Genomic DNA, 72,089 nt, shown 5'->3' on the forward strand with positions numbered 1-72,089 from the left:
ATGACCAGTGGCCAATCAGCTTAGGTGTCAGAGACATGTGACCTCGTGTCAGTGATTATGTCACCCGCACATGTGCAATGGCTCCAAGATAGGATTTAGTCTCCAGCGCTTGCACATGTGCAGTAGCAAGAAATCCGGACATAGTCTCCAGAGCCACAGCAACCGTAAGAGAACAGCATTGACTCATGACCATTATGCAGGCTAGGGACACCTGACTGAGCTCTCTGGAGCTGAAAGATCCTGTGACCACCGACACTCAGTTTACCAACCTCCAACAAGAGCTCTCTCATCAGAAAGGTACGCAAGGTCGGGTGCTGGAGTATCTTTCCTCTGTGGTTGAATGGTTGACATCCCTACAGAATGCTGCTAGCCAAGCCTCTACACCCCCAGTCTTGGCACCCATAGTGCCGTCAACTCTCCCAGTCAGCAGTCCATCCCCTCACCTCAGCAGACCTCTATGGTGCCAATGGGATCTAAAGCTTTGTCAAGTTTTTCTCAACCAGTCCCCGTTAAGCTTTCCTTTCCTGATGCAGCAGTAGCCGACAGATGCCACCAAAGTGGCCTTCCTGGCTTCTCACCTAGAGGGCGAAGCCCTGGACTGAATAAATCAATTTTTGGAGATACCTGATCCATTAGGCCAGTTTCACACACCCGGCTTTTCACCAGTTTGCCGGATCCGGCGCTCTCCCATACAGTGACTACAGTACAGTGACAGCGCAACAAGCGCCGGTCACGTGCTGTCATGTGACTGGCGCATGTGACCCGGAAGTTACAGTGCTGTCACTGTACTGTATTGTCTGTACGGCAGAGCGCCGGATCCGGCAAACCGGCGAAAAGCCGGATGTGTGAAACCGGCCTCAGTCTCCAACCTGCATCTCTTCCTGGTGACTTTTCAGAAGGTTTTTGATTAACCAGGCCATACTGCATCCGTTACCGAAGTACTGTTTGATCTGCAACAGGAGAATCTCATCATAAGCCAATATACCATAAGTTTCCAAACCTTATCATCTGATCTGTGGACCAATGAGCCATTGGTTGCAGCATTCTGGTGAGGCCTATCAGGTAAAATCAAGGACGAGTTGGCTGGACGTGCATTACCCTCCTTGATGACCTGATTAGCTTGGCTGTTCAGATTGACCTGCGCTTTCAGGAACGTGCACATGAGAGGGCTCGTGAGAGTAGGCCATCGTACCCAGTATCCTCTGTCCCAAGGCCCTCGGTTCCTCATGCCAGTATGTTCCCCATACCAGCGGTCTCAAAGCCAATGGTGATTGATCAAGTGCATACAACCTGGCGCCACCAGATCACAGTTGGCAGGGGTACTACTACTGCAAAAGCTCTGTGCATCTTATCCGCTTCTGTCTCAAGAAGTTTTGGAAACTTTCCAGCCTAGGTTCAGTAGGAGAGGCTAACCTAGATGATGCAAGTCCTCTTCATCTTTATATATGACTGTGTCCGTAGCAAAGTGGTGACTCCTGGTTCACTGAAGTAACCCTTCTGGACTCTGGTGCTGATGGAAATTTCATACAACAGAGTATTGTGGATCGGTACCATATTCCTGTTCATTGGCTGCAAACCCCTATTCCAGTTCTGTCAGTGGACAGAAAACCTCTGTCCAAGGTCATCCAGTTCATCATCGAGGAAGTTGTCCTACGTGTTGGAATGCTGTCACAGAGAAGATTGCCTTTCATGTCCTTCTGGCAATTATGCATTTACTGTTGCTGGGCCTACCATGGCTTTGGAAGCACGAACAAGTTCTGGGCTGGGGATCTGGGGTCCCACCTGCCACGAAAGCTGTCTTGTCTCTGTGCAACCCTCTCAACTGCCTGTGAAACTCTCTAAAGTTCCGAATCTGCCATCCCCCGCTGGGCCTATGCGGACGTCTTTGACAAAAATAGAGGCCAAGACCCTGCCACCACATAGACAATATGACTGCCCAATCAACCTACTTCCTGGGTCCACTCCTCCTGTGGTTGTATTTATCTGCTGTCTCAGGCCGAGACTCAAGCTATGTCCGAGTACATAAAGGAGAATCTGGCAAGAGGTTTCATTCAAAAGTCTTCCTAACCAGCTGGAGCTGGTTTCTTCTTTGTTATGAAGAACAGTCTTCGAGGATCCAGGATCTTCTCCAAGCTGGACCATCGTGGTGCGTAAAGTCTGGTTCTGATACAATCGGGCATTGAATGGAAGACTTCAACACCTGTGATGGCCACTATGAGTATTGGGTGATGCCTTTTAGGCTTAGCAATGCTCCGTCAGTCGTCCAGGAATTTTGCAATTATATTTTCCGAGATTTGCTGTACACATGTGTAGTGGTGTACCTGGACGATATTCTCACATTCTCACTGGATCTACCAACGCATAGGAGAAATGTTCATCAGGTTTTACAGAGGTTAATGGAGAACCGTCTATATGCTAAATATGACAAATGTCTTTTGAGCAGTTGTGCTTGCCTTTCTTAGGCTACATCATCTTGAATACTGGGCTGGCTTGAGGTTTGATCTGGACAAGTTGGCAGCAGTATTGAAGTGACCTCGTACTGACGGTTTGAAAGCGATCCAGTGGTTCCTTGGGTTTGCCAATTATTATAGGCAGTTCATCCTGCGGTTCAGGTCCCTGGCTCTTCCCATCTCAGCATACAACTGTAAAGGGGCGAATCCAAAAGCATGGACCCCAGAAGCTGAAGACTCCTTTATGTTCCTTAAGCAAACCTTTGCTTCGGCTCTGGCTAGTAATCAGTTTATCCTGATAGTGCGCTACTCACCTCAGTTGCTGCGTGGAGCTGACCGGAGCGGCGGTGAGTAGCGCGATCAGCTGAGCTATCACTGAGGTTACCCACGGCCACCGCTACATCCACCGCTGGATCCAGGTAACCTCAGTGACAGCTCAGCCGATCACGCGGCTCTCTTCATTTGCTGCGTGGATGTGACAGAAGCGCCGGTGTCTTCTGCAGCTTTGGTCACCTCCATGCAGCAGAGCTGGAAGCGACGCTGGACCATCCTGGATTCCGCCGGACATGGAGCGCTTTTTGGGGCTGATTAAATTGGTGAACCAGGGAATGTGTTTGTGTTTTTTATTTCTAATAAAGGATTTTTCAGTTGTGTGTGTTTATTTACTGTAATTTACAGATTAATCATGGAAGGTATCTCGGGGAGACGCCTGACATGATTAATCTAGGATTTAGTGGCAGCTATGGGCTGCCAATAACTCCTTATTACCCCGATTTGCCAAAGCACCAGGGCAAATCGAGAAGAATCCGGTACTGTCCCAGAACAGTCGCATCTAATGTATGCGGCCATTCTGGGCGGCTGCTGACTGATATTGTTAGGCTGGGGGGCTCCCCATAACGTGGAGCTCCCCATCCTGAGAATACCAGCCTTCAGCCGTATGGCTTTATCTGGCTGGTATTAAATTTGGGGGGAACTCCATAGTGACACGCCCACTGGCTGCTGTGATTGGTTGCAGTGAGACACCTGTCACTCAGCGTGGGGGCGTGTGTCATTGCAACCAATCATAGGCGCCGGTGGGCGGGGAAAGCAGGGAATACGAGATTGTTTAATGAGCGGCCGGCTTTTTCAAATTAGAAAAAGCCGCTGGAGCAGTGTGAACGCCGTGCAGCGCCGGTGATCGGGGATCGGTGAGTATGAGAGAGGGGGGACACTTCAGTCACTCGGGGGATTAGCGGTCACCGGTGAATCCTTCACAGGTGACCGCTAATCAGTACACGGCACACAGACAGAGCCGTGGCATGACAATGAAGTCGGGTGAAGTTCACCCTAGTTCATTCTCATCCCGCTACTCTGTCTTCCGACATGTAGTAACGACATTTTGCATCACACACGGACATTTCTCATGGACAACATAACCACACATCCGTGCAAGGAACGTTTTATTTGGACTCCCATAGGCTAACATTATGTCTGTGTGTGCGTGCTCCGTCCCAAAAACGAAAATGCTTCAGTGCCAAACGGAGCAAAAAACGTGGGACGCACACGAACACACGGAAGATCAAATAACACGCACGTGTGCCTTTAAACATAAAAAAAATATGTGCACGTTTGGTCGTATCTCCGGTATTGTTAGGTCCGGGTGATGGTGGATCCTCTGGGCCGTGCACCAGACTCCCCCAGTGAGGCAACCTGGCGCTAACCCCTATACAGGGACTGTCCGGTCACCCCACCAGAGGACCTAGGTACACGGTAGCCGGAGTACTAGCGGAACCGGGATAGCATCCCTCAGGGAACGGGTAGAACGGAGTCTTTAGAGCCACAGAGTTCTTGGAGACAATTAAGGGAGTCCGGTACGGGTGCTGGTTAGGAAGCTCAGACGGGATCCGGGTTAGCTGGATGTGACGGGGAGGCAGCCGGGTGAAGCCGGGGATTACAGACAGGTACAGGCAGACGTAACGGTGGTGGGATTCCCCGCTGACGACACCGGAGGACCTCTTGGCAAACCCGGATTCAGGAGCCGGTTACGGAGGCAGAGCAGACTCTACGAAAGAGACAGAGTTAGCACAGGCAAGGCACATGGGGACCTGGACTCCTAGCTTGCAGAACTTGACGAACAGGCGACGCCCTCCAGGCAGGGAGCTCCTCATATACCTGACCCTGACTGATGCAATATCCTGTTAGGGAGTGCAGGGCCTTTAAGAGGAAGTCAGTGACCGCGCGCGCGCCCTAATGCACATGCGTGACGCCCGGGTGCCGGAGGCCAGAGCAGGGAGCGGTGCCGAGGAGGACGTGTGGCTGGAGGCAGGAGACCCGGGGACAGGAGCGGTGAGTGAGAAACGACGTCGGGACCCGGGGAGCGTGACAGTACCCCCTCCCAGGTCACCCTCCCCGCAACCGGGACAGAAAGGCACGAATCAGAGGAGTACCCACATTCTCACGGTCTTCATGGCCACGATATCTCTTACCGCATAGATGTCATCATCGGCTATGGGAGGAGGAGGACAGGCATCAGAGGAGAAGGGACCGAGGACAACAGGTTTCAGCAAGGACACATGGAAGGAGTTGGGTATCCGCATGGAGAGCGGTAGCTGCAACTTGTAGGACACCTCGTTGATCTTCCTGAGGACCTTGAAGGGACCGATGTACCGCGGACCCAGCTTGTACGAAGGAATCTTGAGTCGGACGTACTTGGAGGCAAGCCAGACCAAGTCCCCAGGAGAGAAGCAAGGAGGATCAAGACGTCTCTTGTCCGCATGTTTCTTCATTCGTACAGCAGCATGTCCCTGGGAGGTCTTGACTGAGGCCCATATAGCGGAGAAGTCTCTGGCCAGGGCATCTGCTGCAGGTACATCGGAAGCTGGAGAGACTGGTAACGGCACAGAAGGCTGGAGACCATAGACAACATGGAAGGGAGAACTGGAGGTGGATTCGCTGACCTGGTGGTTATGAGAGAATTTAGCCCAAGGAAGGAGCGTGGACCAGTTGTCCTGGTGGACATTGACGTAGTGACGAAGGAAGGTGGTCATGATCTGGTTGACTCGTTCCACTTGTCCGTTTGACTGAGGGTGGTAGGCAGAGGAAAAGTCCAGAGACACCCCCAGGTGTTCACAGAGAGCCCTCCAGAAGCGTGAGGTGAATTGGGTTCCTCTGTCGGACACGATATGGGCAGGAAAGCCATGCAGCCGGAAGATGTGCTGTATGAAAGCGTCCGCAAGCTCTTGAGCAGAGGGTAATCCGGCCATAGGAACAAAATGAGCCATTTTCGAGAAATGGTCCACCACGACCCAGATGACCGTATGACCGGAGGACAAGGGCAAGTCCGTGACAAAGTCCATGGCTATGTGTTGCCATGGAATGGAAGGAGTCGGCAGAGGGAGAAGAGGACCAAAGGGCAGGTGCTTAGGCGTCTTGTTCCGGGCACAGGAGGAACATGCAGAGATGAAGGCGGTGACATCCGTACGAAGAGACGGCCACCAATAGTGACGGGCGATGACGCCCCAGGTTTTCTTCTGGCCAGCGTGTCCGGCCATTTTCGAGGAGTGTCCCCATTGGAGGACCTTGAGTCGGTCGGTCTCCGTGACGTACGTCTTCCCAGGAGGGATCTGTGCCAGGGAGACGGGAGCCACCGGGATGACCTTGCTAGGACAGATGATGGGCTGGCTTGGCTCCTCCTCTTGGTCTACCGGAACAAAGGACCGAGACAGGGCATCTGTCCGTACGTTCTTGTCCGCAGGCCGATAGTGTAGCTGAAAGTCAAACCTGGCGAAGAAGAGAGACCAACGTGCTTGGCGCAGATTCAGCCTTTGAGCGGAGCGTATATACTTCAGGTTTTTGTGGTCAGTATAGATGATCACCGGGTAAACCGCTCCCTCCAGGAGATATCGCCATTCCTCCAACGCCATCTTAACGGCCAGGAGCTCTCGATCACCAATGGTATAATTGCGTTCTGGGGCTGAGAAGATCTTGGAGAAGAAGCCGCAGGTGACCATCTTCCCAGTGGCGGATTTCTGCATAAGTACGGCTCCTGCCCCTGCGGAGGAGGCGTCAACCTCCAGGGTGAATTGGCGGTTCAACTCAGGACGGTGAAGGACGGGAGAAGAAGCAAAGGACCGCTTCAGAGAGCAGAAGGCGGCTTCGGCCTCGGGTGTCCAAGCCTTCGGATTGGCCCCCTTCTTGGTCAGGGCGGAGAGCGGAGCAGTTAGGGTCGAGAAGTGAGGGACGAACTGGCGATAGTAGTTAGCAAAACTGAGGAAACGTTGGATGGCTTTTAGTCCAGAAGGAGGAGGCCAGTTGAGGATAGCAGAGACCTTCCCGGGATCCATCTGCAGTCCGGTGTCCGATATTACATAGCCCAAAAAGGGGAGGGATGATTGTTCGAACACACACTTCTCGTGTTTGGCGTATAAGCGATTCTTCCTCAGCCTCTGTAGCACGATTTGCACATGCTCTCCGTGGGTACGTAGGTCTGGGGAGTAGATTAAGATGTCGTCCAGGTATACGACTACACAGACATAGAGGAGGTCCCTGAACACGTCGTTCACCAGCTCCTGGAAGACTGCCGGAGCATTGCAAAGGCCGAAGGGCATCACGCAATATTCATAGTGCCCGTCCCGGGTGTTGAAGGCGGTCTTCCACTCGTCCCCGGAGCGTATGCGAACCAGGTTGTAAGCCCCACGGAGATCCAATTTGGTGAATATACGGGCTCCCCGGAGCCGATCGAAGAGTTCAGGGATGAGAGGCAGGGGGTATTTGTTTTTCACTGTGATCTGGTTTAGTCCCCGGTAATCGATACAGGGCCGTAGGTCGCCTTCTTTTTTCTTGACGAAGAAGAAGCCCGCACCAGCCGGGGACGAGGACCTTCGAATGAACCCCCGTGCCAGGTTCTCGGTGATGTATTCAGACATGGCCCGGGTCTCAGCAGGGGACAAAGGGTATATCCGTCCCCGAGGGGGTGTGGTTCACGGCAGAAGGTCAATGGCACAGTCGTAGGGTCGATGTGGAGGCAATACCTCTGACTCCTTTTTATCTAACACATCCGCGAAGGACCAATAGGCTGGAGGAAGACCAGGTAAGGAGTCCGGGGCCGGAGGACGACGGACGGGCTGGACTGACTGGAGGCAGTTCTCATGACAAGACGGGCCCCAGCGGATGATTTCTCCAGTACGCCAGCTGACCGTAGGTTCATGTACCCGTAACCAGGGTAAACCCAGCAGAAGCGGATGAGACATGCGTGGCAGAACATAGAAGGCGATTTCTTCGGTGTGTAGCGCACCGATACACAGTTTCACAGGTTTAGTGACGAACAGGACGGGATCAGAGAGGGGTTTCCCATCCACAGAGGCTATCACAAGCGGTGTCTGCAGCGGGGTGACAGGTAACTGGTACTTGTCAACTGTGGCCTGGTGGATGAAGTTACCCGCTGCCCCGGAGTCGAGATATGCCTCTGCCGTGAAGCGGGTTTCTCCTGTTGTCACCTGTACAGTCCATGTCACTGGGTCAGAGAGCTTCCCAGTACCTAGGGTGGCCTCTCCTACCAACCCTAGGCTTTGGAGTTTCCCGGTTTCACTGAGCAGGCATGCACCTGGTGTGCGCCGTCTCCACAATAGAAGCAGAGACCCTTGGCAGCTCGTTCCGCTTGACGCTGCTCGGAGGACCGTAGCCGGTCCACTTGCATGGACTCCATGGGCTCATGGATGGAGGAGCCAGAGAGCCCGGATGAGGAGAGGATAGGCTTCTGTGGAGAAGCGGAGTGCCTTACAGGGCGCCGCTCGCGGGACATTTCCTTAGACCTTTCTTGAAAGCGGAGGTCTATCCGGGTTGCGAGGGCGATCAGGGAGTCCAAGGTGGAGGGGACGTCTCGACCGGCCAGCTCGTCCTTGATACGACCGGTAAGCCCCTCCCAGAAGACGGCAGTCAAGGCTTCATTGTTCCACCCCAACTCAGATGCCAGCGTGCGGAACCGGATGGCATACTGACCAACTGTCAAACTTCCTTGGCGTAGCCTGAAGAGGGATGAGGCGGATGAAGAAGCACGTCCGGGTTCATCGAACGCGGTGCGGAAGGTGTGCAGGAAGTCCTGGATGTTGGTGGTTACTGGGTCTTCCCTCTCCCACAAGGGGTTCATCCATGCCAGCGCTTCACCCTCCAGATGAGACATGACGAAGGCAACCTCAGCTTGGTCGGAAGCGAAGAGATGTGGGAGCAGTTTGAAGTGCAGCGAGCACTGGTTCAAGAACCCACGGCAGTTCTTGGGGTCCCCGGCGAACCAAGGCGGAGAGGCTAGTCTCAGTTGCGAGGTTGCAGAAGTTGTCCCTACGGAAGCCGTGGATGTGGTGGAAGTGGACAGGGACATGGCTGTGGATTGCAGTGTGTTCAGGCGGGTGTCCACTGACGTCATGAAGGCCAACATACGTGATTGGGTCTCTCGCTGACGTACCAGCTCCTGCTGCAATCCGGCCAGTTGGGATGCTAGTGCTTCGGAGGGATCCATGGCCTGTTTGTTCTGTTAGGTCCGGGTGATGGTGGATCCTCTGGGCCGTGCACCAGACTCCCCCAGTGAGGCAACCTGGCGCTAACCCCTATACAGGGACTGTCATGTCACCCCACCAGAGGGCCTAGGTACACGGTAGCCGGAGTACTAGCGGAACCGGGATAGCATCCCTCAGGGAACGGGTAGAACGGAGTCTTTAGAGCCACAGAGTTCTTGGAGACAATTAAGGGAGTCCGGTACGGGTGCTGGTTAGGAAGCTCAGACGGGATCCGGGTTAGCTGGATGTGACGGGGAGGCAGCCGGGTGAAGCCGAGGATTACAGACAGGTACAGGCAGACGTAACGGTGGTGGGATTCCCCGCTGACGACACCGGAGGACCTCTTGGCAAACCCGGATTCAGGAGCCGGTTACGGAGGCAGAGCAGACTCTACGAAAGAGACAGAGTTAGCACAGGCAAGGCACATGGGGACCTGGACTCCTAGCTTGCAGAACTTGACGAACAGGCGACGCCCTCCAGGCAGGGAGCTCCTCATATACCTGACCCTGACTGATGCAATATCCTGTTAGGGAGTGCAGGGCCTTTAAGAGGAAGTCAGTGACCGCGCGCGCGCCCTAATGCACATGCGTGACGCCCGGGTGCCGGAGGCCAGAGCAGGGAGCGGTGCCGAGGAGGACGTGTGGCTGGAGGCAGGAGACCCGGGGACAGGAGCGGTGAGTGAGAAACGACGTCAGGATCCGGGGAGCGTGTCAGGTATGTACGGAAACGGACCAAACACGCACGTTTTAAACGGATGTGTGTTGCAGGCATAAAGTGAAGGCAATGCAATGATGAATACAAGCATAACTTTAGTTGATCGGATGCTTGATTGCTGAAAAATCTGAAATCAAAGTTGCATAAGTGCACTGCACCAGTGATTGACTTGTGGAGCGGTGCGGGTCTATGTGGGTCCGGTCCTTGGTGTATATTCCTCCTTCTGTGTTTTGTATTGAATGCCCCTTTTTCTATATTTAAATATCATGCCACGCCGCCATTGCTGTTGTTGGTGGCACTTGCGCATTGACATAATAATTATGTTTTCATTAAAATGGCGCCGGATTCCGCGCATCGCTTATCGCGATCTCCGGATCCATTTTATTGAAGAAACTGCGATGAAGACTATAGCGGGGTTTACACGCTACGATATCGTTAATGATTTATCGTCGGGGTCACGTTGTTTGTGACGCACATCCGGCGTCATTAACGATATCACAGTGTGTGACACTTATGTGCAACCTAAAACGATCGCAAAAGCGTCCAAAATCGTTTGCCGCGGACAGGTCGTCCTAAAACAAAAAATCATTCTCTTCTAATTAGCGATGTTGTTCGTCGTTCCTGCGGCAGTACACATCGCTATGTGTGACACCACAGGAGCGAGGAACATCTCCTTACCTGCCTCCACCGCCAATGCGGAAGGAAGGAGGTGGGCGGGATGTTTACGTCCCGCTCATCTCTGCCCCTTCGCTTCTATTGGACAGCTTCCGTGTGACGTCGCTGTGACGCCGTACGACCCGCCCCCTTAGAAAGGAGGCGGATCGCCAGCCAGAGCAACGTCGCAGGACAGGTAAGTCCGTGTGACGGGGTAAGCAAGGTTGTGCGCGACGGGCAGCGATTTGCCCGTGTCGCACAACCGAGAGTCATTTGCCCGTGTCGCTAGCGGGATCACAGCGTGTAAAGCCCGCTTATGAGCAGCAGGGGCATTTGCGCAGATGTTGAAGAAAAAAAAATAAAAATCTGCGCACGCACCGATGTTGCTCATAGTCTTCTCTACAGCGTCTTCTATAAAACTTCTCCGGAGATGTGCAGACATCATCACCTTTTTAATGAAGACACAATTACTGTGGCAATGCGCCTGTGCCGCCAACAACAGCAATGGCGGTGTGGTGCGATATTTAATAAAGGAAAGGGGGCATGCAATACAAAATGCAGGAGGAGGAATTTATATCAAGGACCAGACCCACACAGGCCCGCTCCCAAAGCACATGTAAATCAAAGTGCAGTGCAGTTCTGTAACCTGGAGCAAAGATATTTCAGCAATCAAGCATCCCATTTTTCTACAACAGGTATGCCTGGATTCAGCATATTAGTGCTAGTATGGCACTGCCTTTACGTTATATAGCAAAATCCTGGTAGTTTGTTCACTTTAATGTCAATGCAGTATATAGGGAGTCAATATCCATGGGAATAATGCTATGAATAAGAACAATCTTTTTGAAATGAATGGGTAGACTCGTTTTCTAGGAATTTTTTCTTTCATTTGACAGTCAATGTTGGTTTTAAAAAGAATTTACATATGGATGTGATGCCAAATTTTCCCTACGCTACTATGTATAAAAATAATGTATACTGTGATAGTAGGTTCAACGAGTGGAGAGGTGTGACACTGTGGAAGAATACAGCCATGTTTTTATAATCCTTTACAAGCATTTTAATAGTTCATACTAGTTTTCTTATTAATCATTGACCTGGAAAGACATGCGCTTCAGTGTAAATATAACTTGTACCTACTCCCAGTGAAGATGATGTAGAGATAACTTAAAGATAAATATTCAGATTGTTGTTTTAGCACATTCTAACCTGGTTTACTTTTTCAATTCTTAGCACATATGGTATTTGAGGATATAACTTTACACTGTACTTGAGGGTATAAATGTACACATTATGGTTTTATTTTTTGGTTTGCATTGTGCATGTATTTAACCTTCAAGAAAAAAGGTAAAAAGGTGAAAAAATATAACCTGCCACTAAAAATCCAGAAAAACTTGTATGTCAAAGTAATTAAATTTCTTATCATGACTATACACAGGACTGCATTGTATTGTCGCTCAGAAGACCGCACCTGAATATATTGATTAGGCGTTTCTAATGATCCACCCTTTCATAACAATCCATGATTTTAAGGACTCTTTCTAGAATAACAAGAAACTAAATGACAGGTGAATCATGAAATTCTAATTTAGGCACAGGGGGAATAAGTAGGAACACCTAGGCTTAGGGGTGGTGGGAGTAAATTAAAACAGCCCAAAGGATGAATACTAAATATTCACATTCTCTAGAGCTTAGAAATGAATTCCATACAACGTCATTAATCCACCAAATTCTAGTCACAGTATAAAAGAGGCAGCCATCTCAACAGCAAACATCACTTGGAAGAAGATCTCTCTTTGGTACCTGTTGATATACATCATCCATCACAAGTCATGTATGGAGTCAAAGGAAAGCCAGGAAACGTTCATCATGAACAGAAGGAAAAGAAACCTGACCAACCAACCGTGGTACCAAAACCTTCCTGTGAAGGTAAGCAATGCTCCGCAGAGAATTAATATGGCACCAGAATGAACCCCTGTGCAAATAATAGTTTTATCAATATTTTATCTTGAAACATTAACATAATTTTAGTAATACAGCATTTCTCAATGTTTAAAGTAAAAAACCTCTTTGGCAATTATATGACATTACTAAGTAACCTCAAAAAATGTTATGAATATTGGAGTCATCACTGGTCTGAACTGCCAATCTTCAGCAAGCAGGGAGATGGGAGCCTAAGAAGCTGTGGGGGGATTTATGCAACACTTTTAATATTGGTGGAACACAGATATAACAACCAGTACACCTACAAACACAAAAATACTTTAAAATGAATGGACATATTATATCATGCTCACAAATTAAACATTTTAATCGGTTTCCAAATACTAGGACCAATGGTACATGTTAGATCTGATCAATGGGGAAAAAAATCAGAAAGCGTTATTGCAGTGGTCCCCTACCTTTCTGTTTTTGAGAGCAACATTAAGCTCTGATCACAAGCCACCTTTAGATTCTGCCTCAATAATAATAGTGGCACACAAAACCCCCATTACTGGTATAATCACAGCCAAGGCTTCCACAGAAATTACATTGAGGCAGTGTACCAAGATCCAGGAGTTCCCACAATACCCCCATTCAAATCTAATCTTCTGTGTGGGGCTACTCTCAAAATTCACCATCTGGAGACCTGCTTTTCATAGTTCTATGCTAGACCTGTTGATAATGCAATAGGTTGTCCAACAACTGTGAACCACACATCATGGGCCCATGAGCCACATGTGGCTCCCAAGCCAAAACTTAAGGACTCCTGGTTTATAGTAATTATTAAGCAGTGGAAAAAAGGTACAATATCAGTGGCAACACAACAGTGTAATAATCAAACAAAAATATAAATTACTATTTCTGTCCACATATAGTAATAAAGTGTTCTGGTTCCATAGGCCAAATAGTCTTCAATAGGCCAAATATTCTAGGCATAGGCTCCTATCCTTGGTATGCCCTAGTGGGGTGCCAGAATTCACTGTGGACCTAGAATTAGTTACCCTTTTCTTGTAAGGCATCTAACATGCTAATATTAAAATGTCCTCTGTCCCTACATGGCATATTTCTGTTACAAAAATGAAGGGGGGTTCAAGAGCGAATATAATGCTTGAGTATATTGTAAAAAGGTGTTACTTAAATGCCACAATCCTGCCTGCCATTCTCATGGCTGTAACTGCAGGATGGTTAAGAAGCATGATGAGAAATGAAAGAAAGAAAAAATCCGGCACCCATTTAAGGTCCAAGAAAACTTTCTTCTATAAAACTTAAAAATTAATTTATTGAAGAACAATTAAAATCCAAGTTAATGACATTAAAAGTAGAAAGGATATATGTAACCTGTAAGAAACATGAGTTTAGATTAAAAAAAAATATTTTATTACAGTTTTTATATTTTTTGTAAGCTATTTTTTATTTAATTCTCCAAAGATTTTTTTTCTCCACTTTTGAGAATTTATAGAAATGATTTGGTCTTTCTACACTTGTCACATACCATAGAATGGGTTTATAAAAGCAAATTATGGATTAAAGTTCAATACTGATTTCTAAACAAGATCATGTTTCTATTGTTTCCAGTGCCTGCTGTTGTGCCTACACCTGTGCCAACTTGTGTGAACCCAGGTAAAAAGCAACTAATATAATGAAATAAAATGCAAACAACAAAAGATAACAAATCGTAAAACTACAACTGTAAAAGTATTTCAGGCAGAGAAGTCAAAAAGAACCTCTGTGCTTAAAGGCACACACAGTAACAACAGCCCAACAATAATATGATACAACTGGATGAGGTCCAGTCCTGATCGGTTTTAGCTTCTTTGCTATTAGGCAATGGGGAAAAATGCAGGACTGTGCTCTCCAGAGCATTACTAGTACACAACGGGTTTGTGAATGGGTCTAAGAATTATGGAGAAGAGATGGAGTGGGAAACGTAAACGAAACCCTTTTGTCCCACATGGTAAAAAAACAAAACAAGTGACACCATAGTGAAAAGGGTAGATAGTGATTTCATTTTTGCAGTGAGGGCCCTCTCTTTTAGGTAAAGCAGTAAGCCCATGATATCCTGTATGTTTAAAAGGGTATTGTAACGTCTGCCTGAGGCCGCAGGCTCACCAAGGAAACTTTGAACAGATGTGACGCAAGAAGGCAGAATCCAGAGAAACCCCAACACCCTTTACAGAATCTGGACTTACAACAGGGTCCAATGGATTGCTACCTATGGAGGGCTGCCTTCTGGAGGTGCGAACCAGAGGAAAAAATAATTGCCCAAGCAGGGTTAAAGCCAAGAGGTCGTGGAAAGAATAAAATCAGAATTCATGAGAATAGTCAGAAAATATAAGTAGAAATCAAAACAGGGAACAACTAAATGGACAAAACTGACAGGACTGATTCAGACAAGTAAGATTAGCACAAGAATATATCAGGCAACTTCTTGCAGTTTGCAGTAGGGTGCAGTGCTTTCCAATAGGCTGAAGTGAGGAGCTGATATTTTCAGTTGGACATCACACACACATCCATTCTGTCCTACTAGAAAGCACTGCAGATCCCAGCTACTCTAACCTTAGTGGATGGACAGAGACTGCTCTGTCCAGAGCTTCTGGTTCTGACATCTCTTCTATAAACAGCCCATAAAGTGGATATGGTGGCTCCTGATACAGAAGCAGACGTCACAGGAGCAGGTTCTTGTGATGATATGACTAGTATTCTGTATACATGTTAACTATTAGATCAGTGTGGATCCCTACTTCTTTTACGTTGTCCTGGCTGCAGTTTTTTATTTAGGGGAGATTGTGAGGTACAATTTCCTTTTTCTGGCAATAGGCAGGGGTCATAGCAGAAATCCACACTGATCCAAAAACATCCAGTGAATAGGTATTATTGGAATATACCTTTAACACAACTTGTCCAAACTTTTCCAGAAGTCCATCATGAGGGTACAGACTATTTTTTTTGTTGTAAATGCATGAGTGGCACTACAAAATGTAACACAAGTAACCTAGAGCCTTTAGATAGCTTAAATATTCAATGATTCATGATCAATAAAAACTCACAATGCTTTGGTATATTATGGTACTTTGAACAGCTTAAGGCAAAGAGAAACCAAGTGGTGAGAGGTCTTCCAGCATATTATATTAAGGGCTAATTCCGAAGAGCAATATGCTGTTTGTGTGTGCCATGGAAAGCACTCAAACTCATTGTAGACAGGGTGTCAATGAATATGGCTCATTTTACATGCGAACAGATAGTCTGCTTGGAAAAAATAGCACCATACACTATATTGGTCCTTTTTACATACATACAATGAAAGATAGCTCCAATAGCAGTCCTCAATTTCAAGAGGATCATGGAGCTGCACATGGAGTCCATCACATCTACAATTTGCAACGCCAAAGTTGTTAAAATCTAGCCTAACTCAAATCAATTAGACAGAAAGATTAAATTTATGAAATTATATACTAATGGTTGGGTCTTTTTACACTTGTTGCATACTATAAAAGAGTTATATAGAACAAATTAAGGAGCAAAACTCAATGCTGATTTCTTAAAGAAGCACTCCCATCAAAGTTTTTATCCTTTTGCAATATGGAAATCATTTTATATGGCACTGTATATCTAAAATTACTCATTATACCTTCCTACCCAGGAAGTTCTCCTCTTTTCTCTGCTCTATGCAGAAACAGGAAGTCTCTTGTTCCTGCATGAATCACTCCCCTTTTCAACTCTTAACTCTGTTGATCCCTCCTCCCAACTCCCAAGGACTTTTGTAGTGACTGACTCATGCAGGGGAAAGAGACTTTCTGTTTCCAAATAAAGCTTAGAAGGATTCAGTTGGTCCATTTTTAAGCACCTGATATCAGAGATCTAAAGGAAAATAGAAGAATTAACTGGGTAGAAGAGCAAAATGTGCAAATTGTAAGTATAAAGTGCTAAATAATATGATAATTGCAATATATCAAGAGGATACAAACTTTTCTGGGAGTGCTTCTTCAACATTATCATTTTTATATTGTTTTCCAGTAACTGATGTTTTGCCTGGACCTGTGCCAACCGTTGTGAAATTAGGTTAAAGTCAATTAATATAATGAAATAAAGTGCATAATACAAAGGATGAAAAAATGTAAAATAACAACTACAAAAGTATTGTTGGCAAAGAATCTAAAAAGTATATATACTTTGCTTAAATGCATACACAGCATAGCAACATCCAAACATTGTTATGGTACAACTGGATGAAGTCCAGTCCTGGTAGGTTTTATCTTCTTTGCTGTTAGGCAGTGGAAAAACATCAGAACTCTGCTTTCCAGGGAATTCCTAATACATAAGTTTGTAAATGGGTCCAAGGATCAGAGAGAGGAGTTGTAGTGGGAACCAGACACCAAACCCTTCTGTCCACATGAAACAAAATAATGAGGCTCCCTACTCCTTTTAAATACTCCTGGCTGCAATTTTGTGGCTAGTGGAGAATGTGAGATACAAGTACTCCAGTCGGGCATTAGGTGTTCTTAGCAGAAACTCACACAAATATAATAACATCCAGTGAATAGGTGTTATTGCAATATACCTGTATCTGAACTTTTCCAATAATCCATGATAAGGGTACAAACTGTTTTCTTTGTAAACTATAATACATGAATGGCACTACAGAATGTAATACAAGCAACCTGGAGCCTTTAGATAGTTTAGATATTCAATGGATATTTAAATAACTTATAAGTACCCATGGTCAAACAGAAATCACAATACTTTGGTATATTACAGCACTTTGGACAGTTTAAAGGGAGCCTAGCACATCATTTTTCTATAGTAAACTGCCCCCAGCATCTTGTCAGTGATGCAAATGCACTACCATGATGTTCTCAAGCAAAAGATCCCAATATTTAGCTAAAAAACACCCTTACTTTTTATCTTTAGGTGATTGCGTCACAGACTTTCTCTTTCAGTCATTGAGGTGGTGCTTTCCAGTGTTCCAGTCATGGACAGTCACGGTCAACTGCAAGTTTCACACCTTGTGAGTCAGTGGCTTTATAGCATATTCCTTGTAAGTGCTCTGCTCACACTAGTCTATTCTCGCCATTCTACTGCTAGGCAGTGCGGTGTTTAAAAAGAAATTGCTGTGACATCGGGCCAGTCAAGGCAATTAATCAGACTATGATGGGCTTGAACAATTTGAAGAGGACCGTAACTGACCGTGGCCGAAAAGTGTCACCCCGTGACTGAAAGAGAAGGTGTGTGATGCATTACGTCAGGATAAAAGTATTTTTTTAATAAATACTGGGGCTTTTTGCGTTAGAACACCATATTATTACATATTGATCACTTAAAAGGCATTGGTGGCAGTTTACTATAGAAAAATGATATGACAGGTACCCTTTAAGACAAAGTGAATCTAAGTGACATTTGTTCTCTCAGCATATTATATGAAAGGATCTTTCAGAAGAGCAAATAATGGGCCTCTGAGCTGTCCATGTGTGCTCCAGACAGAAAATAGAGAGCACCCAGAGATATTATAGCCACTGTGTTGGTGCATATGGCTGATTTTACATCTGGCTAGATGGTTTGCATGGAAAAAAAAGCATAGTTGAGTCCTTTTCATATTAAAGCTGACTCCAACATCCATCCTCAATGTGGAGAGGTACACAGAGCTTTACATGGAGCCAATCACATTCTCAATGTGTGGTTTATAAAATCAAAATATGGAACAAAGCTCAATTCTGATTTCTGAACATCATCATTTTTTCCATTGTTTTCCAGCGCCTGCTGTTGTGCCCACGCCTGTGCCAACCTGTGTGACACCAGGTACAAGTCTACTAATATAATGAAATAACATGAACACTACAAAAGATAACAAAAAGTAAAACAACCGAAAAAGTATTGCAGGCAGAAAAGCTAAAAAGTATCTCTACTTTGCTTAAAGTGACACAGCATAGAAACAGCCCAACATTTGTATGATACAACTGGATGAGGTCCAGTTCTGGTAGGTTTTAGCTTGTTATAAGTTAGTGGAAAAAAATGCAGGACTGTGCTCTCCAGAGCATTACTAGTACACAAAGGGTTCGTGAATGGGTCCATGGATCATGGAAAGGAGATGAAGTGGGAAAAGAGACACCAAACGTTTCTGTCCACATGAAAGTGCTACAACTTAATAATTCACTGCATTCTCTGAAAGTTCATGCAATAATAGAATTTATTGTGGTATATGCAAACAATTGATAGTGATAGGCAACTTGACACTAGGACATTTCGACCGATCAGGGTCTTTTTCAAAAAGGCACTGTGGGAAGGTCACACACATGCCATACAGGCTCAGCACGCCAGCATTTCCTTGATCCTGGAACCTTTCACACTACGACTTTTTGAAAAAGACCCGGATGGGTCGAAACATCCTACTGACAAGTCGCCTATCACTATCAATTTTTTTGTATAAACTACAAGAAATTGAAAGTACTAAACAACTGACACCATCATGGAGAGGGCTGGGATAGCAGTTCCATTTTTTTGCTGTAAGGGCCATCTCTGTTAAATAAAAACAGAAATTCTGGGGTATACTGAATTTTTAAAGGGGTATTCTAGATACATGTTAACTCTTAGATCAGTGTGGGGCTCTACGCTGTTTAACTCCTCCTGGCTTTAATTTTATGACAAAAGGAGAATGTGGAACACAATTACCCTAATCCGGCAATAGGTGGGGGTCTTAGCAGATAGCAGCAACCCATACTGATCTAATAACATGCAGTGAATTGTGATATTGGAATATACCTAAATCAGAAATGTTTCAAATTTTTCCTATAATCCATCATAAGGGTACAAACTGTTTTTTTTTTTAAACCATAATACATGAATGGCACTACAGAATGTAATACAAGTAATTTGTAGCCTTTAGATATTTAAATCACTTAAGTTATAAGGGCTTATGGTCAGATAGAACTTGCAATGCTTTGGTATATTATAGTACTTCAACCAGCTTAAGGCAAAGTGAATCCAAGTGGTGAGGTCTGGCCCAGCATATTATATTAAAGCCTTGTTCAGAAGGGCAAATAATCGGTCTGTGTTCTGTCAATATGTGTCACAGACAGCACATGGAGAGCATCCAGAGATATTATAGCCACTGTGTTGTGCATATGGCTGATTTTCCATCTGGATAGATGGTCTGCATGGAAAAAAATGCATAGTTAAGCCCTTTTTATATGCATGAAATGAAAGCTGGCTCCAAAGACCAAATGTGGAGAGGTACACAGAGCTTTACAATTTGTGGTTTATAAAAAAAAATATGGAGCAAAGCTCAGTTCTGATTTCTGAACATCATCATTTTTCTATTGTTTTCCAGCGCCTGCTGTTGTGCCTACGCCTGTGCCAACCTGTGTGACACCAGGTACAAGTCTACTAATATGATGAAGTAATATGAATACTACAAAAGATAGCAAAAAGTAAAACAGCTGTAAATGTATTGCAGGCAGAAAAGCTAAAAAGTATCTCTACTTTGCTTAAAGGCACACATTGTATAGCAACAGCCCAACATTAGTATGGTACAACTGGATGAGGTCCAGTCCTGGTAGGTTTTAGCTTCTTTGTTACAAGTTAGTGGACTCCTTATTCATAGGCAATATTGCTTATGAATAAGGAGTCTTTTCTTCTCTGAAACGCGTTAAGCGTATTTATACTCTGCACTTGGTCAGATTTTTCATTTTATGAATTTTGAATAAAGAAAATATTTTTACTACATCGGTGCTGGATTCTCTCTCCTCCCTTGTCCCTCTTGATGGTACTGATTACCCAGCTTATTATATGCCTTGTTCAGAAGGGTAAATAAGTGGTCTCTAGGCTGTCAATATGTGTAGCAGACAGCACATGGAGAGCATCCAGAGATATAGCCTGTGTGTTGTGCATATGGCTGATTTTACATCTGGATAGATGGTCTGCATGGAAAAAAAATTGCATAGTATAGTCATTTTTATATGCATGAAATGAAAGCTGGCTCCAACACCAATGCTCAAGGTGGAGAGGTACACAGAGCTTTACATGGAGCCAATCACATCCTCAATGTGCGGTTTATAAAAGTAAAATAAGTAAAATCAATTCTGATTTCTGAACATAATCATTTTTTCTATTGATTTCCAGCACCTGCTGTTGTGCCTACGCCTGTACAAACCTGTGTGACACCAGGTACAAGTCTACTAATATAATGAAATAATATGAACACTACAAAAGATAACAAAAAATAAAACAACAACTGCAAAAGTATTGCAGACAGGAAAGCTAAAAAATATCTCTACTTTGGTTAATGGCAAACATAGCATAGCAACAGTCCAACATTGGTATGGTACAACTGGATGAGGTCCAGTACTGGAAGGATTTAGCTTCTTTGTTAGTGGGAAAAAATGCAGGACTGTGCTCTCCAGAGCATTACTAGTATACAACATGGTCTAATGACCATGGAGAGGAGATGGAGTGGGAAACAGACACCAAACCATACTGTCCACACAAAAAAACTAAACAACTGACAACATAATAGAGCGGGTTGGGATAACAGTTTAATTCTTGCTGTAAGGACCTTCTCTTCTCAATAAAAACGGAAAAATAGGTGGGGGTCTTAGCAGCCACCCAAACTGATCTAATAACATGCAGTAAATTGTGATATTGGAATATGCCTATATCAGAACTTCTCCAAACATTTCCTATAATCCATCATGAGGGTACAAACTGGTTTTTTTTTTAATCGTTTATACATGAATGGCACTACAGAATATAATACAAGAAACTTGGAGCCTTTAGATAGTTTAGCTATTCAATGTATATTTATGTCACTTATAAGTGCCTATGGTCAAGCAGAACTCAAAACAACGCTTTGGTATATTACAGACATTCGAACAGTGTAATGCAAAATAAATCCAAGTGGCAACATCTGGCCCAGTTTGATATATTAAGACCTTGTTCAGAAGGGCAATCGGTCTGTGTGCTGTCAATAGGTGTTATAGACAGCACATGGACAGCATCCAGACATATTATATGCAGTGTTGTGCATATGGCTGATTTTCTATCTGTACAGAAGTTCTACATGGAAAAAATTGCAGCATGCACTAATTTTGTGCTTTTTACATGCATGCAATGAAAGACAGCTCCAACACCCATTCTCAATGTGGAGAAGGTCACAGCACTTGTCATACAGCCTATCACATCCTGAATTTGCAGTTGCAATGGGCCAGATTTTCATTATGGTCATATTCAAATCAGTTGTACCAGGCGGCTGTTATGGTTGACAAAGGGCCCATGAGTTTTCATATCAGAAAAGCAATCGTTCACACAGCCACAAAATTACACTTCTAATGACTTGGTCATTCTACACTTGTAATATAATTTAAAATGGGTTTTTAAAAATTGTAAAAAAAAATTATGGAACAAAGCTCAATTCTGATTTCTGAACATCATCATTTTTTCTATTGTTTTCCAGCACCTACTGTTGTGCCTACTCCTGTGCCAACCTCTGTGACACAAGGTACAAGTCAAATAATATGATGAAATAATATGAATACTACAAAAGATAGCAAAAAGTAAAACAATTGTAAGGCTATGTGCCCACGCTGCGGAAAATGCGCGGATCTTGTCGCGGATTTCTCGCGGAAAAGCCGCGGATTTCCTGAAAATCTGCAGCTCAGGCCCTTCCCAGCCATTTCTATGGCATTTTGGAAATACTGTGCCCAAGCTGCGGATTTTTCCGCAGCGGATTTCGTGCGGATTTTGATCCAGAAAAATCTGCAACATGTCAATTATTGTTGCGGATTTTCATCCTGATTTTGGCTTTAAAATTGGGGGAAAAAAAAAAAATCCGCACCAAAATCTGCATCAAATCCGCGGCAATTCTGCGGTAAATCCGCGGCAAATCCGCGCCTTTGAAAAGGTGCGGATTTTGCGGGAAAGCTGCGGATTTTGATGCAGAAAAATCCGCAGCTACATTCTCCCGTGGACACATAGCCTAAAAATCTCTACTTTGCTTAAAGGGACACATAGCATATTAACAGCCGAACATTGGTATTTTACAACTGGATGAGGTTCAGTCCTTTTAGGTTTTAGCTTTATTGTTATTAGACAGTGGAAAAAAATGCAGGACCGTGCTCTCCAGAGCATTACTAGTACACAACGGGTTCGTGAATGGGTCCAAGGATCATGGAGCCCATCATATCCTCAATTTGTGGTTGTCACGAGACAGATTTTCATTACAGACTTATCAAACTTCAACTCAGTTGTACCAAATGGCTGGTATGGCTGACAAAGGGCCCATGAGTTTTCAGCTTATAAAAGCAATCATTCAGACAACCACAAAATTACATTTCTGAGAGTTTGTAGAAATGACTTTGTCATCTACACTTGTAATATAATATAAAGTGGGTTTATAAAAAATGTAAAAAAATTATGGAACAAAGCTCAATTCTGATTTCTGAAAATCATAATTTTTCTATTGTTTTCCAGTACCTGCTGTTGTGCCTACGCCTGTGCCAACTTCTGTGACACAAGGTACAAGTCTACTAATATGATGAAATAATATGAATACTACAAAAGATAGCAAAAAGTAAAACAACAACTGTAAAAGTATCTCTACTTTGCTTAAAGGGACACATAGCATATTAACAGCCCAACATTGGTATTGTAGAACTGGAAGAGGTTCAGTCCTTTTAGGTTTTAGCTTTATTGTTATTAGACAGTGGAAAAAAATGCAGGGACTATGCACTGTGCTCTCTAGAGCATTACTAGTACACAACGGGTTCGTGAATGGGTCCAAGGATCATGGAACCCATCATATCCTCAATTTGTGGTTGTCACGAGACAGATTTTCATTACAGACTTATCAAACTTCAAATCAGTTGTACCAAATGGCTGGTATGGCTGACAAAGGGCCCATGAGTTTTCAGCTTATAAAAGCAATCATTCAGACAACCACAAAATTACATTTCTGAGAGTTTGTAGAAATGACTTTGTCATCTACACTTGTAATATAATATAAAGTGGGTTTATAAAAAATGTAAAAAAATTATGGAACAAAGCTCAATTCTGATTTCTGAAAATCATAATTTTTCTATTGTTTTCCAGTACCTGCTGTTGTGCCTACGCCTGTGCCAACTTCTGTGACACAAGGTACAAGTCTACTAATATGATGAAATAATATGAATACTACAAAAGATAGCAAAAAGTAAAACAACAACTGTAAAAGTATCTCTACTTTGCTTAAAGGGACACATAGCATATTAACAGCCCAAAATTGGTATTGTAGAACTGGATGAGGTTCAGTCCTTTTAGGTTTTAGCTTTATTGTTATTAGACAGTGGAAAAAAATGCAGGGACTATGCACTGTGCTCTCTAGAGCATTACTAGTACACAACGGGTTCGTGAATGGGTCCAAGGATCATGGAACCCATCATATCCTCAATTTGTGGTTGTCACGAGACAGATTTTCATTACAGACTTATCAAACTTCAAATCAGTTGTACCAAATGGCTGGTATGGCTGACAAAGGGCCCATGAGTTTTCAGCTTATAAAAGCAATCATTCAGACAACCACAAAATTACATTTCTGAGAGTTTGTAGAAATGACTTTGTCATCTACACTTGTAATATAATATAAAGTGGGTTTATAAAAAATGTAAAAAAATTATGGAACAAAGCTCAATTCTGATTTCTGAAAATCATAATTTTTCTATTGTTTTCCAGTACCTGCTGTTGTGCCTACGCCTGTGCCAACTTCTGTGACACAAGGTACAAGTCTACTAATATGATGAAATAATATGAATACTACAAAAGATAGCAAAAAGTAAAACAACAACTGTAAAAGTATCTCTACTTTGCTTAAAGGGACACATAGCATATTAACAGCCCAAAATTGGTATTGTAGAACTGGATGAGGTTCAGTCCTTTTAGGTTTTAGCTTTATTGTTATTAGACAGTGGAAAAAAATGCAGGGACTATGCACTGTGCTCTCTAGAGCATTACTAGTACACAACGGGTTTGTGAATGGGTCCAAGGATCATGGAGCCCATCATATCCTCAATTTGTGGTTGTCACGAGACAGATTTTCATTACAGACTTATCAAACTTCAAATCAGTTGTACCAAATGGCTGGTATGGCTGACAAAGGGCCCATGAGTTTTCAGCTTATAAAAGCAATCATTCAGACAACCACAAAATTACATTTCTGAGCGTTTGTAGAAATGACTTTGTCATCTACACTTGTAATATAATATAAAGTGGGTTTATAAAAAATGTAAAAAAATTATGGAACAAAGCTCAATTCTGATTTCTGAAAATCATAATTTTTCTATTGTTTTCCAGTACCTGCTGTTGTGCCTACGCCTGTGCCAACTTCTGTGACACAAGGTACAAGTCTACTAATATGATGAAATAATATGAATACTACAAAAGATAGCAAAAAGTAAAACAACAACTGTAAAAGTATCTCTACTTTGCTTAAAGGGACACATAGCTTATTAACAGCCCAACATTGGTATTGTAGAACTGGATGAGGTTCAGTCCTTTTAGGTTTTAGCTTTATTGTTATTAGACAGTGGAAAAAAATGCAGGGACTATGCACTGTGCTCTCTAGAGCATTACTAGTACACAACGGGTTCGTGAATGGGTCCCATCATATCCTCAATTTGTGGTTGTCACGAGACAGATTTTCATTACAGACTTATCAAACTTCAAATCAGCTGTACCAAATGGCTGGTATGGCTGACAAAGGGCCCATGAGTTTCAGCTTATAAAAGCAATCATTCAGACAGCCACAAAATTACATTTCTGAGCGTTTGTAGAAATGACTTGGTCATTCTACACTTGTAATATAATATAAAATGGGTTTATAAAAAAAATGACAAATGTTGTGCCTGCGCCTTTGCCAACCTGTGGGAAACCAGGTAACAATCAACTAATATAATAAAATAATATGAATACTACAAAAGATAACAAAAAGTAAAACAACAAATGTAAAAGCATTGCAGACAAAGAAGCTAAAAAGTACTTCTACTTTGCTTAAAGGCACACATAGTATAGCAACAGCCCAATATTGGTATGGTACAACTGGATGAGGTCCAGTCCTGAAAGGTATTAGCGTCATTGTTTTTAGGCAGTGGGAAAAAATGCAGAACTGTGCTCTCCAGAGCATTACTGGTACACAACGGGTGAATGGGTCCATGGAGAGATGATGGAGTGAGAAAAAGACATCAAATCCTTCTGTCCACATGAAAAACTAAACAACTGACACCATCATGGAGAGGTTTGGGATAACAGTTTCATTTTTTGCTGTAAGGGCCTTCTCTGCTAAATAAAACTGAAATTCCCTGATATACTGACTTCTTAAAGGGGTATTCTGGATACATGATAGCTCTAGTCTTAGATCAATGAGGCTCCACTTCATTTAATATAATAATAATAATAATAAAGTTTATTTATATAGCGCCAACATATTCCGCAGCACTTTACAATCTGGTGGGGCGGTTGTATAGACAAAAACAAAACAAAATAGTACATTATTCAACAGCTACAGTAGGAATGAGGGCCCTGCTCGAAAACTTACAATCTATGGGGAAGAAGGGGGACCTAAAAGGTGAAGCACATTTGTAGATCTGGCCGGCCATCGTTATGCTAGTTTATTGGTTACATATAAAGATGAATGATCTGGTCTTTAGACAGTAACCTTTTGGGTGCCCTTACGTGCTATTGGTTGTATGTAGGATGTGAGGACAGAAATAGGAGAGAGAAGGTTATGAGTAGCATTTAGAAGGTGGGACAGGGGAGAGTTAGGTCAGTAAGTTATTATGATAGTCCTCCTGGTTTCAATTTTGTGGATAAAAAAGAATATGGAACACAAATACCCCAATCCGGCAATAGGTAGGGGTCTTAGCAGCCACCGAAACTGATCTAATAGCATGCAGTGAAATGTGATATTGGAATATACCTGTATCAGAACTTCTTCAGAGTTTCCTGTAATCCATCATGAGGGTACAAACGGTTTGTTTTTTGTTTTGTTTTTTAAACTATAAATGAATGGCACTACAGAATATAATACAAGTACCCTGGAGCCATTAGATAGTTTAGATATTGAATGAATGTTTAAATCACTTGTCTCCATGGTCAGACAGAACTTGAAACGCTTTAGTATATTACAGCACTTCAACCAGCTTAAGATAAAGGGAATCCAAGAGATGAGGTCTGGCCCGGCTTTTTATATGAAAGCCTTGTTCAGAAGGGCAAATAATCGGTCTCTGTGCTATCAGTATGTGTCACGGACAGCACATGGGTCCATATGGCTAATTTTCCATCTGGACAGAAGATCTGCATGGAAAAAAATGCAGCAGACACTAATTTGGTTCTTTTTGAATACATACAATTAAAGAGAGCTCCAACATCCACCCTCAATGTGGAGAGGTTCACAGAGATGAACATGGAGCCAATCACTTCTACAAATTGCGGTTGTGACAGACCAGGTTTTCATTTCGGTCGTATACAAATCAGTTGTACCAGATGGCTGTTATGGCTGACAAAGGGCCTATGAATTTTCAGTTTATACAGTCAGGGCCAGAAATATTTGGACAGTGACACAAGTTTTGTTATTTTAGCTGTTTACAAAAACATGTTCAGAAATACAATTATATATATAATATGGGCTGAAAGTGCATACTCCCAGCTGCAATATGAGAGTTTTCACATCCAAATCGGAGAAAGGGTTTAGGAATCATAGCTCTGTAATGCATAGCCTCCTCTTTTTCAAGGGACCAAAAGTAATTGGACAAGGGACTCTAAGGGCTGCAATTAACTCTGAAGGCGTCTCCCTCGTTAACCTGTAATCAATGAAGTAGTTAAAAGGTCTGGGGTTGATTACAGGTGTGTGGTTTTGCATTTGGAAGCTGTTGCTGTGACCAGACAACATGCGGTCTAAGGAACTCTCAATTGAGGTGAAGCAGAACATCCTGAGGCTGAAAAAAAAGAAAAAATCCATCAGAGAGACAACAGTGGTGGATGATCGCCGCATACTTTCTTTGGTGAAGAAGAACCCGTTCACAACATCAACTGAAGTCCAGAACACTCTCAGTGAAGTAGGTGTATCTGTCTCTAAGTCAACAGTAAAGAGAAGACTCCATGAAAGTAAATACAAAGGGTTCACATCTAGATGCAAACCATTCATCAATTCCAAAAATAGACAGGCCAGAGTTAAATTTGCTGAAAAACACCTCATGAAGCCAGCTCAGTTCTGGAAAAGTATTCTATGGACAGATGAGACAAAGATCAACCTGTACCAGAATGATGGGAAGAAAAAAGTTTGGAGAAGAAAGGGAACGGCACATGATCCAAGGCACACCACATCCTCTGTAAAACATGGTGGAGGCAACGTGATGGCATGGGCATGCATGGCTTTCAATGGCACTGGGTCACTTGTGTTTATTGATGACATAACAGCAGACAAGAGTAGCCGGATGAATTCTGAAGTGTACAGGGATATACTTTCAGCCCAGATTCAGCCAAATGCCGCAAAGTTGATCGGACGGCGCTTCATAGTACAGATGGACAATGACCCCAAGCATACAGCCAAAGCTACCCAGGAGTTCATGAGTGCAAAAAAGTGGAACATTCTGCAATGGCCAAGTCAATCACCAGATCTTAACCCAATTGAGCATGCATTTCACTTGCTCAAATCCAGACTTAAGACGGAAAGACCCACAAACAAGCAAGACCTGAAGGCTGCAGCTGTAAAGGCCTGAAAAAGCATTAAGAAGGAGGAAACCCAGCGTTTGGTGATGTCCATGGGTTCCAGACTTAAGGCAGTGATTGCCTTCAAAGGATTCGCAACAAAATATTGAAAATAAAAATATTTTGTTTGGGTTTGGTTTATTTGTCCAATTACTTTTGACCTCCTAAAATGTGGAGTGTTTGTAAAGAAATGTGTACAATTCCTACAATTTCTATCAGATATTTTTGTTCAAACCTTCAAATTAAACGTTACAATCTGCACTTGAATTTTGTTGTAGAGGTTTCATTTCAAATCCAATGTGGTGGCATGCAGAGCCCAACTCGCGAAAATTGTGTCACTGTCCAAATATTTCTGGACCTAACTGTAAAAGCAATCATTCAGACAGCCACAAAATTACATTACTGAGAGCTTATAGTAATGACTTGGTCATTCCCCACTTGTAATATAATATAAAATTAGTTTGTATAAAAAAAAAAAGTTATGGAACAAATCTCAATACTGAATTCAGATCATGCTTAATTTTTCTATTGTTTTCCAGCGCCTGCTGTTGTGCCTACGCCTGTACCAACCTGTGGAAAACCAGGTAAAAAAAAAAGCAACTAATATAATGAAATAATATGAACACTACAAAAGATAACAAAATGTAAAACAACAACAACTGTAAAAGCATTGTAGTCAAAGAAGCTAAAAAGTACTTCTACATTGCCTAAAGGCATACATAGTATAGCAACAGCCAAACATTGTTATGGTACAACTGGATGAGGTCTAGTCCTAATAGGTTTTAGCTTCTTTGCAATTAGACAGTGAAAAAAAATGCAGGACTTTTCTCTTCAGAACATTACTAGTACACAATGGGTTTAGGAATGGGTCCTCCATGGAGACTAGATGGAGTGAGAAACAGACCCCAAACCCTCCTGTCCAACTGAAGACAAGTCATCTGAGATTATCATGGAGAGGGTGAGACTAGCAGTGTTATCTCTCTTCTGAGTCAAAACAGCAAGCCCACAATATACTGTACTCTTAAAGTGGTATTCTGAATAGATATGAACTCTTAGATCAATGTGGGCCTTTTACTCCATTTAACTCCCGGCTGCAGTTTTGTGACCAATAGAGAATGTTGGACACAATTTCACCCTCTAGCAATAGGAGGGCTTCACAACAGCAACTTTCACTGATCTAACAACATCCAGCAAATAGGGGATATTGGAATATCCCTGTAACAGAACTTCTCTGAATGTTTCCAATAATCCAAAATGAGAGCGCCAAGTTTTGTTTTTTTTTTGTGTAAACCATAATACTTGAATGGCACTACAGAATGTAATACAAGTAATCTGGAGCCTTTAGATAGCTTAGATATTCAATGGATATTTAAATAACTTATAAGTACCCATGGTCAGACAGAGCTCACAATGCTTTGGTACATTACAGAACTTCGAACAGTTTGAGTGCTCGTCCAGCCTATTATATTAAGAGTTTGTTCCGAAGAGGAAATTGGTACAGTTACTGTTTGTGTATGCCATGGGCCGCACATGGAGAGCACCCAGACATATTAGAGCCAGTGTGTTAGTACATACTGTATGGCTGATTTTCCATGCAAACCAATGGTTTGCTTGGAAGAAAAGCACAGTGATCACTAGTTTGTCCTTTTTACATGCATGCATTGAAAGACAGCTTCCACACCAGTCCTCAATTTGGACAATCACACAGAGCTGCACAATCATATCCCAAATTTGAGGTTACGACTTGCCCAATATTATAGCACCCTCCAGCATTTTTTTTGTCAGCGCTGGAGAGGTGCTTGAACTCTAAGTCCCCTGCCCTCTGTCTAAGGCTTGACTCTCACGAATGTAACGAATGTATGTAAAAATGGTCCCATTCTCATGCAGGAATGTAGGACGATTTTTTTTTTATCACTTGACATCCGTGTGCTGTCAGTGTGCAATTCATTTTTTCTTTCTCAGCAGCTATTAGTCATTTACAGTCATTTACAGGACCATTTACAGTGTTCTGTGCTACATGAAAGTAATATATCCATAAAAACAGACGTCAATAGGATGGTCCGTGTGCCGTCCGTGTGACATCCATTTTTTTCTCGCCCTCATTGACTTGTATTAGCGAGACTCACACGATTTCAGCAACAAATCGCAGCATGTTGTGACTTTTCTCTCATCCAGAATCTGGATGAGAAAAGCTGACCAACTGCTCTCCCTCATTGATTAACATTGGTCAGAGTGCAATAAGAGATTTTCTTGCACTGCACTCGTCCAATTCATATGCTCGTGTGAGAGTACCCTAATACTAACCCTCTGTGTTTTCACTTTTTTCGACGTCACTCTGGTCCCATGGTACCATTTTGTGCCTGTAACTTCTGACTGTTCAGAAGTCAGAAGTTGTATCACAAACTCCCAATGCAACTCTATGAGAGCCAGAACGAGGCTATATCATGGCTTTCAGAGTTATATTGAAAAGTAACCTCTGGCTTGCTCCATGAAACACTGGAGCAGCCAGCTGGTCACAAATCACAAGAGACCATGTCGGCGTTAACAGAGGAAGACATCGGCAGGTGAGTATCAGAAGGGGACAGAGGACTTAGATTTAAAGCACCACTCCAGTGGGGAAATTGATAAAAATTCTGAGGTGATGCTTTAAATATTTCAGTTGTCTAAACCCGACCTAACACAAATCAGTTATACCAGAGTACAGCAACAGATAAAATATAAAGCAACTGAAACTGTATTGTAGACAAAGACACTTTCAATATTTATTTACTGTAATTATTTTACTTTATAGACATACAGCAAGCTACATCACAGCCGCCTGCTCCCCTGCCTGTAAGCCCACAGCCTTGTGCACCTGTACCCACTGTACCCACTGTACCCACTGTACCCACTGTTACCCAGGATAAGAAAGGATGCAAGAAGTAAAGTGATTTTGTCTGATGCTGGTTAATTGCAGGATTTCCTCTACAGCTATATTAACAATCAAGTTGTTATTTTGCATAACTTAAATTATGACTTTTCTGTATTTGACTCTACTAATATTAAATTAAACTCTTCATTGCAACAAATCAACATTTGGGTGTATTTATGATAAGAGCTAATTCCAAAAATGCAAAAAAGTTAATATACATAATAGAGGTGATGTGTAATTACTAGGAATGAGCAAACCCGAGCTGTAAAGTTCGGGGTCCGTACCGAACGCGAACAGTCATTGATCTGTATGTTTGGTTACTGTTCAGGCTTGTCATCCTCATTGAAGATTGCAGAGCAGCCAATCAGCAAGCTTTCCTGTGTGGATACTTCAGGCCCCATCACATGTATATGAAGTATTGGAATGGCAGTGATTGGTCAAGGAAATTAATGTTAAAAAAAAATGTAAGATCCCACCCTATTTTGATAGCTAATGCAGAAAAAACAACAGCTACAGGCTATAGCATCCACCTGTGAGCTTTGCCATGGCTGGATGTCAAAATTGATGGGCTAATTCGGCATAATTTTTTTTATTATTTAAATAAATCATAAAAAAGGCATGAGGTTCACCAATTTTTTTATATTCAGCCATGGTAAAGCAGACAGGTGGGGGCTGGTATCATCAGGATGGGAGGAGTCATGGATATTGACCTCCCCCAGCCTACAAATACCAGCCAGTAGCTCTCCATAATTAACATTAGATGTGCCAATCCTGGTGCTTTACTTGGCTCATTCCAATTGAGCTGGTTTGGTGGCAGTTGGGGTACTATACTATAAGAGGATAATGACAGCTGTTTTTTGTGAAAAATGACAGCTGCCATTAAGCCCTTGATTAGTAATGGAAGCGTTTACGAGACACTCTATGTGCTTGATAGTCAATTGAGCATTTTGCTGCTCAGATGGTATGATTGTGTGTCCCCCCTAACATAAAAATATCAGCCCACAGCTCTTTCCATTCTTCAAAAAAACCCTCTTGTAGAGCACACTGCCAACATCTTGCTGTACTTGCAAGTAAATATCGCCATCTGCTGGTCGGATAGGGCAGCCAGGAAAATGAAGAATGAAAGTGTTATTCCTTGAGGCACGAGTTTGAAGTGGATACCAGATCTGGTTACAGCTATGGTGCAGTTACTAAATATAAAAGATTGGGATGATAAAGGAGTAAAGTAGTTAGTACCAGCACTTGAAGGGAAGTGGATGTATGAACAGTGGAGCAAGCTCTTGGCCCACCCACTTCTGTAGAAATACCGGTGAGTGATCTGACCATGGGGAATACCTGATCTACCTCAGCGCCAGTAGAAGACCATGACCAGCACCAGTAGAAGACAATAAACAATGCCAGAAGACAGGGATCAATGACAGTATAAGCCCTTGATCAACACCAGTAGAAGACTGTGATCAATGTCATTAGAAGACGGGGATCAATGCCAGTAGAAGCCCTTGATCAACACCAGTAGAAGACTGTGATTAGCGCCAGTAGAAGATCGTGATCAATGCCAGTAGATGACCATGATCAATGAGAGTAGAAGCACTTGATCAACACCAGTAGCAGATCAAGACCAGTGCTTGTAGAAGACCGTGACCAGATCTCAACCAACCACGGGAGATGACCTGGCTGTAACAGAGGACCATTCCTGTGGGCCATTGTGTCCTGCCTTGATGTGTGGTAATAAGCAAGAAAGTTGCTTGCTAAAATTGAACTTGTTGCGTAACGGATTTTATCAGTTCCGTTAGGCCTGGGAGTCAATATATTGAATTGTTTATATAAAAGGTATAGAGACTAGAGGGAAGGTGACACTGATGCTTCCCTGACAAAGAGACTGAGATTAACTTAATGTTAGGGTACCTTCACACTTTAGCGATGCAGCAGCGATCCGACCAGCGATCCGACCAGGATCTGACCAGCCCCCAGCCAGCAGCGACGTGCAAGCGACGCTGCGCTTGCACGGAGCCGGCGTCTGGAAGCTGCGGACACTGGTAACTAAGGTAAACATCGGGTATGGTTACCCGATGTTTACATTAGTTACCAGCGCACACCGCTTAGCTGTGTGTGCAGGGAGCAGGGAACCGTGCACACTGAGCGCTGGCTCCTTGCTCTCCTAGCTACAGTACACATCGGGTTAATTAACCCGATGTGTAATGCAGCTACATGTGCAGAGAGCAGGGAGCCGCGCACACTGCTTAGCGCTGGTTCCTTGCTCTCCTAGCTACAGTACACATCGGGTTAATTAACCCGATGTGTACAGCAGCTACATGTGCAGAGAGCCGGAGCCGGCAGCACAGGCAGCGTGAGAGCGGTGGAGGCTGGTAACTAAGGTAAATATCGGGTAACCACCTTGGTTACCCGATGTTTATCTTGGTTACAGCTTACCGCAGCTGCCAGATGCCGGCTCCTGCTCCCTGCTCGCTTCATTTGTCGCTCTCTCGCTGTCACACACGGCGATCTGTGTGTCACAGCGGGAGAGCGCCTTTGAAGAAAACGAACCAGGGCTGTGTGTAACGAGCAGCGATCTCGCAGCAGGGGCCGGATCGCTGCTCAGTGTCACACACAGCGAGATCGCTAATGAGGTCACTGCTGCGTCACAAAAAGCATGACTCAGCAGCGATCTCGGCAGCGAGCTCGCTGTGTGTGAAGCACCCCTTAAGCTGGTGTCACACACAGCTACAACGACAACGACGTCGCTGCTACGTCACCATTTTCTGTGACGTTGCAGCGACGTCCCGTCGCTGTCGCTGTGTGTGACATCCAGCAACGACCTGGCCCCTGCTGTGAGGTCGCCGGTCGTTGCTGAATGTCCAGCTTCATTTTTTGGTCGTCACTCTCCCGCTGTGACACACACATCGCTGTGTGTGACAGCGAGAGAGCGACGAAATGAAGCGAGCAGGGAGCAGGAGCCGGCGTTTGGCAGCTGCGGTAAGCTGTAACCAGTGTAAACATCGGGTAACCAAGGGAAGACCTTTCCCTGGTTACCCGATATTTACCTTCGTTACCAGCCTCCGCCCTTGCTGCCAGTGCCATCACCTGCTCTGTGCACATGTGGCTGCAGTACACATCGGGTAATTAACCCGATGTATACTGTAGCAAGGAGAGCAAGGAGCCAACGCTAAGCAGTGTGCGCGGCTCCCTGCTCTGTGCACTGTGACATGTAGCTGCAGTACACATCGGGTTAATTAACCCGATGTGTACTGTACCTAGGAGAGCAAGGAGCCAGCGCTAAGCGCGGCTCCCTGATCTCTGCACATGTAGCACAGCGACGTTATGATCGCTGCTGCGTCGCTGTGTTTGACAGCTAAGCAGCGATCATAACAGCGACTTACAAGGTCGCTGTTACGTCACAGAAAATGGTGACGTAACAGCGACTTCGTTGTCGCTGTCGCTATGTGTGAACTCAGCTTTAGTAATACCTGTTATCAAGTGTCTTAAGTAACTGAATGTGAAAAGATTGCATTTATCCTTTGTGTACAGTATTACTGACTGTAAATTAATTTGTCTTCTGTTAGTCAACTGTACTGTTCCCTGATCATTCTTTATCACTTACGAGTCCTCGTTTCTGTAAAAAAAACAATACCCATTATTATGTCACCACTGAGTCGCCTTACTACGCCGTTGCAGTTTTGGATCCTGTTCACATAGGCATAATGAATTTAGAAAAATTATTTCAGACAGAGAGGTATTACACTTATTTGCTGTGTGTAAAGAATAAAAAAATACTGTTATGAATGTGCTGTTACTGCAGTATATAACAATCAGTTCACAGTTACACTGAATATACAGGTCCAACACATTTTTATATCACTTGAATCTTTGGAATATTATTGACAGATTGAGACTACTACTCCAATTTTCAATGTAGTAGTACACCACCATCACATTAGGACAATTTCTGTTCCTTTATGGAAGCTGCTGTATTCTCCTATGTCCTATCTCTAGGTGGTAAAATTCCAAATTAGCACTGTTTGTCTGGCACTCATCTTTTATACTGATTGATTTTCTCTCCTAATTAGGTGAGCTAGATCAGGTGATGTGATAGCTGCAGGTCGTTATCTGGAAGGTGGTACAACAGTGCATTACATCATTAGCCTGCTCGTTGATTCGTTGGTATGTGCAAAATGGCACAGACATTATATTTTTCTTTTGGGCTCCTCACAAATGAAATAGGAAAGTGTTTGAATTTTAACCTGTGAAAATCAGGTAACTCACTCAAAGTTGATCATCCACGGATAGATCGACTCATCTCTACATGAATTTTTTTATTTCCAATTCTTGATGGTAAACTACACCCCCAAATCTAGCATGGATGAAATGAGACAGATGGGCATTCACAGTGTGCCGGTAATGTTTCATCACCCCATGGTCACAAGCCTCATGGCTTATGTTGTCTCTCAGACCAGACTTTTAAAAATTTAGGGAAGAAGTTAGGACAACACTCCAATGCAGTGCCCATCATTGTAAGCGAACTGTGATACCTTCTGGGAAGAAATGAAAGGTGTCGAGTAAAACCTGACATTATCCTGAACCATTATGATGACAAACAGAAAGGAAATCATCTAAGTAACGTGTCCTTGAATTGAGGCCGATTTCCTTCCGTACTACCCACTATAAGTTGATGCTAAATAATTCATAATAACAGCATGAAATGGAATTAATCATAGGTAAACAGGTTTCATATTAGCAAATATACACGTGTCGACCCAAATAGTGAAAAGTCTGGATGAATGTGGAAAAGTGAAAGTCAAACTCAATGACAGATTTGGCCAGGAGGGCACCAGCACAGCACTCCCTTAAAAAGGTAACTGCCCTGTTGACAGATACATAAGACACCAAAACGTCCTCATTTGATTCCCATCATTGACTGATTCACTGTTTGGGTAAGACAGGCAATTTATTAATTTAGATTTTTCTAGATATTTCAACTTGTTTAGCAAGAACACCTGGGACGCCCTGGGCAAGCCAGGGGTCACAGGTCATAACACCACCACACCCTACACCCCAGTTAGGAACACCTAGGCTACCAAAAATCCTTGTTGCCTTCCTCCAGGGGCTGATGTTCACACCAGGGGGTGGGCCAGGCGGTTGGCTCCGCCCACCGAGGAGTTCACAGCCCTGGAGGCGGGAAGAACCAGGCAGATGAGTGAGGGAAGTAAAAGTGGAAGGAAGTGAAGTGGTAGAGGAGCTGGAGAAGAGAGTAAAAGTGTCAGTAAGAGAGCCTGAAGCTGGTCCGGGTGTGTGCCCCGGACTGAGAGACAGCAAGGTCAGCAGACGGCGGTGATAGTCTGCAGGGGGACTACTCGGAGGTTGCTGGAAGGACCGCGGATGGGTGGTGACCCGGCGGTCTGGAGCAGTATACGAAGAACAGTCAGCACCAGGGCAGGGGCCTTTCGGATCCCGGCAAGGCTAGGAGTCGCCATAATTTGCCAAATCCGTCAGTGAAGGGGACGTCTGTCTCCTAACATCAACAACTGGCTGCTCCATACCATCACTCCCGGGCTCCCCATACAGAGCAGCGGTGGTGTCAACAAATCACCACAACCGTGGGTGGCGTCACGGACAATAAACAATCCCCACACCCAAACCCCTTTCACTCACGGGCGAGAAGCGCCGCTCGAGTCCCCGGGATCCGGCCAATCGCTCGAGCCACCGAGCAGCGGCAGGGCGCAGCAGCCGCGGCAGCCGGACCAGAGCAGTGGGAGAGCGCGGCGTCCCCTCCTCCGCCCGCGACAACTTGGCGTCACGAACAGGATCTTACCGCTCTGCCGTTGGGTAGAGGTGCGCCTTGTGACCGCCGAAGGTATCCGGCTGAAAAATTTCGGAAGTCGCCATCTTTGGCGCGAAAAGTTCCCGCTCGAGCGTCTTCTCGAGTAGCAGAGGCGCGAAGGCCAAAACCCCGCCCCAATGGAGGAGGGGCCGGAAAGAATCTAAGGGGGACGCGATGGCGGCTGGCTGCATGTGAACGCAGCTATAAAAGCAGGGACGCCAGGACTCTGCGGACATCTTGTTCCTGGGAGAAGCCGCCAGCAGCATGTGGATGCCGTCCCGCAACACCGTAGCCCCCGCGCCTGGAACCGCGGCGTGGGAGGAGATCCGGACCGCGCAGCTCTACAAATGGCTGCAGGTTAAGATGCAGCTCCTCATGGAGGAGTGGGAGACCGACATGGCGGACGTCATAGCGACCGTGCGGAGACGCGAGGAGGAAGCGGAGGAAGGGAGGGTGAGTGACCCACGCCCCGATGCCCTTGAAGGGCCGGTCATCGCGGCTGCGGGACCCGGTCCAAGCCCTCTCCCCCGCTGCCTCCCTCGCCACCCGTCTCGGAAGCCGTGACCCCGCCATTAGGCCCGCTACCACCGCAACCAGTAGCGATACCCAGCATGCCCGCCCAGGCGGGCCGACCTGTAGCCGGAGCCCGTAGTCGACCGGAGGTGTTGCCCTGGAAAGCCCCGAAAACCGAACCGGAGGCGTCTTCCGAGAGAGTCCCAGAGCCGGAGCCGATGACCCGCTCCGTGCCGAAGGCCCAACTGCGGAAAGCCCCTGTGCCCATCCCCCACACCTCGGCTGAGGTTGCGCCGGGTTGCCGATGCAAGGCAGCGTCTAAGGCCACGTCACCGCGGGACCTGTCGCCCAGAGTACCAGCAGTGGGCAATATCCAACAGGTCTTGCGGGGCCCGACCCGTGCGCCGGAGCTCACAGCAGCGCCGTACTGGGACAGGGAGCCGGTACCGTTGGGCCTGGAGATCGGTGAGAGGGGGATGAAGAAAGCGGAGATGGTGGCCCGTGCAATCCGGGAAAAGGAGAGTCTCCGTCAGGCAACGTTCCGTGTCCGGGGACCGCTGTACGAAGGGCAGGTGAGGCGGTTTGATGTCCGCCGGGGCTATGGGTTTATATATGAACCGGGCCTGGAGGCCGAAGTGTTTATAGCCTGGCGGGATGTGAATGCCCACCTGCCTGAGGAGCATCCCGGCCGTAACCTGATGCCGGGCGACATCGTGCAGTATACCCGGCACTGTGGGGAGAGGGGGTGGTTCGCGCTGGACACTAAGCTAAGGGGCAGCCAGGAGTCCCGTGTGAGCGCCGCGCCCCCTCCCTCAGATGAAGCTGACGACTTGGAGTAGGGCAGCGGAGCACCGTTGTCCAGTCCCCGTTGGGACCACCTGTTTAAAAGTTTGAAAAAGTTGAAAATGAAAATGATAAGCAAAAATGGAACCGAAGCTTCATCTGATTAACCGTGATTGAGAAAAACGGCCGTTGCCGGCACCGTTGTCCCCGTGGGGACCGTTTAAAAAAAGTTAGCATGGAGAACTTTCCATGGACAAGCCCGTGAACTTGCAGGGCAACCACAAACATTAGTGGCATGTAAATAAGTTGTTTTACCGTTACCGTTTCCGCAGTTGCCGCCTCCAGAGAGGCAGGTTGGAGGGAGGGCCCTCAGCAGAGCAGGCTGGGGCCCAGCCACCACAGGAACCGGTGGCTACCCTCTGGAGGGGAAGGACAGATCCCGCTCGGGTGACTTGGTGCAGGACTGGGGTCAAGGGGTGCTGCCTGGGCTTTAGGGGCAGCATCAGGGCCAGGTTGCTTGGGTGGGAGAGAGCGGAGACCGTAACCGTAAACCATTTGCAACATTTAAGTACCGAACCTCCCGATGTGGGATGATGTTATAAATTGTATTATGTTTACCGTTTTACCTTTTATAATTCCAGAAAATAAAACCGGTGTTGGACGGGCAGCCCGCGGACGGTCTGCATTTTGCTAAGGGGGAATGTGACGCCCTGGGCAAGCCAGGGGTCACAGGTCATAACACCACCACACCCTACACCCCAGTTAGGAACACCTAGGCTACCAAAAATCCTTGTTGCCTTCCTCCAGGGGCTGATGTTCACACCAGGGGGTGGGCCAGGCGGTTGGCTCCGCCCACCGAGGAGTTCACAGCCCTGGAGGCGGGAAGAACCAGGCAGATGAGTGAGGGAAGTAAAAGTGGAAGGAAATGAAGTGGTAGAGGAGCTGGAGAAGAGAGTAAAAGTGTCAGTAAGAGAGCCTGAAGCTGGTCCGGGTGTGTGCCCCGGACTGAGAGACAGCAAGGTCAGCAGATGGCGGTGATAGTCTGCAGGGGGACTGCTCGGAGGTTGCTGGAAGGACCGCGGATGGGTGGTGACCCGGCGGTCTGGAGCAGTATACGAAGAACAGTCAGCACCAGGGCAGGGGCCTTTCGGATCCCGGCAAGGCTAGGAGTCGCCATAATTTGCCAAATCTGTCAGTGAAGGGGACGTCTGTCTCCTAACAACCAAGTCCCGATTGAAGGCAACAGTCCAACCATAACAGAGAGACACCGCCACCGCCAGGGCACCAGTTTCTCAGGGCCAGCGCCTGCGAGCAAGAGAAGTGGGGCTCCTCCGGCTCATATTCAAGCCGGGGAGTGGGGTAATCGGTGGGGATCCATCGCTACCAACAACCGTACTTAGGTGCAGGAAAAGGGACCGTCACCATCACCTACTGGGGAGAGTAAGTGCAGCCGTCCGTGGGAACCGTCTTTCCAGCCGTGTGTTTTACCGAGAACTGTGTCATCGTCTCAGGCTGAGTGAGTACCACAGTGCCGCAAGGCACAGAGCTGCCCCCGCGTCCCTGCACCCCACCGAGCCCTGCATCATCCACCTCATCACTGGGCCCCGGGAGCACCACAACCCCTACCCACGGAGGGCACATCAACAACTGGCTTCTCCATACCATCACTCCCGGGCTCCCCATACAGAGCAGCGGTGGTGTCAACAAATCACCACAACCGTGGGTGGCGTCACGGACAATAAACAATCCCCACACCCAAACCCCTTTCACTCACGGGCGAGGAGCGCCGCTCGAGTCCCCGGGATCTGGCCAATCGCTCGAGCCACCGAGCAGCGGTAGGCCGCAGCAGCCGCGGCAGCCGGACCCGAGCAGTGGGAGAGCGCGGCGTCCCCTCCTCCGCCCGCGACACACCCAGAGGGGAAACCCTGAGGTTCTAAAAAGTAAGTGAAGTAAGAGGACCTTTAAACCTGCCTAACTCAGCTTCTTTTGTCAGTTTTTAATTGAGGACTCTGGGGTTTCCCTGCCTGATTATAGGTTTTGTGAAAACATAGTGGCTGTATTAAAGTTAAAGGGTATGAAAAAATTAAGGAAAACAAACAAAAAGAAACAGCTCAGCAGCGTTTTTATTCAGTGAGTGATCAGATCTCAATATATCATTATTCCAGATCTTTTGTTTAGTTTCCTCATGTACCCAGTGGACTAGCCCCACAGAATAACTTGTCCATGAGCTTTGCCAGCCAGCAGAAAACCCAGTGATCCAAATCCCCTATTAGCTCTGGTTTGGAACACTGCAATCAGGTTGTAAAATCACTCATTTTCTCAGTGAACAGTGAAGATTCTGCACTTTCGGGTCCCACAGTGAGAGAAAGAGATATTTTGGAGCTATTAAAAGATACTGGGTGTGACTGGAAAGGAGCTTAGCTGTTCCAGATTTTGCCAGTACTGGGTGATAATAATGACCACGCCTCTAGCCACACCCATTTGACAGTAAGGGTCATTCAGCAGATGCCTCGGACTGTTCAGTCATAGTCATAGCAGCCAGAATTTTCTTATATTTATATGTGTCATTATATGACATATTGTTTATTTGTGCCTGTAAGGCCGTGGTCACACATTGCATAAATTCTGTTTCTTTTTGTTTCTGCCGCTGTCTGCACCAAACTACACAATCCATTTTTGTTGCATTTTTTATGCCTTTCCTCCAATATTTAATGTGTTTTTGGTTCATATGTGAATCTGCAGTTTTAAGTGCTTTTATTGTATAGAGAAGCTTTTTCCTGTGTTTTTCTAAGCTCCACATAGAAAGCTCTAGAGAAAATAAAGCACCATAACTGCAGAGTTCAGCGGTGTCCTTTCATGAAATCACATCCACTTTGCTTGGACATTTACACACAGCATAATATATGTGCAAAAAAACAGCAGAAAAAAATGCAGCATTTACACTACATGTGAACATGGACTAATAGTCCAAGCAAAGTGGATGAGACGTCATGAAATTTCCGCCCCTTTTGCGTCTAAAGACACCGCTGAACTGTGTGGTTTTGGTGTTCTTTTTCTTTATAAGATTCAGGATTCACATCTGCACCAAACATGTATCAAATATGAGGGACAATGCATAAAAAATACTGCAGACATGCAATAATCAGAGAAGATTGTTATTGCGCTCATGGTGCAGACACCTGCGGAACAAAACGCGGCATTTACACTAAGTGTGAACACGACCTCAACAATACATTTTTCTTACATTTTTTATGGGTTTTAGTAAAGAAAAATAATATTTTGCATAATTTTTTAGGCCATTTACTGATCCCCATCAATAATCTGATCGCTATGTTGTTCGGGTCGTTACGATTTCAGGGACACCAAATATGTCCATTTTATTTGCTGATTTGTGATGTTTATTATTTTATAAAAAAGTGTAATAAAATGACATTCTATTTTTTTTAGTAATTTTATTACAAGAAAAAAAACCCTCTTTTCCTCTCCCTTTAGAATACAGGAGATACAGATGCTGCTCTGTACAATGGAGATCTATGTCTTGTGTAATCTGCTGTGTAATCAGAGGCTGCATTGTAGGTTAATCCATATAAACTCTGCCCTCTTACATCATGATTCCTAGTGGCTCAACAGCTAGAAAAGCTAGGGAGGTGCTGGAAACATGTTTGAAAGTTGCTGGTTTGAATCCAAGGTGGTGAAAATAAAGACACATTTTTTATATATTTGTATGTTTCCTCCTCATTTCTTATAGTAGTTTTATGGCAACAAATGAATCTGACTCTTTCCTTCACCTACAAAGAGATGCAGTATCTATCTATCTATCTATCTATCATGTATCTATTATTAGTGTTGAGCGAGTATGCTTGTCACTACTCGGTACTCGCACGAGTATCACTGTACTCGGGCTACTCGGCGGGGACCGAGTAATCTCGCGATACTCGTGCTGTACTCGTGGTCTTCATCCCTGCATGTTGGCGCTCTTTTGAGAGCCAGCCCTCATGCAGGGATTGGCTGGCAGACCATTGCAATGCCACAGCCCTGTTAGTTGTGGAATTGCAGTGATTGGCCGGCCTGCACAGCGTGACCGAGCCTTTATACCGGCGGGCGCGCTGTGCTCTGCACACAGCCATCCAGACAGTCAGTGCAGGGAGAGTGTTGCTGCTTCAGGGAAAGGTTTGCGGCCCTTTATAGTTATTTCCGTAGCAGGGCTGCAAACTGTGTGACCAAAAGTCCTTCTCAGGACTATTGTAGTTGTATACAGGCAGGCAGGGTATAGCCAGGTCGGAGTACAGGAGCAGAGTCCTTCTCAGGACTATTGTTGCTTTATACAGGCAGGGCAGGCAGGGTATAGCCAGGTCGGAACACAGGCTAGTGACCAGAAGAGTCCTTCTCAGGACTATTGTTGCTGTATACAGGCAGGCAGGGTATATAGACATTCCTAGTGGTGACCGTATACCAGCCTTCATCATATCTGGGGCTGGTGTACACAGTCTAAAACAGTCCAGATAGTGTCAGACTTCTCAGTAATTGTCGCTCCTAAAATGCTGTTAGGTTCTTAGTGCATCCGTGCGTGCGTTTAAAAACCGCACGTGTGTGCCTATCGGTGGCAGCGTACAGGTGCACTTGTGTGCATTTTGCACAAACTAATATATAACGCACAAGTCTAGTAAATAATACACATCAGTCAGCAGTGTCTGATAGTGTCAGACTTCTCAGTAATTGTCGCTCCTAAAAACCTGTTAGGTTCTTAGTGCGTCCGTGCTTGCATTTAAAAACCGCACGTGTGTGCCTGTCGGTGGCAGCGTACAGGTGCACGTTTTGCACAAACTATTATATAACGCACAAGTCTAGTGAATAATACACGTCAGTCAGCAGTGTCTGATAGTGTCAAACTTCTCAGTAATTGTCGCTCCTAAAAACCTGTTAGGTTCTTAGTGCGTCCGTGCTTGCATTTAAAAACCGCACGTGTGTGCCTGTCGGTGGCAGCGTACAGGTGCACGTTTTGCACAAACTAGTATATAACGCACAAGTCTAGTGAATAATACACGTCAGTCAGCAGTGTCTGATAGTGTCAAACTTCTCAGTAATTGTCACTCCTAAAAACCTGTTAGGTTCTTGGTGCGTCTGTGCTTGCATTTAAAAACCGCACGTGTGTGCCTGTCAGTGGCAGCGTACAGGTGCACGTTTTGCACAAACTAGTATATAACGCACAAGTCTAGTGAATAATACACGTCAGTCAGCAGTGTCTGATAGTGTCAAACTTCTCAGTAATTGTCGCTCCTAAAAACCTGTTAGGTTCTTATTGCGTCCGTGCTTGCATTTAAAAACCGCACGTGTGTGCCTGTCGGTGGCAGCGTACAGGTGCACTTGTGTGCATTTTTCACAAACTAGTATATAACGCACAAGTCTAGTGAATAATACACGTCAGTCAGTAGTGTCTGATAGTGTCAAACTTCTCAGTAATTGTCGCTCCTAAAAACCTGTTAGGGTCTTAGTGCGTCCGTGCTTGCATTTAAAAACTGCACGTGTGTGCCTGTCGGTGGCAGCGTACAGGTGCACGTTTTGCACAAACTATTATATAACGCACAAGTCTAGTGAATAATACACGTCAGTCAGCAGTGTCTGATAGTGTCAAACTTCTCAGTAATTGTCACTCCTAAAAACCTATTAGGTTCTTAGTGCGTTCGTGCTTGCATTTAAAAACCGCACGTGTTTGCCTGTCGGTGGCAGCGTACAGGTGCACGTTTTGCACAAACTAGTATATAACGCAGAAGTCTAGTGAATAATACACGTCAGTCAGCAGTGTCTGATAGTGTCAAACTTCTCAGTAATTGTCGCTCCTAAAAACCTGTTAGGTTCTTAGTGCGTCCGTGCTTGCATTTAAAAACCGCACGTGTGTGCCTGTCGGTGGCAGCGTACAGGTGCACGTTTTGCACAAACTAGTATATAACGCACAAGTCTAGTGAATAATACACGTCAGTCAGCAGTGTCTGATAGTGTCAGAGTTCTCAGTAATTGTCGCTCCTAAAAACCTGTTAGGTTCTTAGTGCGTTTGTGCTTGCATTTAAAAACCGCACATGTGTGCCTGTCGGTGGCAGCGTACAGGTGCATGTTTTGCACAAACTAGTATATAACGCACAAGTCTAGTGAATAATACACGTCAGCAGTGTATGATAGTGTCAAACTTCTCAGTAATTGTTGCTCCTAAAAACCTGTTAGGTTCTTATTGCGTCCGTGCTTGCATTTAAAAACCGCACGTGTGTGGCAGTTGGTGGCAGCGTCAGGCTCCACATTGTCCCTGGATAGAGACGTGCATGATAGCCTGTAAACCTGAAGTGCCCATTGTAAGGAAGTGGGTCTATTGTAGTATAGCCCTTAGGCAGGGCAGCCAAAAATTTGGAGGCTCCACATTGTCCCTGGATAGAGACGTGCATCATGAGGGCCTGTAAACCTGAAGTGCCCATTGTAAGGAAGTGGGTCTATTGAAGTATAGCCCTTTGGCAGGGCAGCCAAAAATTGGGAGACTCCACATTGTCCCTGGATAGAGATGTGCATGAGGGCCTCAAAACGTTGTTCCCATTGCAAAGGAGCGGGTGTCCTGTCGTTGTAATGCCCATTCTGAAAGAATTGGCGAAAAAATTTACCACTGGGGGAATACCTGAAACAACGGCCTAACTATTGTAACGGTCATCATGGTGGTGCATAAGGAGAAGGAGGAGCAGTCCAGCGATTAGCCAAAGTCCAGAAGTGTGTACCCATGGGTGAGTGGAGGTACATGGCAAATTCCCGTTACAAACTTTAAATTCCGCTGTCATTTGCTGGTGGTGTGGTGAAGTCTGGCCCAATCCAACCCTTGTTCATCTTGATCAGAGTCAGCCTGTCAGCATTTTCAGTTGACAGGCGGGTGCGTTTATCTGTAATGATTCCACCTGCGGCACTAAAAACATTCTCTGACAAAACGCTAGCGGCAGGGCAGGCCAGGACTTCTAAGGCGTAGAGAGCCAATTCATGCCACGTGTCCAGCTTGGATACCCATTAATTGAAAGGCACAGAGGAATGTAGGAGTACAGTTGTTCGATCTGCAAGGTACTCCTTGAGCATCTGGGCAAACTTAGGATTTCTTGTGGCACTACCCCACACCTCAGGGGCTGTGGTATGTGAGGGGCTGAGAAAACTGTCCCACATCTTAAAGACTGTTCCCCTACCTCTGGCGGATTGGACTTGTGCCCCTCTCGGCTGTACACCTTGGTTGTCCACTGATTCCTGACCTATGCCGCTAGCGTTTTGTGAGAGGAATGCTTTGCCTACTTCCGTGACTATGGCCTTCTGGAACTGCTGCATTTTGCCTGACCTCTCCGCCTCGGGAATAAGAGACATAAAGTTCTCCTTTTAGCGTGGGTCTAACAGTGTTACCAACCAGTAATGATTGTCGGCCAAGATGTTCTTAACGCGAGGGTCACGAGACAAGCAGCTTACCATAAAGTCAGCCATGTGCGCCAGACTCTTAACAGCCATCACTTCAGTATCCTGACCAACACGATGACTGAACATGCTGTCCTCCTCCTCCTCCTCCTCATCATCATCTACCCTGTCCTTTGGCCAGCCACGCTGAACCGAGGATATGACTGCATGTCATATCCTCAATTTGGCTGGAGAGTTGCTCCATGTCTTCATCCTCCTCCTCGTCATAGTCCTCCACTGCACGTTGTGATGAGACGAGGCTGGGCTGTGTGTTATCACCCACACCCACTACTGTTTCTTGCTCCAACTCATCGCGCTCCGCCTGCAATGCATCATGTTTGTTTTTGAGCAGAGACCAATTTAGAAGGCAGAGAAGCGGTATGGTGACGCTAATAATCTCGTCATCGCCGCTCACCATCTTGGTGGAGTCCTCAAAATTTTGGCGGATGGTACATTGGTCGGACATCCATCTCCACTCCTCAGGTGTTATGTGTGGAGTTTGACCCATTTCCTGATGGCTTAGGTGATGCAGGTACTCAACAACTGCCCTCTTCTGCTCACATATCCTGACCAACATGTGCAGAGTTGAATTCCAACGCGTGGGGACATCACACACAAGTCTGTGAGCCGGAAGATGCAAATGGCGCTGAAAGCCGGCAAGGCCGGCTGAAGCAGTAGGTGACTTTCGAAAATGTGCAGACAGGTGGCGAACTTTTACCAGCAGATCAGACAGCTCTGGGTATGACTTTAGAAACCGCTGAACCACGAGGTTGAGCACATGGGCGACGCATGGACCATGTGTCAGCTGGCCTCACCTCAAAGCCGCCACCAGGTTCCGGCCATTGTCACTCACGACCTTTGCTGGCTTTAGGTTCAGAGGTGTGAGCCAGTGATCTGCCTGCTGTTTCAGAGCTGTCCACACCTCTTCTGCATTGTGGGGTTTGTCACCTATGCAGATTAGCTTCAGCACAGCCAGTTGCTGCTTCGCTGAGGCTGTGCTGCAGTGCTTCCAGCTTGGGACTGGTGTGAAGGGTAAAGTGGATGAGGATGCGCTGGAGGAGGAGGAGGCTGAGGAGCATGACATTCCGGAGCTGTAGAGTGTGGGTGAAACCCTGACTGAGGTAGGGCCTGCAAACCTTGGTGTGGGAAGGATGTGTTCCGTTCCTCATTCAGACTGGGTCCCATCTTCCACAATATTAGCCCAGTGTGCCGTCAACGAGATGTAGCGGCCTTGCCCACAAGCACTTGTCCACGTGTCTGTGGTTAGGTGGACTTTGGCTGAAACAGCATTGTTCAGGGCACGTGTGATGTTTTGTGACAGGTGGTTATGCAATGCGGGGACGGCACACCGGGAGAAATAGTGGCGGCTGGGGACCGAGTAACGTGGGACAGCTGCCGCCATCAGGTCGCGGAATGCTTCTGTTTCCACCAGCCTAAAAGGCAACATTTCCAGTGCAAGCAGTCGCAAAATGTTAGCATTTAGAAGTGTGGCATGTGGGGCGTTGGCAGTGTATTTGCGCCTGCGTTCAAAGGTTTGCTGAATGGATAACTGAACGCTGCGCTGGGACAAGGACGTGCTTGATGATGGTGTTATTTCTGCGTGGGCAACTGCAGGTGCAGGGCCAGAGGAGGCTTGCTCGCGGGCAGCATGGACAGGGGATTGGCTCGCATGCACAACAAGCGAAGACGTAGCAGTGACATCAGCAAGCACTGCTCCTCGACTCTGTTGTACATCCCACAAAGTCGGGTGCTTGGCTGACATGTGCCTGATCATGCTGGTGGTGGTCAGGCTGCTAGTTTTGGTACCCCTGCTGATGCTGGCATGGCAGGTGTTGCAAATGGCCTTTTTAGAATCATCTGGAGCCAACTTAAAAAACTGCCAGACTCGGGAAGACCTAACATTTGTACAGGCACCTTGTGTCGTGTTGTTGTTCCGGGGAATGGTTGCCAGACTTCTGCCTGGGGCCACCACCCTGCTTCTTACTGCCTGTTGGGATGCTACGCCTCCCTCCCCCTGTGCACTGCTGTCCTCGCTCTGCATATACTCCTGCCAGGTTGGGTCAGTTACTGGATCATCCACCACGTCGTCTTCCTCTTCCGCTCCCAGCTCCTCCTCCTGACTTCCTGACATTTGTGTCTCATCATCGTCCATCCCTTGTTGAGACACGTTGCCAACTTCGTGAGAACGTGGCTGCTCAAATATTTGGGCATCTGTACATACAATCTCGTCATGACCCACTTCAACAGGAGCTGGCGAGAGGTCAGAATGTGTGAATGGAAACGTGAACAGCTCTTCCGAGTGTCCAAGTGTGGGATCAGTAATGTCCATGGACGTGTACTCGGCCTTGTGGTAGGAAGGAGGATCAGATTCTGAAATGTGCGGTGCAGTATCACGGCTACTGACACTTGACCGTGTGGAAGACAGAGTGTTTGTGGTGGTGCCAATCTGACTGGACGCATTATCCGCTATCCAACTAACAACCTGTTGACTGTCTTGGTACAAGAGCGGTGTACTGCTGCGGTCCCCAAGAATTTGGGACAGGATGTGCGAGCGAGTAGATGTGGCCCTTTGTTGTGGCAAAATTAGAGCTTGCACACGACCTCGATCTCTCTCTGCACCTCCATCACGTCCACTTCCTTGTTCGTTGCAAACGCCCTTGCGCATTTTGCAATGCTGTGCTGATGTGTATTCACTAGACTTGTGCGTTAGATCCAAGTTTGTGCAAAACACACACAAGTGCACCTGAACGCTGCCACCAACAGGCACACACGTGCGGTTTTTAAATGCAAGCACGGACGCACTAAGAACTTAACAGGTCTCTATCTAGGGACAATGTGGAGCCTCCCAATTTTTGGCTGCCCTGCCTAAGGGCTATACTACAATAGACCCACTTCCTTACAATGGGCACTTCAGGTTTACAGGCCCTCATGCACATTTCTATCCAGGGACAATGTGGAGCCTCCCAATTTTTGGCTGCCCTGCCTAAGGGCTATACTACAATAGACCCACTTCCTTACAATGGGCACTTCAGGTTTACAGGCCATCATGCACGTCTCTATCCAGGGACAACGTGGAGCCTCCCAATTTTTGGCTGCCCTGCCTAAGGGCTATACTACAATAGAGCCACTTCCTTACAATGGGCACTTCAGGTTTACAGGCCATCATGCACGTCTGTATGCAGGGGCATTGGTGAACCTGACAATTTTGAACTGCCCTGCCAAAGGGCTATACTACAATAGACCCACTTCCTTACAATGGGCACTTCAGGTTTACAGGCCATCATGCACGTCTCTAACCAGGGACAATGTGGAGCCTCCCAATTTTTGGCAGCCCTGCCAAAGGGCTATACTACAATAGACCCACTTCCTTACAATGGACACTTCAGGTTTACAGGCCATCATGCACGTCTCTATCCAGGGACAATGTGGAGCCTCCCAATTTTTGGCTGCCCTGCCAAAGGGCTATACTACAATAGACCCACTTCCTTACAATGGGCACTTCAGGTTTACAGGCCATCATGCACGTCTGTATGCAGGGGCATTGGTGAACCTCACAATTTTGGACTGCCCTGCCAAAGGGCTATACTACAATAGACCCACTTCCTTACAATGGGCACTTCAGGTTTACAGGCCCTCATGCACGTCTGTATGCAGGGGCATTGGTGAACCTCACAATTTTGGACTGCCCTACCAAAGGGCTATACTACAATAGACCCACTTCCTTACAATGGGCACTTCAGGTTTACAGGCCATCATGCACGTCTCTAACCAGGGACAATGTGGAGCCTCCCAATTTTTGGCAGCCCTGCCAAAGGGCTATACTACAATAGACCCACTTCCTTACAATGGACACTTCAGGTTTACAGGCCATCATGCACGTCTCTATCCAGGGACAATGTGGAGCCTCCCAATTTTTGGCTGCCCTGCCAAAGGGCTATACTACAATAGACCCACTTCCTTACAATGGGCACTTCAGGTTTACAGGCCATCATGCACGTCTCTATCCAGGGACAACGTGGAGCCTCCCAATTTTTGGCTGCCCTGCCTAAGGGCTATACTACAATAAACCCACTTCCTTACAATGGGCACTTCAGGTTTACAGGCCATCATGCACGTCTCTATCCAGGGACAATGTGGAGCCTCCCAATTTTTGGCTGCCCTGCCAAAGGGCTATACTACAATGGACCCACTTCCTTACAATGGGCACTTCAGGTTTACAGGCCCTCAAGAAAGCCATGGATCCCCCCTTGGGGAGGAGGGGCGACATGACCAAGGGGGAGTTAGGGAGTGATGGGGTTAATAGGGACAGTTTGGTAGGCAGGCCTATTATGGCATTAAGGGGTGGTTTTAGCTTGGGAGGAAGAGGAGGAGTAGGGAAAGGGTTAGTCTGGGAGAGGAGGGGGTTACCTCCTCTTCTTCTTCCGGACGCCAAGAGATCAGCAGCACGAGGACCACCATGGCTGATCTCCAGGAACTCCAGCGCTTGACTGCAGCAGCCATTGCAGCGCACGGGCCCCTGGCAGTGCAGACCCACATCAGGGCTGCCGGGGTTAACCCGTCGGCGTTTGCCCTTCGCTCCCCCAGCCGTGGTGTGCGCCAGTCACGGCCCCCCCGCAGGTATTCCCCGGGTGCGGGGGGGCGAGGAGGAGATGCCAGAGCCCCTCCAGGGACCCTCCGCAGCGGGCCGAGCAGCAGCGGAGTCTGGCTGCTGCTCCCAGCAGCAGCGGGAGGAATCTGCGTTCCAGCCGCGGTGGTCGGGAGATGGGAGTGGCCAGCGCGGGGCCTGCTTCCGGTCCCGGCCTCCGGGCTGGATTTACAGTGACGGCAGCGGCTCCAGGTCGGGAGCGCGCTCGGCGAGGGATGGAGGCCAGCAGTTCCCCCTGCAGTCGGCGGGGGGACCGAGGGGCTGCAGGCGGAGGTAGGTCCAGCGCCAGGGGGAGGTCTGTGGTGCCTGACCCTGGCGCGGCAGTGAGCAGGGGTGACGGCGTGAGCCATGCGACGACCGCCCGGTCACTCAGGACCGCTGTGCAGCCCCCGGATGTGGCGGTGTCCCGTGGGAGCGGGAGGACCCGGCGGCAGGAGGCCTGCAGCGGCCCAGGAGGGCCAGAGGCGGCGACGGCTGGGATCCAGAGCTGGGCGTCTATCCGTCCGTGTCCAGAGTCCCCTGGCAGTCGGCGAGGGGGTGGGCGCGGGCGCAAGAGGTCGAGACCTGGGGTGCCGGCGCGGGGGACAGGACGGTCTCCTGGGCTGTCGCCCCAGAGCAAGAGACGGAGCGGGGACGGTTCTGCCCACGCGGCGGCCCGGTCGGGCGGCCGTGGTGGGGGGGTGCCGCGGCGGCGCCCCCCGGATGTCGGATGGAAGAAGATGTCAGCGGCGAGGATGAGGAGGTCGTGCTGTCAGATGAGTCGGATGGTCGGCAGACGGAGGACAGTGAGGCGGCGGTATCGGGGGACGCTGAGCCGCGGTTGGGTGAGATGGCCGCGGAGGCGGCAGGGGCTGCGCTGGCGGGGAGTGTTGGGGGCGGGAGGGCGGCTGTGGACACGGCAGCGCCCGACGGAGTAGCAGTGTGGAGCCAGTTGTTGGGGCTGTTGCAGGGGTTGGCGGCGGTTGCCGGGGCTGGGGGGGGGCGGCGCAGGCGCCGGCAGCGGCGTGGGTGGGGACGACAGGTCGGGGGGCGGCGCCGATGGGAGGGGGGGACGGAGCGGGCGCGGGGGGGAGGGGGGGTGAAGGGGGGAGTGCGGCGGAGGGGGCAAAGGAAAAAGAAAAGGAGAAGGAGGATGAGGTGGTGCGCCTAGATGATAGGGCTAAAAGCAAAGTTTATGTTTGTTTTGAGGGCCTGCTGGGGGCTCATTTAAAGAAGGAGGTGCGGGAAAAAATTTGGAAACGGGAATATGTGGAGATTTTTTCTCTGCTTCCCCTGGAGAAATTTTATTTGTATAGGGTTAAGCCGAGCGACTCCAAAAAGGAGAAGGACGAGGAGGAAAAGCGCCGTTATAGGCTTATTCCTCGGACTTTTGCAAACTGGTTGCAAGCTTTTGCGATTTTGGCGAGCGTGGTCGGGGAAAAGGAGTCGGAGCATTGTTCGGCCTTGTTTGGCTACATGGATGCGATAGGGGAGGCTAATCGGGTTTATGGCGGGCTGGCGTGGCTGCGTTACGACGAGCAATTCCGGCAGCGGAAGGCGTTGCGGCCGGATATGCGATGGGACCATAAGGATATTTCCTTATGGATGCGACTGATGTCGGCACCGACTCAGCCCTTTCGGGGGGGTGCCGGGGGACCGGGGGCCGGGTCCCCGGCAAGTCAGAAAAAAGGTTTCTGTTGGCAATATAATGAGGGGCAGTGCAGGTTTGGAGCGGCATGCCGCTTTAAGCATGAATGCTCAGGTTGTGGGGGAGGACATGGCTTGTCCAAGTGTTTTAAAAAGGGGAAAGGAAAAGCGGGTGACGGGGTTGGAAAAAGGGATGACGCCGGTGAAGGTAGAAGTGATGGCCCCCTTTTTAAATAGGTATCCGGACGGCGAGGCAGCGGCGTTGTTATGGTTTGGTTTTTCTGACGGTTTCCATATCCCGCCGGCTGTTAGTCCATCGCCCCCGCCGTACCGTAATTTACGTTCTGCTCGGGATCATGCGGATGTGGTGGATGAGAAGCTGAGAAAGGAGGTGGTTTTGGGCAGAATGGGCGGTCCTTATGACGCCCCGCCGTGTTCAAAGTTGGTGGTTTCACTGTTGGGGGTGTTGCCGAAGAAAGAGCTGAACAAATTTCGGCTTATTCATCATTTGTCTTACCCAGAGGGGTTATCGGTGAATGATGGCATTGCACCGGAGTTAGCGGCGGTATATTATGTGTCGTTCGACAAGGCGTTGGACCTTGTGAGGGCAGCGGGTCGGGGGGCGTTGATGGCAAAGGCTGATGTGGAAGCGGCATTTCGGTTGTTACCGGTTCATCCAGATAGTCAGCATTTGTTAGGTTGCTGGTGGGATGTCAGTTATTATGTTGATCGCTGTTTGCCAATGGGTTGTTCAATTTCGTGTTCATATTTTGAGGCGTTTAGTTCGTTTATAGAGTGGTTGGTTCGGGATGTGTCTGGGCTTACGTCCATTATTCACTATTTGGACGATTTTCTTTGTGTTGGGCCGGCGGGTTCAATGGTCTGTGCGGGGTTGTTATTTGCGTTACAGAAAGTCGCGGGCAGCTTCGGAATTCCCTTGGCTCCCGATAAGACGGAAGGCCCGGCGCCTGTGATGCGTTTTTTGGGGATTGAGATTGATTCTATTGCCATGGAATGTAGGTTGCCGGAGGAGAAGGTTCGTGATTTGAGGGCCGCGGTGGCAGGGGTGAAAGCGGCAAAGAAGGTGCGGCTTAAGGTGGTGCAGTCCTTGCTTGGGAAATTGAATTTCGCTTGCAGGATTATGCCGATGGGGAGAGTTTTTGCGAGACGTTTGGCAACGGCGACGGCAGGTGTGCGGTCGCCGACACATTTCGTGCGTATCACGAAGGCGATCAAGGACGATCTTTTGGTATGGGATCAATTTCTGCAGTGTTTCAATGGCCGGGCCCTGGTGATGGAGAAGGTGGCGTCTAACGGGGCGTTACAGCTGTTCACCGATGCGGCTGGGTCGGCAGGGTTTGGGGCCGTGTTTCGAGGTCACTGGTGTGTGGGTCGGTGGCCACAGGCGTGGCGGGAGAGCGGTTTGGTCAGGAATTTGGCTCTGTTGGAGCTATTTCCTATCGTGGTAGCAGTGGAGCTGTGGGGGTCGCGTTTTGCCGGGAGGAAGGTTTGCTTCCATTGTGATAACCAGGCAGTGGTGTTTGCTATTAACAACTTGTCTGCTAAGTCGGAGCCGGTGGTGGTGTTTTTGCGGCATTTAGTGTTGAGATGTCTGCAGCTGAATGTACAGGTGGTGGCAAAGCACGTTCCGGGAGTTGACAACGGGGTGGCTGACGCTTTGTCTCGTTTTCAGTTCAGCAGGTTTCGGGCGCTACTGCCTTGGGCGGACGAAGTCGGAGTGGAGTGTCCCGTGGATTTATGGAATCTGGTGAGGCGGTGATTTCAGAATTGATTCGGAATTCGGTGACTGAGGTGACTTGGTGCCGATATGCTAAGGTGTGGACTGAATGGGAGGAGTTGCTGGGTCGGATGTTTGATGGGGTAAGCGTGGATTACTTGGTGGCATTACTGGCGTTGGTGAGTGTGGATTTCTCGGCCGGGCGATCGGCGTCGGCAGTGGCACATCGGGTGGCGGCGGTGGCGTTTTGGTTAAAAATGAGAGGGGAACAAGATGTTTCGCAGGATTTTCGGGTTCGACGGGCCTTGCGGGGGTTCCGCTGTGGTGTGCGGGAGAGGGACAAGAGGCGTCCCGTATCGTTTGGTTTGTTGAGACGGTTGGTGGGGGGCCTGAGCGGCATTTGTGAGTCGGTTTATGAGACTGTTTTGTTTACAGCGGCTTTCGGTCTTGCTTTTTATGGGGCTTTCCGGATCGGTGAGTTGGTAAGCCCGTCCAGGGTGACAGGCGGCAGGTTGCTGCTTGAGGATGTGCGAGTGGGCGGTGATCAGGTGGAGTGCCGGATTAGTCGGTCGAAAACGGATCAGCTGGGCCGTGGTAGGTTGGTGGTGTTATACGCGGTCCCGGGGGAGGAGTTGTGCCCAGTACGTTTGGTGGAGCAATTCATGGCCGTAAGGGGGGGTTTACCGGGCCCGTTTTTGCGGCACGTGGATGGGTCCTTTTTATCAAGGTTCCAGTTTGTAGCGGTTCTGCGGCGAAGTTTGCGGAACGTGGGGGAGCGCCCGGAGGATTTCGGGTCGCATTCCTTTCGGATAGGGGCAGCTACGGAGGCCGCTCGTTGGGGGCTTGGAGATGAGGTGGTAAAGCGTATTGGTAGATGGGAATCTTCTTGTTTTCGGCGGTACGTGAGGCCGCAGCTGTTGTAGCGTTATGGTAACTTGGGTCTAGGTACAGGTGGTTTGGCGGTTTGGAAGTGGTTTTTATATATAAAAAAAAAAAGAGGGGGTAAGGTACAAGTGTTAGAGGACAGAGGTAGAATGGGTTTTCTGAGAGGCATTGATGGTGGTGATGTTATTGGTTTTAATTTCTGTTTTCGTTTGTCTTTCTTTGTTGTAGGGATGTGCCTAATCTGGATTCTGGGGCATTCCTTCGTGTTCTGGGGTGCTCGGCGGGCGGCGGTTTGCCCGAATGGTCGGCAGCTAGCGCTGGATCGTGGGCAGGCGACTGTTCGGTGGATCGGTGTTCGGGGCATGGAGTGGGGCAGGGTGGTCCCAGAATTTGGTCGTTATTGTAAGGTTGACCGGCCTCCGGATGTGCTGGTATTACACGTGGGAGGGAATGATCTGGGAGTCCGGGCGTCACGGGATCTGATCCGGGATATAAAGATCGACTTGCTGCGGTTGTGGAAGCAGTACCCGGGTTTGATTGTCGTGTGGTCAGACATAGTGACCAGGTTGTCGTGGAGGGGGGCCCGGTCGGTGGAAAAGGTCAATAAGGCCAGGGCCCAGGTGAATCGGGTGGTTGCCAGGTTTGTGACCAGGAACGGTGGGATTGTGGTGAGGCACAGGGAGTTGGAGCCGGCAGATTGGCGGTTTCGGAGGGGTGACTGAGTGCACCTCAATGACGTTGGAGTGGATTTATGGGCATTGGGCCTGCAGGATGGTGTTGAGCGAGCTTTTGGTGTGTGGCGGGTCCAGGCCACGTAAGGTGTCACGTGGTCTGTCCTGTGGCGGGGGGGTAGGTCTGGTCCAGAGGTTGGAAGTGACTGGTAACTGGACCGGGAGTCATTGTCTGGGTATGGTGGCTCTCGGTTCCGGGATGTGGCAGGCACGGGGTTCTGCCAAAGTGTGGGGGTATCAATCCGTGGGTGATTGGCACCTCGTCTCTGGGTCGGTGTGTTGCGGCCAGGGGCAAGGGGAGTAGTAGTTATGGACTGGGCCTGCCCCCGGGAGGGTCATGTAATTGGCATTGTCTATTGTTATCTGTGTGTTGTTGTTCTGGGTTGTCCGTTGGACGGCGTCCCTAAGATGCTTAGTTTGTGAACAATAGGCAATAAAGGCTGCTGTGGCCATTTTTTGAACCAAGTCGCATGCAGTCCGTGTGTTTATTTTAGGATAAGGGTTTTGGTAATACAGACATCACGACCGGAGAATACTCCCTCAGCTGGTCAAGAAAGCCATGGATCCCCCTTGGGGAGGAGGGGCGACATGACCAAGGGGGAGTTAGGAAGTGATGGGGTTAATAGGGACAGTTTGGTAGGCAGGCCTATTATGGCATTAAGGGGTGGTTTTAGCTTGGGAGGAAGAGGAGGAGTAGGGAAAGGGTTAGTCTGGGAGAGGAGGGGGTTACCTCCTCTTCTTCTTCCGGACGCCAAGAGATCCCCGCCCACCCTCCCTTTTTGTGTTGTCATCTGGGGGACGTGGTTTGGGATGTTGGGATGCTATTTGTCACAGCGGCGGGGGGGGGGTAGGTCTGGTCCAGAGGTTGGAAGTGACTGGTAACTGGACCGGGAGTCATTGTCTGGGTATGGTGGCTCTCGGTTCCGGGATGTGGCAGGCACGGGGTTCTGCCAAAGTGTGGGGGTGTCAATCCGTGGGTGATTGGCACCTCGTCTCTGGGTCGGTGTGTTGCGGCCAGGGGCAAGGGGAGTAGTAGTTATGGACTGGGCCTGCCCCCGGGAGGGTCATGTAATTGGCATTGTCTATTGTTATCTGTGTGTTGTTGTTCTGGGTCGCCCGTTGGACGGCGTCCCTAAAGGCCCAGTCACACACAACGACTTACCAGCGATCCCGAAAACGATGCGACCTGATAGGGATCGCAGGTAAGTCGCTGGGAGATCGCAGGTGAGATGTCACACAGTCAGATCTTACCAGCGATGCAGGAACAATACAGGTCACAGTAGCGACCTGTATAACGATCTCAGCAGTCACTGTGACCCTGTCACACAGTGTTAAACACAGCGATGGGTACTGCCCAGCAGGACATCGCCTTTGAAGAAAACGGCCTGGACCATTCTGCAACGACTAGCGATCTCACAGCAGGGGCCTGAGCGCTGGTAAGTGTCACACATAACGAGATCTCTAACGGGATCGCTACTGTGTCACCAAAACGGTGACTCAGCTGCGATCTCGCTAGCGATCTCGTTATGTGTGACAGTACCTTTAGGTGCTTAGTTTGTAAACAATAGGCAATAAAGGCTGCTGTGGCCATTTTTTGAACCAAGTCGCATGCAGTCCGTGTGTTTATTTTAGGATAAGGGTTTTGGTAATACAGACATCACGACCGGAGAATACTCCCTCAGCTGGTCATGCACGTCTGTATGCAGGGGCATTGGTGAACCTCACAATTTTGGACTGCCCTGCCAAAGGGCTATACTACGATAGACCCACTTCCTTACAATGGGCACTTCAGGTTTACAGGCCCTCATGCACGTCTGTATGCAGGGGCATTGGTGAACCTCACAATTTTGGACTGCCCTGCCAAAGGGCTATACTACAATAGACTCACTTCCTTACAATGGGCACTTCAGGTTTACAGGCCCTCATGCACGTCTGTATGCAGGGGCATTGGTGAACCTCACAATTTTGGACTGCCCTGCCAAAGGGCTATACTACAATAGACTCACTTCCTTACAATGGGCACTTCAAGTTTACAGGCCATCATGCACGTCTCTATCCAGGGACAATGTGGAGCCTCCCAATTTTTGGCTGCCCTGCCTAAGGGCTATACTATAATACACCCACTTCCTTCCAATGGGCACTTCAGGTTTACAGGCCATCATGCACGTCTGTATGCAGAGGCATTGGTGAACCTCACAATTTTGGACTTCCCTGGCAAAGGAAAATACTACAAAGACTCACTTCCTCAAAATGGGCACATTAGACTCAAGAGGCCTTCATGTACGTCTCTTCTCAGGGACATCGGAGTGCTACACAATGTTTTCACGTAAAATCTTTCATGTAATCTCCAAAAGTAACATACACCAGCTCTATCTCACTATTGGGTATGTGCCCTTAACATATCCGCCATGAAAATTCATTTTGGTGTCCTTTTTGAAGGTTTTCTGGTGAGTCTGTAAAAATGGCGTAAAACGCAGACAAAATTGTTCACAGCTGTGACTTTTGAGTGATAAATGCTTCAAGGGGTCTTCCCCATGCTGTTGCCATGTCATTTGAGCACTCTTCTGAGACTTTTGTGATATTTTTAGGGTTTCTACATGCTGCCGGGGGTCATTTCACAAAAATACTCGGGTCTCCCATAGGATAACATTGGGCTCGGTGCTCGGGCCGAGTACACGAGTATCTTGGGATGCTCGGCCCGAGCCTCGAGCACCCGAGCTTTTTAGTACTCGTACATCACTATCTATTATATATCTATTCCTCTGTTTATTATCTATTATATATCTATATCATGTATCTATTATCTATCTATCTATCATGTATCTATTATGTATTATTTATCTATCCATCTATCTATATATCTATCACCTATCATATATCTATCTATCTATCTATCTATCTATTTGTATATCATGTATGTATCGATCTATTATCTATCTATCATGTATCTATTTATCTATGTATCTATATATCCCTCTAGCTATCATGTATCTATCATGTACCTATCATGTATCCACCTATCATGTATCTATTTATCTATTATCTATCATGTATCTATCCATCTATCTATCCATCCATCCATCCTTGTAGCTGAATAATCTGCTTATGGTTTCTCTACTGCAATAGAGAGGTCAAGATTACCAAATAATCCTATGCTTTTCTGTGACGCCTCTGAACTAGTCAGGGTGTCACGGGGTACTGCACTTCTTTCCCTTCTGGTGCAGAGCTCAACCCCCCCATGGTACTGTTATCCTAAACTTTGGTATTGCTCCATCAGCATTCAAATCCTAGCCACACTTCACACCACACCATGTCAGACACACCAGTGGGTGGTCTAGCTGGAACCGGGCCACTCGCCTAGGGGTCAGGCAGACTGGTGGGAGGGAGGAAGTCAGTGAGAGGAAGTGGAGAGCAGAGCTTAGCCAATTCAGAAGTAGCTCCCAAAGAGTGAGGAGCTGGGAATTGGAGCTCTCTGTTGGACTTTTGGCTAGGTCGCAGATGGTGGTCTGGGACCAGAAGAGTCAGAGACCCGGTCGCAGGGTATTGGAGAAGGGTGCCCAGACTTAGTTTTGGAGAATGGTCGGCACCGGAATATTTAGTAACTGAACCGATACCGAGCACGGCGGGGTACTGGACCCTAGATCATGTAGTAGCTTCACGCAACCTGATAATTAACCTGTGGAGGATAGTCTCTTTATGAACTTTCCCCAAGAGCTCAGAGATCAAAGGCATCAACACAAAGAGGGGGATAGGGCTTTCCAGCTTATGCATCCCACTGAAATCCCAAGTGTCAGCCATCGAGAGCACAGCTCCCGGACGAGCTCCCCTGAAGTGGCAGCGGCACCCAGAGACTTGGTTTACTTCTGTGTCAGAGTCTGCTTTATGGTCGCATCTATACCAACACGGCCTGAGTGAGTACGCTGTTCTCCCCTGCATCCAACCTGCACCACACAGCCCTGCACCTCATCATCCTGAGTCCCCTACCCGTGGAGGGAATGTCATCTGGCTGCCCCACTCCATCTCCCCTGGGTACTCCCATCGACAGCGGCGATACTCCTCTTACCGCGAACCACGGGTGGCGTCACAAGCTCTCCCCCTGTAAATATTCCCCTTTTTAGTTATAGTGGCCGCAAGCCCCCGGGTCCGGAGACCCTCGAGCCACGGTAACCCCCATATCTGAGCAGTGAGACTGCTGTAGGGGTGACACATTTCAATAGAGGCAGTAGATCACTGGTAGAGCTGCTGCCTATGGACGAGTTCGAGTAACGGTAACCCAGAGTAGATGAGAATTTAATTTAATTAATTCACTGCACTGAGGGGAGGAGCCGGGACAACAGCTGTAAGCCGCGGGACTGTGGGAGAGAGTTCTTAAATTGGGAAAGTCCCGCAGAATCCAAGATGATTGGGTGGTATGTGATCGCTCCATCCGACATTAGACAGATCTGTTCCACTGTGAAATCACAGCCACACATTCATTTCTAAATTTACTGTAATGCAAATGTGGCGCCCTGGACTAGCCAGGTAGCCACAGACAAAAACACACACATACCCCCACCCCCGGACAGTTATATTAGTCAGATACAAAATCCTTGTTACCTCCCTCCAGGGCCTGATGTCCACACCACGTGGGGCGGAGCCAGGCGATTGGCCCCGCCCACAGAGGAGTTCACAGGCCTGGAGGCGGGAAAAGGAGCAGTTCAGCTTTGGAGATTGAAGTGAGAGGAGTAAAGTGGAGAGAATGGCAAGTGTCTGGGTTGGAGCCCAGGCACTGACAGCAAGGTTGGCAGACGGTGGTGGCCATCTGCAGGAGTGGTGGATCAACGCGAAACCGTAGGACCGGGGTCGGGTGTTGGCCGCCGGTACCGAACCGGGGAGCGAAGTGAAGCTAGCACACAGAGGCAGGGCCATCGGACCCCGACTAGGCTTGGAGCCGCCGTTAACAGTCAAATCCGAGTGTGACAGGAACCCCAGGGGTTTCCTAACTACCCAAGTCCCGTCAGAAGGTAACCGTCTGCACTGTGAGGATATACAGCCACCGCCACAGGCTAGAGACCCAAGGGCCAGCGCCTGCGGGCAAAACGAGCTCCTCCGGCATCCATACACCGGGGAGTGGGCTACCGTTGGGAACCCATCGTAGTCAAGACAGTACACAAAGGTGCAGGGAAAGACAGCCACCATCACCTGTCCGGGGAGAGACACAGCAGCCGGCTGCGGGACCCATCCACCCAGCCGTTTGGTTTACCGGAGACTTTGTGACTTTCTGTCTGAGTGAGTACAACAGTGCCATCCGGCACCGCGCCGAACTGTCCCTGCAACCCTGCACCCCACCAACTCTGCCTCCTCATCACACCACTGGGCCCCGGGACCACCAACCCCTACCCACGGAGGGGGAAAACAACATCCCAGCTGCTCCCTACCATCGCTCCCGGGATTCCCGTCACCAGCAGCGGTGGTGCCCATCTTCACCACAACCCATGGGTGGCGTCACGGACTAAATCCCCAAACAAACCACCCTCTTTTCACTCACGGGCGAGGAGCGCCGCTCGGGTCCCTGGATCCGGCCCACCGCTCGAGCCACCGAGCAGCAGCAGCGCCGGACCCGAGCATTGGCGAGCGCAGCGACCCGCCGCCCGTGACACAAAGGCATATCTAGGGGATCAGCTTAGAAAGGCTGAGTGGGCACCTAACTGGTAATCTTGATTACAAAGTGGGGCACCCTAATTTTGAGCACAGGAAAACCTCAGCTGATGTCCGCGCTGTTACTAAAATTAAATCTCTATACAAAGACCATCACCGATATTACCACCACATGGTCACCATATAATAGTAGATACCAGTCCTGCAGAATATGAGATTACAGTACCATTACAGTACCGTTATTCATATTGAGCTGATTTTCTTTCTTATGAACTTATTCATGTTTCCCATCTTTTCCATGTGGCTTAGACAGACATGACAGTTTTTCCCAGCCATGACTCACTTGCAATGATTAGAACAAAGATACAAACCTGTCACAAACTCAACTTGCACAAACTACTCAAAACCCATGCTGAGCTGCTGCTGCCATGTGTGCCTCTATTACTGCACCTGTTGTTTGGCACAATAACAGGCCCCACATAATAATGCCCACCACTGTGCCCTTTACATAGTAATAATGCCTCTTTTGTTTCCTCCAGATGGTAAATTTGCCCCCTTGAAAAAAAAAAATATTAATGTCCCGTGCAAATGCCATAAAAAATAGTGTGTACATTTTGCCACTAGAAAGTAATAAAATAATAATGCCCCCTGTACACTTTTGACAGCCACATACCAAGAGTGCCCACTTAATATTTAATAATGTCTTCTGAGACTCCTATTGTACTGTACCGCTCCCCTATACACAGTATAATAGGACTACAGATCCCCTTTACACAGTATGATGTGTCCATGTCTCCCCTTTGCACAATATGATGGGACCACAGCTCCGCTATATACAATATGGAGGGCGAACAGCTCCGCTATACACAGTATATTGCTCTCTTTTACACAGTATAATGGGCCGACAGGTCCCCTATACACAGTATAATGCACCCACAGCACCTCTGTACATAGTATGGTGGGCTTACAACTCCCTTATACACAGTATGGCGGGACAACAGCTCCCCTATATATAGTATGATGAGGAAACAGCTCCCCTATGTAAAGTATGATGGGCCGTCGGCTCTCCTATACACAGTATAAGCCTCAACAGCTTCCCTATACACAATATGGTGAGTCCAAAGCTTCCCTGTACACTGTATGATTGGCCCACAGCTCCCCTATACTCAATATAATGCTCCCACAGCTTCCCTATCCACAGAATGTTGGGCTTACAGCTCCAATAAATACAATATGGTGGGCCTAGAGCTCTCTTATACACAGTATGATGGGCCCACCACTCCGCTATATACAGTATAAACTGAAAAATAAGGAGCGCTGATAGTGTAATACCAACAGATCAGTGAGGTAGATCAGGAAAAATACACTCACCTGAAAAGGTTGTGAGATAGTCACAACCACTGATAGAGCATAGGATGAAGGCGTCTGCTGCAGCCCCACAAGGATGTGCATACAAATCAGAGTGAAGAGGGGGTTAATGCCGCGCATCAGCCAAAATGAAGATGTAGCACGTTGATGTTATAAACGTATTCTTTTATTCCATCGGTCTACGCGTTTCGAGGATACACCTCTTCTTCAGGACCAGTGCATCAACATAGTATAGCATAAATGAAGATGTCAGACATATATATACAGCTGATAACAGAGAGCACCGCCCATTAGATGAAAGAAAAGAAAAAAAAAAAAACCAAACTAGTGGGAGGAACCACTGATTCAGTGACATAACAGATATTTAGTAGAACTCAACTTCACATATAGACTAATAGGTAATAATGAATAACAAATATAAAAGTTATAGAAGTGACAAATTATTTTGAAAAGAAAAAAAGAAAACAGAAATCATCATATAAAAGAAAAAAAAAAAACAAAAAAAAAACCTTTTCTAGGTGTGAACATTACACTAGAACCCACATAGGGTGGATTCCTTGAAACCTCAAAGTCAGTGTTATTAGTGAAACTGGCTATTCCATATTCTGTGAAAGATGTGTAGGAAATAAAAGAATCAAATGTGAAAACAAAAGAGGAGTGGTATGGTATGAGATCTATGTGTATTAAAGGGATAGGGTCTATGTGTATTAAAAAACCTGAAGTGACATTCACAATTAATAAAAAATAGCGCTGACCGGAAAAAACATTAAAAATAGGTAAAAACCTTTATTAAGAGCAATAAAAAATGTTAAAACTTGTAGAAACATCACCACAGAGAAAAAGGAAAATTCGTGTTATATTCAGGGCTCAGGAGCGAGTAGCATAACAGAGCGCTGATAGAAGACAGGTCAAGAAAGTCCAGACCGTGGGAAATAATGCTTATGCGCATGTCCTGCAAGGTCATCCCAGTGCAGATGCTAGTCAATTGCATATCTAGGGGGCCCATAGGAGAGATGCTGCATAGAGGAGAAAAAAATAAATAAACATATATATATATATATATATATATATATATATATATATATATATATGTATGTACAAGAAAAAACCCAAAAAGGGCAGCAGATCACAGGAGTATATTCATAGTAGATGAGGGAAGGGATTTAATAAATAAATAAAACCAAAAATAGTATCGGCAGTAAGAGGAAGCCCACCTGATATTAGTACTAAACCCCAAAAAGGAAAGTCTGTATTGTTTACAGCCCCCAATAGTATTACAAAACAGTGCTACATAAAAAATACTGCAAAAATGAAAAAAAAAAAAAAAAAATTAACATTAAAATTATTAAAATTGTTACAACAAGCATCACAAATATGACCATGTTCTTGAAGTAAGAGGATTTATAAGATCAATAAAATAAATCAGTTACTTCGTTGAGACCCAACGACTTCAATGTATTCAGTTTATAAATCCAAAAGGTTTCCTTTTTACTCAACATTTCATGTCTATTGGAGATATTGCTGGAAATCTGTTCTATAGGAGTAATAGTAAAATTTATCTTTTTGTCATGCACCATCGTACAATGACGTGAAAGACCATGAAGCAGGAAACCTTTTTTGATATTATGCCTGTGGGAATTTAAACGATTATGTAATGCCTGTGTGGTCCTGCCTATGTATTGCTTCCCACACAGGCAGTCAATCAGATACACCACAAAATCTGATTGACAGGTCATGTGTCCCTTAATGGAGTAAAGTTCTGGCTCTCCCCTTGGGCCAAAACTCTTTCTCCTATGTTTAATTATATTGCAACATAAGCATTTATTTGAGAAGCATTTGAACGCACCCATAGGAAGATCAGCCATTCTCTTATAATCATTATTAAGGATTCTTAGTCTGCTGGGTGCCACAACATTGCGAATAGTGGGTGCCCTTCTAAAGGTAATGCCAGGGTGGTCGGGAATATTACTACTCAAAACCGGATCATTTTTGAGAATGTTCCAATGTTTGGATAGTATTCTTTTTATGGACCCGTTGTCCTCACTAAAAGTGGTAATGAAATTTGATATAAAATTATTCTCTGTTGTTGATGCAGATTTTTCTGCGTTGGATAAAATTAAGTCCTCCTGTTTCAGACCCCGGGTCTCATTAAAGGCATTTTTTAAAAGTTTTTTGGGGTATTCTTTCTCTAAAAACCGATTTAATAAAATTTTGGCCTGTGCTTCAAAGTCCTCATCCTGGCTACAATTCCTTCTGATTCTTCTATACTGATTTCGGGGAATATTAAGAAGCCATTTGTTATAATGGGCGCTATTAAAATGTATATATCCATTAGTGTCTACCATTTTAAAAAAAGTTTTAGTAATAATACAATTATCCCTATGCGTGATGGTAAGATCCAAAAAATCAATCGTTTTATCACCTATGCAGGGTGAAAAAGTCAAACCCCAATTATTGCTATTGATGTGTGTAATAAAATCTGAGATATTATTATCCTTATTATCCCAAATAAATATCAAATCATCAATGTACCTTCTGTAAAACACAATGGCATCTTTAAAAATAGAATTGTAAATAAAAATAGATTCAAAAATTCCCATAAATAAATTAGCATAAGTAGGTGCTACTTTACTTCCCATCGCGGTCCCGAGTATCTGTTGGTATAAAACATCTAAAAATGTAAAAAAATTGTTCTTCAAAATGAATTTCATACCTTGTAGGATAAAATTTTTTTGTAAAACCGGAATTCTCATGTCATTTTCAATAAATACTGAAAAACATTCTAGTCCAAGATCGTGATTAATATTGGAGTAAAGTGCAGATACGTCCATAGTGAGAAAAAGATAAGAGTCTCTCCATTCAATATCTTTGATAAGTGTGATTAATTGTGCTGTATCTCTCAAGTAACTCGTCAGTTTAACAACATGGACATGCATTATCTCATCAATATATGTTGCTAGGTTTGAAGTCAATGCTTCAATCCCGGAAATAATTGGTCTTCCTGGGGGGTTGGAAAGATCCTTATGAATTTTAGGGAGATGGTACATAAATGCCATTTTGGGGTTTTTTACTTGTAGGAATTTTTTCTCTTTTTCATTAATGATATTTTTATTGATTGCTTCTAAAATGAAATCATTGTATTCCACAATGGCTTTCTCATATTGTGATATATCACTTTTTTGGTATTGCAAGGGGTTGGATAAAATTCTTAGCGCTTCAGAGATGTAATCTGTTCTGTTTTGGACCACTATACCACCACCTTTATCCGCCGAGCGTATCACGATTTCTATGTTTTTCTTTAGTGCAGAAAGGGCCAACCGTTCCTTTTTACCCAAATTGAATTGTCCATGATTATTACTGCTATTCAGGCTCAGCTTTTTAAAATCATTCACAACTAAATCGCAAAACGTTTTTATATGATGACCTTTACTTGCTACTGGGTAAAATGAAGATTTTGCTTTGACATTAGTATGCAGGAAGGAATCAGTAAGCATGGGTGGGTTACTAGCAATGTGTTCATTTGACCGCTTGCCATTACCTAGATCTGTTTTCATAAGGAAGTGTCTTTTTAAAGTAAGTTTTCTAATATACGTTTGAAAATCAAGGTATAGATCAAAGTCTTTAGATCGCGTGGTGGGACAAAACGAGAGACCTCTATTTAAAACAGAGATTTCATATTTGGAGAGCACATAGTTGGACAAATTAAAAATATTTCCTATATTTACTGGGTGGTTTTCTTTCCTTTTTTGGTTATGTTTGACTCCTGCTCTGCTTCCTCTTGTACACTTTTTCTTTTTGTGGCTTTTGGTGTGGGTTGCTGTACTATGATCTCCTTGTTGGAGACCGTAGCTGAGGGCAAAAAAGGCACCGATGGGGCTCTCTTGTTACTATTGTCAATAGTGATTTTATTTCTACTTTTATTATTTTGTGTTGGTTCTGTGTTAATCTTTGTAACACCAATTTGAGGGTCACCCCTACTATTGGTAGCTTGGGAATTGGAAAGGGAACCACATTCCTCATGTATCGTGAGATCCATTAAATCAATGAAATCTCTATCTTCTTCCTCAAAAACTGAAAAATTGTCAGCGATGGTAGATCTTTCTGCACTAAAGAAAAACATAGACATCGTGATACGCTCGGCGGATAAAGGTGGTGGTATAGTGGTCCAAAACAGAACAGATTACATCTCTGAAGCGCTAAGAATTTTATCCAACCCCTTGCAATACCAAAAAAGTGATATATCACAATATGAGAAAGCCATTGTGGAATACAATGATTTCATTTTAGAAGCAATCAATAAAAATATCATTAATGAAAAAGAGAAAAAATTCCTACAAGTAAAAAACCCCAAAATGGCATTTATGTACCATCTACCTAAAATTCATAAGGATCTTTCCAACCCCCCAGGAAGACCAATTATTTCCGGGATTGAAGCATTGACTTCAAACCTAGCAACATATATTGATGAGATAATGCATGTCCATGTTGTTAAACTGACGAGTTACTTGAGAGATACAGCACAATTAATCACACTTATCAAAGATATTGAATGGAGAGACTCTTATCTTTTTCTCACTATGGACGTATCTGCACTTTACTCCAATATTAATCACGATCTTGGACTAGAATGTTTTTCAGTATTTATTGAAAATGACATGAGAATTCCGGTTTTACAAAAAAATTTTATCCTACAAGGTATGAAATTCATTTTGAAGAACAATTTTTTTACATTTTTAGATGTTTTATACCAACAGATACTCGGGACCGCGATGGGGAGTAAAGTAGCACCTACTTATGCTAATTTATTTATGGGAATTTTTGAATCTATTTTTATTTACAATTCTATTTTTAAAGATGCCATTGTGTTTTACAGAAGGTACATTGATGATTTGATATTTATTTGGGATAATAAGGATAATAATATCTCAGATTTTATTACACACATCAATAACAATAATTGGGGTTTGGCTTTTTCACCCTGCATAGGTGATAAAACGATTGATTTTTTGGATCTTACCATCACGCATAGGGATAATTGTATTATTACTAAAACTTTTTTTAAAATGGTAGACACTAATGGATATATACATTTTAATAGCGCCCATTATAACAAATGGCTTCTTAATATTCCCCGAAATCAGTATAGAAGAATCAGAAGGAATTGTAGCCAGGATGAGGACTTTGAAGCACAGGCCAAAATTTTATTAAATCGGTTTTTAGAGAAAGAATACCCCAAAAAACTTTTAAAAAATGCCTTTAATGAGACCCGGGGTCTGAAACAGGAGGACTTAATTTTATCCAACGCAGAAAAATCTGCATCAACAACAGAGAATAATTTTATATCAAATTTCATTACCATTTTTAGTGAGGACAACGGGTCCATAAAAAGAATACTATCCAAACATTGGAACATTCTCAAAAATGATCCGGTTTTGAGTAGTAATATTCCTGACCACCCTGGCATTACCTTTAGAAGGGCACCCACTATTCGCAATGTTGTGGCACCCAGCAGACTAAGAATCCTTAATAATGATTATAAGAGAATGGCTGATCTTCCTATGGGTGCGTTCAAATGCTTCTCAAATAAATGCTTATGTTGCAATATAATTAAACATAGGAGAAAGAGTTTTGGCCCAAGGGGAGAGCCAGAACTTTACTCCATTAAGGGACACATGACCTGTCAATCAGATTTTGTGGTGTATCTGATTGACTGCCTGTGTGGGAAGCAATACATAGGCAGGACCACACAGGCATTACATAATCGTTTAAATTCCCACAGGCATAATATCAAAAAAGGTTTCCTGCTTCATGGTCTTTCACGTCATTGTACGATGGTGCATGACAAAAAGATAAATTTTACTATTACTCCTATAGAACAGATTTCCAGCAATATCTCCAATAGACATGAAATGTTGAGTAAAAAGGAAACCTTTTGGATTTATAAACTGAATACATTGAAGTCGTTGGGTCTCAACGAAGTAACTGATTTATTTTATTGATCTTATAAATCCTCTTACTTCAAGAACATGGTCATATTTGTGATGCTTGTTGTAACAATTTTAATAATTTTAATGTTAATTTTTTTTTTTTTTTTTCATTTTTGCAGTATTTTTTATGTAGCACTGTTTTGTAATACTATTGGGGGCTGTAAACAATACAGACTTTCCTTTTTGGGGTTTAGTACTAATATCAGGTGGGCTTCCTCTTACTGCCGATACTATTTTTGGTTTTATTTATTTATTAAATCCCTTCCCTCATCTACTATGAATATACTCCTGTGATCTGCTGCCCTTTTTGGGTTTTTTCTTGTACTATATATATATATATATATATATATATATGTTTATTTTTTTTTTTTCTCCTCTATGCAGCATCTCTCCTATGGGCCCCCTAGATATGCAATTGACTAGCATCTGCACTGGGATGACCTTGCAGGACATGCGCATAAGCATTATTTCCCACGGTCTGAACTTGCTTGACCTGTCTTCTATCAGCGCTCTGTTATGCTACTCGCTCCTGAGCCCTGAATATAACACGAATTTTCCTTTTTCTCTGTGGTGATGTTTCTACAAGTTTTAACATTTTTTTATTGCTCTTAATAAAGGTTTTTACCTATTTTTAATGTTTTTTCCGGTCAGCGCTATTTTTTATTAATTGTGAATGTCACTTCAGGTTTTTTAATACACATAGACCCTATCCCTTTAATACACATAGATCTCATACCATACACTCCTCTTTTGTTTTCACATTTGATTCTTTTATTTCCTACACATCTTTCACAGAATATGGAATAGCCAGTTTCACTAATAACACTGACTTTGAGGTTTCAAGGAATCCACCCTATGTGGGTTCTAGTGTAATGTTCACACCTAGAAAAGGTTTTGGTTTTTTTTTTTTTTTTTTTCTTATATGATGATTTCTGTTTTCTTTTTTTCTTTTCAAAATAATTTGTCACTTCTATAACTTTTATATTTGTTATTCATTATTACCTATTAGTCTATATGTGAAGTTGAGTTCTACTAAATATCTGTTATGTCACTGAATCAGTGGTTCCTCCCACTAGTTTGGTTTTTTTTTTTTTTTTTTTTCTTTCATCTAATGGGCGGTGCTCTCTGTTATCAGCTGTATATATATGTCTGACATCTTCATTTATGCTATACTATGTTGATGCACTGGTCCTGAAGAAGAGGTGTATCCTCGAAACGCGTAGACCGATGGAATAAAAGAATACGTTTATAACATCAACGTGCTACATCTTCATTTTGGCTGATGCGCGGCATTAACCCCCTCTTCACTCTGATTTGTATGCTATATACAGTATGACACCCCCACTGCTTCCCCAAAACACGGTATGTTGACGCCCCCCACAGAGGCCCCCACTTTACAATGGCCTCTACACTGTATAATGGCTTTCAGAGTAGTCCCCACACTTTATGATGGACCCCACAGTAGGTGCCAAACTGTATAATGGAACCCACATTATTTCCAAAGATGTATAAAAGACCCCACACTTTATGAGGACCCCCCACAGATATCTCTTCAATGAAGGGCCCACTCACAATATGAAACGCCCCAACACTGTATTAGGACACCTCACAATATTCCTCACACTGTATGTGTGGCGCCCCAGGACCTGGTCGCCACAACAGTGTTGCCCCCTCAAAAGGGTTAATACTGAGCCTGGAGGTAATTGGGGAAATCATTGGCCAGTAGGTACAAACATCCAACGTAGTTTCTCCCTCAGGCCAGCAGAGGGAGCTCTGAACCTGGAATTCCAGGGAGCATTCCTCAAGTCTGACCTGAGGGAGGAGTTAAGGCTGCTTTACACCAATCTATCGTGCGATAGATCGTCGGGGTCACGGTTTTTGTGACGCACATCCGGCATCGCTGGCGATGCCGGCCTGTGTGACACCTCCTAGCGACGCAGTATCGCTCACAAATCGTGAGTCGTGTACTCCTCGATAGGTTCCATAATATCGTTTATTTTAGTTGTTCATCGTTTCCGGGGTAGCACACGCCGCTCCGTGTGACACCCCGGGAACGATGAACAGCCGCTCACCTGCGTCACACGGCCGCCGCCGGCTATGTGAAGGAAGGAGGTGGGCGGGATGTTTATGTCCCGCTCATCTCCGCCCCTCCGCTTCCATTGGCCGGCGGCCGTGTGACGTCGCTGTGACGCCGAACGTCCCTCCCACTCCAGGAAGTGGACGTTCGCTGCCCACAGCGTGGTCGCACGAGAGGTAAGTATGTGTGACGGGGGTTACTGACTTACTGTAACGGTCTCCCAGGACTAACCGTTTGCACAGTAAAAGAGGAGAAGGTAAAGAGACTGTTGTTTGTGTCCGGTCCTTTTCACCGCCCTGTCGGCCCTGCATTGCACCGCAACTACATCGACACTAACAAGCACCAACAGTGTCCCCGGGGCACCGCTCTACCTGTGGGGAGCAGGACCATCCAAGCTGCCATTCCATCAGCCCCGGAGGCCCCATACAGCAGCGGCGGCTTAATAGCCGCAAACCACAGGTGGCGTCACGACTAAAACAAACTTTAATCACCCCCCAAGTCACCAGCCATATAAATTGACCCCACCAGTGCACGGAGTCAGGCCCAGCCACCACTGATGATCCCCGGACTAGTATGGCCCGGCACCAGGTGTCCCATAGCCCTGGGGTGGGCGAGTCAACTTTGGCGTCACGAACAGGATAACGTGCCCGGCCCCCACAGGGTACTGTGCACCTTTGAGCCTTTGAAAAGACTGTGTGTTTTACTGAAAATTGCCGCCGCCATTAGCGCTGCTGAGCGCAGGAAAAAAGGGGGCGTGCCCGAAAAAGAGCGCGAAGCGAGTGCGCCAGCAGAGCGGAGGGTCGTTAACCCCGCGCTACCCAGAAGAGATTTGAAAAAGAGAGCGGAGCCTGGTAAGTTCCACTAAGGGGGAGGAAAGATGTCCGATGCCAAGGAAGGGCAGGTGGGTGCTGTAGCCGAAGACGTCACGGCATCGGCCGATGCACTCCCAGTCGTCGTCGCCCCAGCCCCCGCTGCAGCGCCTGTAATGCCGCTCACCATGCCAAACCTTCTGGGAGCGGACTGGCTACCGCAGTATTCCGGGGAGTCACATACCCTGAGCGACTTCAGAGAAAGGCTGCACAGCTTGTTTAGAGTGTATCCTCTGACTGAGAGCCAGAAGGTGGGCATATTAATGGGGCAGCTAGCCGGCGGGCCAGCGTGAAGTGAAGTCCTGGCCTGACACAGTTAAAGGGACAGCAACCCAGATACTGGTTAAGTTAAAGAGTACTTTTGACACCCGCACCGCAGCAGAAATAAAAATGAGATTCTTTGGGTGCAAGCAACGGGCCACAGACAGCATACGGGACTATGCCTTAAACTTGCAGGAGGCCCTGAGAGCAGCTAAACAGGTGGACCCAGAGAGTGTACGTGAAGACGACAAGCTCCTAACTGAGCAGTTCATACAAGGGCTCCTGTCAGATACTCACAGGACACAGCTGCGTATCATGGTCCAGCAGAACCCTGCTCTGGACTTTGCAAAGTTTAAGGACCAGGCCATTCGGGTACTGAAGGAATCTACACCAAATGACCCAGTACCCCTCCGGCCACTTGCTATCACGTACCAGGAGGTAGTGCCTGCAACCCGAGCCACTGCAGGGGCCGAGGCGCAGTCCCTGGATAAAGATCCCGCTGCCGAGCTCAGACAACAGGTCCAAGAACTGACAAAGACTGTGGCTGCCCTTGCAAAGACCGTGCAGTCTCTACAAATGACCCCACCGCCGACGAGAATCGAGTTGGCCTCCAGTCCAGATGACGTCCCATGGATGCGACTAAGGAGGATTCCGCCGACCAGAGGAAAAAATACAGACCGGTATGAGTCTGCTGGATAGCCGATCTGCCGCCTCTGCAGCCAGGCGGGCCACTT

The 72,089-nt window shown here is 46.2% G+C and overlaps 1 protein-coding gene across 12 annotated transcripts; it reads left to right on the plus strand.

Annotated features, from left to right (window-relative positions):
- The first annotated feature begins 12,049 nt into the window (after window positions 1–12,049).
- On the plus strand, window positions 12,050–31,123 carry LOC142309826 (uncharacterized). 12 transcript variants are annotated; one of them, XM_075347275.1, is made up of 12 exons: window positions 12,056–12,274; window positions 13,904–13,948; window positions 18,077–18,121; window positions 19,650–19,694; window positions 20,441–20,485; window positions 21,771–21,815; window positions 22,787–22,831; window positions 23,405–23,449; window positions 24,023–24,067; window positions 24,641–24,685; window positions 28,591–28,635; window positions 30,843–31,123. In XM_075347275.1, exons 1-12 carry the CDS (start codon window positions 12,178–12,180, stop codon window positions 30,974–30,976), a joined length of 681 nt encoding a protein of 226 aa, XP_075203390.1. In that variant the 5' UTR covers window positions 12,056–12,177; the 3' UTR covers window positions 30,977–31,123. The 12 variants fall into 12 exon arrangements, with proteins under 12 accessions (XP_075203395.1, XP_075203394.1, XP_075203393.1 ...); XM_075347280.1 differs by lacking the exon at window positions 19,650–19,694 and having other exon boundaries at window positions 12,050–12,274; XM_075347279.1 differs by lacking the exon at window positions 18,077–18,121 and having other exon boundaries at window positions 12,052–12,274.
- Window positions 31,124–72,089: the final 40,966 nt, after the last annotated feature.

This window comes from Anomaloglossus baeobatrachus, chromosome 5 (genome assembly GCF_048569485.1).
Source record: "Anomaloglossus baeobatrachus isolate aAnoBae1 chromosome 5, aAnoBae1.hap1, whole genome shotgun sequence".
NCBI lineage: Eukaryota > Metazoa > Chordata > Amphibia > Anura > Aromobatidae > Anomaloglossus > Anomaloglossus baeobatrachus.

Bases quoted from the DNA above. Each gene is read 5' to 3' on its own strand.
- LOC142309826 (XM_075347275.1), top strand. From the start codon at position 12,178: ATGTATGGAGTCAAAGGAAAGCCAGGAAACGTTCATCATGAACAGAAG. The intron at 19,695-20,440 runs GTACAAGTCTAC...ATTGATTTCCAG, and splicing joins GCCAACCTGTGTGACACCAG to CACCTGCTGTTGTGCCTACG. The intron at 21,816-22,786 runs GTACAAGTCAAA...ATTGTTTTCCAG, and splicing joins GCCAACCTCTGTGACACAAG to TACCTGCTGTTGTGCCTACG.